Source organism: Cornus florida, unplaced genomic scaffold, assembly GCF_030987335.1.
Source record: "Cornus florida cultivar Cherokee Brave unplaced genomic scaffold, ASM3098733v1 CherokeeBrave_3.0.0_Hap2_Chr11, whole genome shotgun sequence".
Classification (NCBI taxonomy): Eukaryota; Viridiplantae; Streptophyta; class Magnoliopsida; order Cornales; family Cornaceae; genus Cornus; species Cornus florida.
The window spans coordinates 48,017,185-48,089,273 of NW_026775581.1; the positions used below are offsets into that span (position 1 = coordinate 48,017,185).

General features: G+C 36.1%; 2 protein-coding genes and 1 pseudogene across 2 annotated transcripts in view; all 3 read left to right on the forward strand.

Moving 5' to 3' along the window:
* Positions 1 to 20,645: 20,645 nt before the first annotated feature.
* LOC132281035 (uncharacterized) lies at positions 20,646 to 21,574 on the forward strand. Its single transcript, XM_059782773.1, has 2 exons — positions 20,646 to 20,954; positions 21,140 to 21,574. The coding sequence occupies exons 1-2, from the start codon at positions 20,646 to 20,648 to the stop codon at positions 21,572 to 21,574; spliced, it is 744 nt and encodes a 247-aa protein (XP_059638756.1).
* A 17,636-nt stretch (positions 21,575 to 39,210) lies between these two features.
* On the forward strand, positions 39,211 to 39,309 carry LOC132287317 (small nucleolar RNA R71; annotated as a pseudogene).
* Positions 39,310 to 70,969: 31,660 nt separating this feature from the next.
* LOC132285418 (disease resistance protein RPM1-like) overlaps positions 70,970 to 72,089 on the forward strand; it is a 3,052-nt gene continuing 1,932 nt past the window's right edge. Inside the window, exon 1 of the mRNA XM_059787603.1 lies at positions 70,970 to 72,089. This exon is cut by the window's right edge and continues 1,932 nt beyond it. Coding sequence (XP_059643586.1) covers positions 71,083 to 72,089 — 1,007 coding nt within the window. The 5' untranslated portion in view covers positions 70,970 to 71,082.

Here is a 72,089-nt window from a genome sequence, read left to right on the forward strand (position 1 = left end):
CCCAAAATCTTTACATCTCTAACAGCCATTTCAATTAAAATCTCCAGGCCGATTATAAGCGCTTCATATTCGGCCTGATTATTTGAACATTTAAAATCTAAAAAAAAAGAGAATGAAGCCTTTCTGCTAGCTGGCGAAATAATAACAATACCTGCTCCTGCTTCATCAGCCGTGCTTGATCCATCAAACATCAAGATCCAAGGAGTTAAGAATATAACTGATGACTCCAATTCATCATAAACCCATGGATCAATATCAGTTGAAGGATGATCGGCCAAAAAATCAGTCAGAACTCTTCCTTTTACTGATTTTTGTGGGACGTAGATAAAATTGAATTCCATCAAAGCCAAAGCCCACTTACCTATTCGGCCAGTGATCAATGGCCTTGATAGCATATACTTGATCACGTTAGTCTGACACAGAATGTAAACATCAACAGGCCGCATGTACACTCTCAACTTCATGGCCGAATAGTACAAAGATAAACAAAGCTTCTCAATTGAGGAATATCTGCATTCTACATCAGTTAGTACTCTACTCAGGTAGTAGACAACCTGCTCCTTTCCATGTTCATTGTCTTGTGCGAGCATACTACCAATTGATTCTTCTGCAGCCGATAAATAAAGCTTTAATGGCCACTTCTTTCTTGGAGGCATTACAACCGGGGGGTTTGCCAAATACTCTTTTATTTTGTCAAAGGCCTTCTGATGGGATTCGTCCCAATGAAATTTCTCATGTGACTTTAATTTCACTAAAGTCGAAAAGACATGCACTTGGCCAGCATGGTTAGAAATAAATCTTCTAAGAAAACCTACCTGGCCGAGGAACCTTGGCACTTGTTTTTTGTTGGTTGGGGCCCTAGCATTTATAATAGCTTTGACCTTGTTCTGATCAACTTCAATACCTCGTTTATGTACCAAGAACCCCAAGAAATTCCCGGCTGAAACTCCAAATGCACACTTCAATGGGTTCATTTTCAATTTGTGAATCCTCATCCTTTCAAAGGCCCTTTTCAAGTGTTCCAAATGCTGTCTCTTGGCCGATGATTTCACAACTACATCATCTATATAAATTTCCATGAATCGGCCAATCATAGCATGAAAGATAGAATTCATTACCCTTTGATAAGTAGCCCCAGCATTTTTTAGGCCAAATGGCATCACAATCCACTCAAAAGTACCAATTTACCCAGGACATCTAAAAGCCGTTTTATGAACATCTTCCTCGGCTAAATAGATTTGATTATAACCTGAATGGCTGTCCATAAAAGACAATATTTCATGCTTAGCGGCCGAATCAATAAGTTGATCGGCCACAGGCATTAGATATTCATCTTTTGAAGTGGCATTATTTAAATTGCGAAAATCCACACAAACTCTAAGTCTGCCATTCTTCTTCATTACCGGAACAACATTAGAGAGCCATTCAACATACCTAACTGTTTGAATAAATCCTGCCTTAAGAAGTCTCTCAATTTCTTCTTTAATTTTGAGCATTACTTCCGAAGACATCCTTCTTGGTGGTTGTTTATATGGCTGAAAATCTTTCTTGATCGGTAATCTATGTTCTACCAATTTTCTAGACAGGCCAGGCATCTCTTCATAACTCTAAGCAAAGCAATCCTTATATTCATTTAATAATTTAATCAAATCGGCCTGGAATTTAGGCTCAAGCAAAGCACTAACAAATAATGGCCGATTATCTTTTTTGGTACCAACATTTATTTCTAATAAAGGATCTTGCACCTCTGCTTTATTATCTTCCATCTTGAAAGGGGCTGACTCCAAATCTTCAAGTTGGATTGCATCCAGTTTTTTGAAACCTTCTTCAATTATATCGGCCGTGCTGGCCGATACCTCTTCATATAGTTGTTCTTCTCTGGCCAGTCTCTTCTCAGCCAGATATGCTTTCAGTCTTATGCAAGCGGCCCTGAAAGCTTGCCGCTTCTTTTCTTCATTGGTTTTGTGATCCATCAGTAACATCTTCAATGTCCTTGATGGTCGACCTGAAAATATCAATTTTCGGCCGAGCTGTTTCTGACAATAATTCTTTAATATTAGCATTAATTAAATTCTTCTTCATTGTTGCCGCTGCAGGTCGTCCCATCCTGTTAATGCCAACAAATTTGATAGGTACAATAGTTTCATCATAAAGTGCAGCCTCAGCCGAATACACCCTAGCTATAAAGGGTTTGTTATCGGCCTCAACAATTTTTACCTCATTTCCATCCCAAAAAATCAACATTTGATGCAAGGTTGATGGGATGCACATGTTAGGATGAATCCAATTTCGGCCTAAAAGGAGATTATAGGCCGCGGTTGAATTAATGATAAAGAAAGCCGTAAAGGATGTCTTACCGCCAATAGTAATTTCCAAAGGTAGAATACCTTTGGTGTTACTAGATCCTCCATTAAAACCACTGATGGCCACGTCGGTTGGAACTACATCGTCCCTGGTTTTACCCAATTTCTTCAAAGTAGTTGCTGGAATGACATTCACCACCGAACCATTGTCAACCAAAACCCTATTGATTGGCTAACCCTCAACCCATACTTTAACATACAACGGCCTCAACTGCTGTGTCATGGACAAAGGTGGTTTTTCAAAAATGATTTTATCGGCCTTAGATGGCTGATCCTGAGAGATCAATCCTATCCCGGCCGATGAACTTGTCGAATCGTTCTTAATTTCTGAAGATTCAGCCTTTTCTTCCTACTTGGCTGACTCAACATCCCTGTTTATCGTTGGTTCTACCCTTGCTTCAAACACAGAAGGCAAAACAAATACCATGTTACAATTTACCTTATCCGGGAGAAAACCAAAACGAATTCTGTACTTGGCCGCATGCTTTGGATCCTGGTCTGGCTAATCATCTTTTTCTTCATAGAAGCATGCCTTATTCTTAAAGGATGTAGCGACCTCTATGTATTCAGCCACCACTGGTTCATTTTTTTCTTTCTAGTTGATCATGGTCTATCTTGTCTTCTTTCCTTTTGAGTTCTGCATTTTTTCTTTGCATCCTCCTTTTTTGAGTACGTGTAGGAGGTTACTTAGGAAACTTTGGGTGACTTACTCGAGTCCATCTGCCATGGTCAACCAAAGGAGGTCTAACCGTTCTTACACGGCTAGATTCTTCTCCTTTTTGAACCCATATTTTTGACTGAATTGTTGGTTTCCTTTTGAAACTAGGATAAAAATGTTGTTCTGACAGGACTCTATCGACCACCGATGACCGAATGATTCTCATTGCCCTTGGCCCATTTTCTTTAAATATTGATCGATTGATTTCTTCGTGATTCTGTTTAGGCTGATGGCCTAACCTTTCATGGACACTGCGCTTTCTGGTTGATTGGAAATAGCCCCTCTTGTCTGAGTCATTCCTTCGGCCTTTGCAATTTGGACAACAACCATGGTTGATGAGGGCAATTTGAGCTTCTCTTAACTGAATTTCCAAGTCCTTAACTTTCTGCTCATCATTACTGGCCGATGAACTACCAAGAACTTTTGGTAATCTTTCCTGTCTACCATGATCAGCGGCTTTTTCAGTTGCCAGGCTGATTACATTGGTACTAACAATATTAGGAAATGAATCGCCATCGAACCCCATTATATCTGGCTTCTTTTCAGGGAATTTCAATACACCTTCATCGATAGATTTCTGCAATACATTTCTAAATACATAACAATTGTTAGTAGTATGATTCCATGAATTATGAAATTTGTAGAACTCTCTTCCTTTTAAATCATTGGTCGATGGTATATTGTGTCCTTTTGGCAAAACGATTTGTTTGTCGGCCAACAAATGATCAAAAATTTGTTTTGTTTTGGCCAGATCAAACGTATAAACCTTACCAGTATCAGCCGTACCCTTCCTGGCCGATGAAGTCGATGGCTGAGTACCACTGGTGGATACATTTGGTTTTGTTAAAGCGTCACATACATAAGGCTTCTTTAGAATGACTTCGGCTAAATTAGCTTCAAAATCTTCCTCTTCAACCACATCAGTTGAATAAACTTCATAGTTGGGGTCCCTTTAGTACGTACCTTTAGAGGAATTTTTTCGTTTTTTCTCCTCTTTGAGAACCAACTCATACCTGGTAGCTTTCTCGGCCAGGTCATACATGTCACGAAATGGAACTCCTTCAAACCTCTTCCGAAGTTCAAAATCAAGGCCGTTCAAAGCCAAACGGATGTACTCCTGTTCTGGAAGAGGTACACGACATCTTAATCTCGCTCTCCTGAATCTTGCAATGAATGTCTCGACCGATTCACTAGGCAATTGACTTAGCCTGGATAAATCGGCCAGAGTAGGTTCTGTCTCCGTACGGTAGAACTGATTGTGGAATAATTCCTCCATCTGTGGCCAATTAAAAACAGAGTTAGGAGGTAGACGAATATACCATGAAAAAGCTGCCCCTGTCAAAGAGTTAGGAAAAAGTCTCAATTTCAACCACGGGCTAACACTGGCCTCTCCACATTGAACCGTGAATCGGCCAATGTGTTCCACGGTCGATTGATTCCCCTCTCCACTAAAGGTTACAAAGTTAGGGACTTTATATCCTCTAGGGAACTCAACTTGGTCTACCACTTCTGGATAAGGAGTTCTATAAATTGGTCGGCCGGCACCTCTAAGTTCCAAGCCATATTCTTCTGTGAGTAAATTAGCTAATTGTCTTCTATCTAACATGACTTGAGGTGGCTGATTTAATATTGGTGGTACCTGATTAAAAACTGGCGGCTGATTAGCCGCTGGTTGATAGCAATTCGGCCAATCATGTGGCTGATTAGCCATATTCTGCCCCCCGAGCCCTACCTGTGGCGGCACATGAGTATACAGTGGGTTCGGTGGCCTCCACCTGATCTGATTGCCCCCCGAGTTCAAAGGCATCCGAGGAGGGTTTGGTAGAATTACCTGTGGCTGCGAACCTACTACTGGTGGCTGATTAGAACCTGCCAACGTAGGCTGAGGATAGCTTTCTGCCCAGGTGAGTAGCGTATGAACCGGCTGACTTGATGTTGCACCTGGTTGGAGTGTCACTACTGGCGGCCATGGCTGTGATGTTTCAACGGCCCTCTCTGGCCGAGCAGCTTGTGATAGATTCGGCTGAGAAGCCGATTCCTGATTGTTGGAGCTGCTAGCTTGAGTCGGCTTGTTCAAAATAAAGGCTGAGAGTTGGGACATATTTTCATGCAAGTCGTTGTAGCGTGCTCCCTTCCTTCCCATTGCATCTACCAAGGAGCTAACCTGTGCCTGAAGTACGGCTAACTCATCAGTAGGACCTGCTGCAGAGTTCTCAGCTTGTACTAGCTGATCGCCTTCCTCCAAATCGTCATCAGTAGCCACGGCCTTAGAATTTTTTGTGGGCCGCGGCATATTTGCCTTTTTTATAACACTCTAGTCGTGTCCCACCGGGCGTGCCAAAACGTGTTCGCGCGGTTTTTGTTCCCTACGCCGGTCGATGGACTCTTCGCAGGCGTGCTAGAGTATTTGTACAAAATACCCAAAATATGTAATTGAACACCAGCCTATCCCTTTTTCCGATGGCTGACTCTTAAGTGATTGTGTGGGAGAGAGACTAATAAGAACTCCCAGCAAGGTTCTTTTATGCCTTGTTTGTAGCATGGACTTTTTAGAGTGTTTAAAGAAATGCAACGGCTGATGAATGTTTGAATGGATGGAATGGCCGAGTGAAGACAGGCGGCAAGAACTTCATCGATCGCCGGGCGAACGTGATGGCGAGAACTTAATCAATCGCCATCAGCCAAACACAATGGCAAGAATTTAATCGATCGCCACTGAAACGTGATAGCAAGAATTTAATCAATTGCCATCAGCCAAGTAATGACAAGAATTCAATCAATTGTCACTACGATTCAATGGCAAGAATTTAATCAATTGCCATTGAATTGAAAGCCTAACTAAAATTGCGTAATTAAAATTGGCATAATTGAAATTAAAAGAAAGTAAATGGCTGAATTGAAATAGTTGACAATGATCTAATCAATTGCCATTAAATTGAAATAAAGAAATTGATAGGAAAATGACGTAGAGTCAATTGAAAACATTTTTAGTTGAAATGCATGTTTTGTGGTGGTGCTGGACCCCCTAGAATGGAATACAATACTTCTATTTATAGAAGTTCTATCTCAACTTATTTTCCTAAGTTATTGCTAGAAAATCTCTCATTTTTTGATTCTTTCTCTTCACAATTTGAACTCAGTCAAATCCTATTGTTATTCCGCTTCCTTTCTTGTTTTGTTTCAGTAGGAAATCTCTGTAAAAACAACCTTCCTCGATTTAATCACATGTAAGTTGCCGAGATATTGCTAAAACGTTGCTAGAAAGTTGCTAAAAAGTTGCTAATTTTTAGCAACTCCCCTCCTTAAGTTTAGCAGCCCGTTTCATTCCCTTAAATGGCCTAATGGCCATTTGTAACTTTTGAACTTATACGGCTATTCCTTTCTTGTTGAAATTCCTACTTCATTGGGATTTAGTTATTTATTGTAACTAAATCTCTTAAGTCTTCTCTTTTGAATTGATGACATATTTGAATTGATTCAAATCTCTACAAATATATTTAGCAACAACCTTATCAACAAAGTGGCTGAAATATATTTGCCTAGATTTTCTCCTTTTGTCTCTCTATTGGCCGACTTCCCTTAAGACATAATAAACACTTGTCAATTTCTCATTGGTCCACGTCATCGCTGAGATGGCTGCCAGTTTTTGGTGCCAACAATAACATATCTATAGGTATGTCTCATGTGTAGGTGGTGAATGGAAATAGTGCAACAGTAAAGCAGTGATATTGATGTAATAGTATTTGCAGATGAAATAGTGTTGGCGACGAAATAGTTTGAAGCATGAAATTAAAATAGTGGCACACGGGCCGGTTTTGAGATTCTTTAAATTTTGAGAGATTCTAGGCGAGCTTTTAAATTACGAGACCCTTTACATTAGGTTTTACAAATGAAAAAAATTTAAAAGTGTGAAATTTTTATTAAATTTAGACAATAATCACATAAAATATATTAACGTTGAAAACACACAAAACAAAATTCGATCTTAGTGTTTTATAAAGAGCACAATCTAATTTACATCAAAAAATTAAAAAGAAATATTAAAAAAAAAAAGGACTAACACGTGATACTTTTATTTCTTTACTTTTTCTATATATATACACACATTTGTTTTTTTTTTTTTTAATATAAATAGATATTTATTATAGTCAAGGCCCAAGAAAAGCTAGTTAGTGTCAAAAATAGGATAAAACAAAAAGAAGTCTAAATAGGCCCAAATGTAACTAGCAGAGCTAAACAAAAAAAAGGGCCAAGAGAGAAGCCCAAGACCAAAAGCTGAAGAGACCGTTGTAAAGCAATTGTTGTTTGAGAAAATATGAACATTGAGGGACATAGCCATTTCTAAATTTTAGGCCCTTTTAAAATGAAGACCTTAGGCGACTGTCCGGGCCGCCTAGGCCCGGGGCCAGCCCTGGTGGCACGAGAGACATGGAACATTTGGCTAAAAAGTTTGAAGAAACAGTGAGTTGAAAAGTTGAAGCCTTAAACATCGACGCTCGTCTTTGGAAATTGAAGTGTGGAAAATGCATTATATGTATTTAGTATTTTGTCGGTTGTAAATATATATCTACACTTTTATTAAAAGTATAAAGAGTTTCAATATTTTAGTACATTAATTATAATATTAAAAGTAAAAAAAAATTCTTGAAGGAAGTGGTTCCTATAGAAACACATAAATTTTAAAGAATTTATTTATTAATTAGAGAAGTCGGGAATTGCCACAATTTGGAGAAAAGAAAGAAATGTATTGTAGTTAACTTTAACCAAAAAGTATAGTAATTCACGTGTCCCAAAGTATTGTAGATAATGGGTCGGAATCAAGCAACAAAATGTCACAAATTAGTTTTATGGGATGCACAAGATCTTTTAAAGTATGTACAAATTAATCCTTTGACACATTTTAAGGGAGAGCTTTACATTATCCTTTATTTGACTGAAATCTCAATCGCCAAACTAGCAAGTGGATATATGGGTTCATCACCCTTGGGCAATTATTGGTTGGCTAGGCCTCGTGTCTTGAACCTTAATTCCCTCCCCTTAAAGGATCATGTAGTTTTGATGCACCGAATGGTGTACATGACAGAAGGGGATCTGTTCTCTTCGTGCTCCAACATTTTGTGTCAGTTTGGTGCACAGGATAGGAGAAAATTCGTCCTCCTCTTGTCCCAGCATTTTGTTTTGAATAGCTCTGGTACGTTTACACCCTGGCTAATTTTTGGTGCGAGTTGCTTATAAATGAGGATGGACATGGAATCGAGTATTGAAGAAGTATTGCTCAACGGGCGGGATAGGATTTAGGGCCAAACCAATCCCTTGTTATCCTTATTTGTACAGGTTCATGATGTCTTTTTAAAGAACAAATAGCATTTTTTTTAAATTTTTTTTTTATGATAATGAGTTTGAACATGATGAGATAGGCTGTGTATTCATCAAAAAGTTTAGAAAATAGACAATACTTAAGCCCTCACTTATTATACGTCCTCTTTAATTATAAAATCAGAAGAAATCAAAGAATAATATTGGCAAGTATTTATCTCACTATATCTAATTTAGTTGTTAACATAATTAGATTACAGTCGTTGTATAGATTAATGCCTTTATTGTATAGCCGTTTGTGACCTCTCACCTATTTATACCTCTCCTTGTACATGATTCAAACCTACTTCAATATACAGAGATCTTACAATTTTATATATGTCTGTCTCTCTATCTCTTTTATTTAACATGGTATCAAAGCCATCGATTCATGGCCTATACTGAACAACTAATCTGTTCATTGTCGCCTCCCTCGCCATTGTATTGCTTATATGTTCTTCATCTGCACCATTATTTTTTTTTCCTCTGTATCTCTCGCTGAAATTGTTATTTGAAGTCTAACCCGATTTCATATTATTCCAAAAATCAAAACCCATACCTTTCAGTTTCATCACCCGCTGTTCCAGTTGGGTTCGCCGTTTGCAAGGCTCAACCGTTGGCCCGCTGTCCTCGATGCCGTAGCTCTCCGCCATTGCCACCACCAGCCAAGGTCACTGCTGAACCAGCCGCCACCACCACCAGCCGAGGTCGCTGCTGTTCAGCCCGAACCAGCCGCTACCACCAGCCAAGGTCACCAGTGTTCCGGCCGAACCAGCCGCCACCACCAACCGAGATCACCGCTGTACCGCGCTATCTGCCCCGAGTCATCTCTGTTGCCACCGCCGGAAATCCTCACCACCATCTTCAATCACACGCTGCCAACTGTGATTGAAGATATTGCTGTCGGTGCCCTCTGCAAACTCATCTCTCTTATTGTGCACAATTTTGGGGTAACAGTAAAGATTTGGAAAGATTTTGCACTTATCCCAAAAAAAAAAAAAAAAAAAAAAAAAAAAAAAACAATAAAGATTTTGGGCTTACTCTTGTGACAAGTTTAGGCCAACTAAATTTGTCATTTGTCTCTTTAAAGATATATCTCACCTCTCATATTTCAGTTATGGACAGATCTGACAATTCCAATCCTATTGGGACTATTTTACAAGGTTGTTCAAATTATATCCTATGGTCCCAAGCTATGTCCAGTTTTCTTAAAGGTAAGAAATTATGGCGCATTATTACAGGTGATGTCTTTGAACCCGTGCAACTTGAAACAGAAACAATAGAAAAATATGGTGATCGTCTTGAAGAATGTGATAGCAAAAATCATCAAATTATTACTTGGTTTCGCAACACTTGTATCTCATCCATCAGTATCGAATTTGGCCGATTTAATTCTGCAAAATCCATCTGGGATTTTTTGAAGAACCGTTACACCACTACTGATCTCGCTCATCAATATCAACTTCTGACCAATCTTCACAGTAAAACTCAACAGCCTGGTCAATCTATCGGTAACTTTTTCTCTGAAATACATGCTATTTGGGATCAACTATCTCTTTCTGAACCTACTTGGTCGTGTGCTTCTGATACTACAAAGTTTACTACTTATCGAGATCAGCAACGTGTTATCATGTTTCTCATGGCTCTTCAACCCTCATTTGAACCAGTTCGAGCCTTTCTTCTTCATCGGCATCCTTTGCCTACCTTAGAAGATGCTATAACTGAGCTTCTTTCAGAGGAAACTCGTCTAAGTACATTTCAACCTCAGGCTCCAGATGCAGCAGTCCTTGCTACTCATTATCACAGAAAGAAACCGACATCATTCTCCTCTCCAAAGGAGTGTAACTACTGTCACAAAACCGATCATACCTTATTAACCTGTCCCACCAGAATATGTAAGTTTTGTCACAAGAAAGGCCCAGGTCACTACCATAATGATTGTCCTAAGAACTGGCAATCTCGCACCAATTCTTTCAAAGGCTCTTCATCCAGCCACAGTCATCCATCTTCATCCATCACTACTGTCACTGCTGAGGGGTCCTGTCCTCCAGTTCCTACAGTCACAACAATGTCCACCAATGATATCGAAGCTCTCCTTAAGCAGATCCTCTCTAATAATGGTTCTCCTACTTCTATTGCTATGTCTGTTACCTCAGGTAATTCTTGGTTTTTTGATTCTGGCTGCTGTAATCACATGACTTCTGATTCTACAATGTTTTCTAAACATCATCATGCCGTTAATACACCTACAATTCATACTGCTGATGGATCTCATTTACATGTTAATCACATCGGTCAAATTTCCACCCCCAATGTCTCATTCTCAAATACCTTTCATATTCCAAAACTTACAATCAATCTTATCTATGTTGGTCAGATATGTGAACTTGGACTTAATGTCATTTTTTCTTCTTCTGGTTGTCATGTACAGGATCCACAGACGGGGCAGACCTTTGGGATAGGCCGTAAAGTGGGACGTCTCTTTGAGCTCATCCATCTCCGCATTCCTTCTCATCGGCTCTCTACAGTTTCCACTGTTGCTTCAGCAACCTCTACTCCCTCCCTTAGCCTTTGGCATTCCCGATTAGGTCATGTGTCTATTGGGCGTTTACGCTCCTTAGTGTCAACTGGTCAATTAGGTTCAGTTAAAAATGATTATGTAACTTGTTTACCTTATCAACTTGCAAAACAACCTGCTTTACCTTTCAATAAAAGCACATCTATTACTTCTGCTCCTTTTGACCTAGTTCATTCTGATGTATGGAGACCTTCTCCTCACACTACAATGGGAGAATCCAAATACTTTGTTATTTTCATTGATGATTACTCACGATTTACCTGGTTATATCTCATGAAAAATCGCTCTGAACTACCCCAACTTTACTATGATTTTGCAAACATGGTCAAAACCCAGTTTTCTCGATCCATCAAGATTTTCCGCGCTGATAATGCTATAGAGTACAATGAAACAAATTTTCTAAAATTTCTTCGCCAACATGGCACGATCTCTCACTCTTTTTGTCCTGGCACATCCCAACAAAATGGGCGGGCTGAACGTAAACATAGGCATATCTTAGACACTGTTCGTTCTCTCCTCATATCTAGTTCTTGTCCTGAGCGTTTTTGGGGGGAAGCAGCTCTCACTGCTGTATACGCCATTAACCGTGTTCCAATGCCTATTATTGGCAATCAATCTCCTTATGAACGCTTATATAGGATCCTTCCGGCTTATAATCTACTCAAAGTTTTTGGATGCGCTTGTTTTGTATTACTTCAACCCCATGAACGTACCAAATTAGAGCCTCGAGCTCGACTGTGCTATTTTTTAGGTTATGGAATTAAACACAAAGGATACAGATGTTGGGATCCCATTTCCAAACGTCTTCGTATCTCTCGTCATGTTATCTTTTAGGAACACAAAATGTTCTCTTCTCTGTCCAAATTCCATCTATCTTCATCTTCTACTCCCTTTTTCTTTACCGATTCTTCAGTTGAACTCTTCCCAGATGACATAAATACAATATCCTTATCTGAGCTTCCAAACACTACCTCATCTAATCCAGAAATAACGTCTCCATCTGAACTCCCGCAAATGGCCTTACCTGATGAATCTACTTCATCTGATGGTCTTATTACTGAATCTCCATCTGAGCTCCCACAAATGGCCTTACCTGACGAATCTGCTCCATTTGATGGTCCTATTACTGAATCTTCTTCATCAGATATCATTACTACTGCTAAACCTCCTCGCCAATTTGATCGGGTAAGAAAACCTCCTAGTTATTTACGCGATTTTCAGTGTTTCTCTACTATCATGTCTCATCATGAGCCTCAATCCTATCGTGAGGCTAGTTCTAACCCCCTTTGGCAGCAAACTGTGGCAGAAGAATTACAGGCTCTCGCACAAGCTCAGACCTGGGACATGGTTACTCTTCCCTCTGACAAAACTGTTGTTAGTTGTAAATGGGTTTACAAAATCAAAACTTGTTCTGATGGTTCTGTGGAATGCTACAAAGCTCGTCTTGTTGCAAAGGGCTTCACCCAAGAATATGGCATTGACTATGAGGAAACATTTGCCCCTGTTGCTTGACTTACTTCTGTCCGTAGCCTACTGGCTATTGCAGCAGCCCGGAAATGGACATTGTTTCAAATGGATGTAAAAAATGCCTTTCTTAATGGCGATCTCAATGAAGAAGTATATATGAAACCCCCTCCAGGGTATGACCACTCTCCACACCAAGTCTGTAAACTCCGTCGAGCACTATATGGTCTTAAACAAGCTCCAAGGGCGTGGTTTGCAAAATTCAGTACTACAATTGGAGATTTTGGATTTACTTCAAGCTCATATGATTCCAGTCTTTTCATCCGTAAGACTGACTCTAGTATTACTCTTCTTTTACTTTATGTTGATGACATGATAATAACTGGAAATGATCTTGCAGGTATCTCTGCACTCAAAAATTTTCTTAGTCATCACTTTGATATGAAGGATCTTGGGCGCCTCAGTTATTTCCTAGGCTTGGAGATTTTCTCTAATTCAGATGGCTATTATCTCTCCCAAGCCAAGTATTGCTCTGACATTCTTGCTCGTGTTGGACTCACAGATTGCAAGATAGCTCCCACTCTCATTGAAACCAATGTTAAGCTCACTCCTCTAGATGGTACACTCCTCACTGATGCTACATTGTATCGACAGTTGGTTGGCAGTTTGGTATATCTTACTGTTACTCGACCTGACATCGCTTATACTGTGCATCTTGTTAGCCAGTTCTTATCTACACCTAGATCTACCTACTATACTGCTGTACTACGCATCCTTCGATACATTAAAGGGACTATGTTTCAAGGCCTTCACTTTTCTTCTCATTCTTCACTTGAGTTACGTGCCTACTCTGATGCTGATTGGGCAGGTGATCCGACTGACCGACGTTCCACTATTGGCTACTGCTTCTTCCTTGGGAACTCTCTCATTTCTTGGCGCAGCAAAAAGCAATCTGTTGTCTCCCGGTCCAGTACAGAGGCCGAATATCGTGCCCTTGCTGATTCCACACAAGAACTTATTTGGCTTCGATGGCTCTTAACAGATATGGGTATTTCTCACTACACTGGCACAATTCTCTATTGTGATAATCGGAGTGCTATTTACATTGCTCATAATGATGTCTTCCATGAACGCACCAAACATATTGAAATTGATTGTCATATTGTGCGTCAACATGTTGCTCGAGGTACTGTCCGTCTTTATTCTATAACCTCCGTTGATCAGACTGCTGACATTTTTACCAAAGCTCATCCGCCAGGCAGATTTCGGGAATTAGTTTCCAAACTCAAGTTGGTTTCTGCTCTACCACCTTGAGTTTGAGAGGGGATGTTAACATAATTAGATTATAGCCATTGTATAGATTAATGCCTTGATTATTGTATAGCCGTTGGTGATCTCTCACCTATTTATACCTCTCCTTGTACATGATTCAAACCTACTTCAATATACAGAGATCTTACAATTTCATATATGTCTATCTCTCTATCTCTTTTATTTAACATTAGTAATTTGTTATTGGTTCGCATCAACAAATGGAGTATATCCTCACTAGTGTTTCATAATGCACCAGAGTTCAAATCTTTTCCAACTACACCAACCTCTTGAGGTTTGTTAGAAGTCTTTTTCAACTAAGCCAACCTTTTAGATTTGTTAAAAAAAATTTTAATGTCAGAAAAAAGAAACAATTGGTTTAATAAATTTGTTATTATATCTACTAAAATAGTCAATTTTCAAACTAATAAAATAAATGTGTGATGTTCGCGGTGAAGAGCTCCAAAAAAAAACCACACAACTTTTAACAACACAATCATTCTATAAAATGAAAAAGAAAAATGACATAATTTTATCCTATGCCATTTTCATTCAAGAGCCAGTGAAAACTTTTAGGCAATACATGTATCTAGGTGTCTCGGGTATCGCATAATACGCTACGGCATGAGAATGACTTGTATTACTTGAAAGAGAGAGAGAATGACTTATTAATTACCAAATAGAATAGAGAGACACTGACATGTATTTGTGCAACTGAGCACCAATTCAACCTTCAAAGCCAGTCTCAGCAATTCAAGTATCATGCATGTCGGATCCATATTTTCTTGCCATCAGATATGTGTTCGACGTTTTTAATTAAGTATATACTTAAAAAGCAATAATTCAATTATATTATATTATTACTTTTAAATGAGTAAAATGTTTATATTTTCACATTATATCAGATAAAAAAGATTACTTTACTCTAGAAATAAAATAAAATAAAATTTGACGTGTCTTTCTGTTTAGATATTTAACACGCTGAATACATACTTGTAAGACCCGTGTGAATATATATATATATATATATATATATATATATATATATATATATATATATATATATATCATATACATATATTTATTAATTTAATTTAATTTGATTGTTATCTTTGTTTGAATTTAAACGGGATATTGAGATAGAGTTGGTTAAATAATTCAAATTTTAAAAAGAAATTAAATCGCTATATTATCTCACTAGACTCCCTATATCTCTATAACTCTTCACTGCGTTATATTTTTTTTTAAAAAAATATTAGCACGATAACGGGAGAGGAAGGAGACCAGGGAGTGATATGACATCGTGACTTTCTGCAGTAGCCGAGGGAAGGAATGATAAGCGGGAACTCGCGTAGGAAGGAAGAATTAATTATGCCCCAGGCAAGTTAGTCTTGCTTTGTACACTTATATATATTTGCGACTTTGTTTATTAAGTATTCTGATTAATCATTATATCTGGTGTTAAAGATTAATAGTATTTTAATGAGATTTTAATTGAAAATAGATTGGCAACGTCATGCTTAATAGATTATTAGAACTTAAATAATCAAGCTGTTAGAATATTTATTTGGTGATTGTTGTTTTGTTTATGTTTAAGTATGAAATTAAACGTGACAGTGTTGTAAAATTCGTTATAGGTGATAGGCATGCATACGTGTGTGTATACATTTATATATATATATATATATATATATGTATATATATGGTGTATTTGAATGATATATTGCAACATGTAAAATTGGTTTGTAATGTCTATATAAATATAATATATAGATATATATGAATATTTGATTAAATGAGAATTTCATAAAAAGGAAAGGAGGAAGTTATTCTTGTCGAAATTAATCATGCACTTATTGAATCGAATTTTATTTTGAAATAATATAGTTATATTCTGTAAACAGAAACAATGGTCATGAACTTGATTAACTTTAATATAGAATTTTGGGTCAATTAGAAGTTGGAATGAATTATGAGTACTGGTTGGATCTGGGCGTACTTGGGAAGGAGGAATTCAATATTTTTTGGGTTTTTCTACAGTGTCACTGTAGGGCTTGTTATGTGAGGAAGAGTCAGGCCCATGTTGATTCTAATTTTAGTCAACCACCAGGCCCAATCTGGGGAGTTACACTTGGGTCCAACTGAATTAGAAGTATTTTTTTAAAATTCTTATTTCTTATTAGTTTTAACTTAGAATAATTAAGGAAAAATATTTTAAACATTTCAAAAATTATGAAATTTTCTAGATTATTATATTTTAGTATAATGAATTTAGTTTTGTTAAAATCCAGATTTTAAATGTTATTTGGGTAAGTTTACCAAATTAAACCTTGAAAAAGTATTATTTCTCAACACTAAAAGGGAGAGTATGGAAAAACTATTAAGAGTTAAATTCTGAAATTTTGCAGGGTATTATATCTAATGTTAGGCTATGTCCAGGAATTTTGTACTCTTACTAGTTCTTTAAGGTTCTGTTTTTAAATTAAAATGGTATTTGGGTGCATTAATTAATAATCTGAATTATTAATTAATGATATCTTTCATAATTCATCATAATTAATAATTAATAGATGAGTTTGGATTAGTCGGAGGGGTAGTCAGGGACTAACCCTATGATGACTTTTGGGTATGGTCAGGGACCTGCCTATTTGGGAGTGCACTACCCTTTTATTATGGCCATGGGTTTAATGAGCCCTTATTGTGTGGACGTGATCAAGGATCATCTAGGGAGTAGACGTACAATCTAGCCACACGTGTGTTTTCGGTAGTCAGAGACTATACGATTCACACCACTCTATTGGATGGGAGCCCGGGGCTCATGTGAGATATGTGAATTTATAAAAAAAAAAAATTAATAATAATGGCTATTGTAGATTTCATAATTAACTAGGTTATGCATATTTAATTAATGCATTTATTGAGTTGCTTTTATATATGGGAATACAAGGTAGGGTTAGCTTGCTGAACGATGATTGTGTTTAGCATTTCTTGCTGAGATTGTTAGCTCACCCCATTATCACATTTCAGGTGCTCGTAGAGTAGGAACGTGATGGAGACACCTGACGGTGATGGATTTTAGCTCATTGCTCATTGATTTATTTTAGCTCGGTTTTCCTTTATTATGATTATTGTAATAAAGTTAATATTTTATGAAACTTTATTGAGTTAATTCAGTGGTCATAGATGTTTTGTTATGTTAGAGGGAATTTCACCTCTATTTATGGATTTGATTTATGTTTGTTAGACACTCATTTTTAATAGATTGGATGATGGAGATTCATTATAGTTATATGTTATAATGGATGCATGTTGAGAATTGGTGGAAGTTATACATCAGATTTTACATACAAGACAAAGAGTCTTTGTGTTAAAATTTGGGGTGTGACAGTTTGGTATCAGAGCCTAGGTTAAGAATTACCTGGCTAAGAGAAGTGACAGTAACGATAGGAGCATATACTTATACGAATTATCTGCACTCTTACCATTCTCTAGTTTAAAGTATAAATTACTTGTGAGACTTATCATTGATATTCTTTACTGAAAATAGGATGTTAGGAGCTGGAAGAGGCAGAGGACGACCTGCTAGAGGTAGAGGTCAAGGAGGTGCTGGTCGTGGTGGTATTGACCATGATGATGTTCAGTTGGAGGATATACCTCATGCTCTGAATCCTATGATTGGATTTATTATAGATATACACAAATTGGGGGCTGTTGAATTTATTAGAGCTACCGATCCACTTGATGCTGAGAAGTGGATTGAAGATATGGAAAAGTATTTTGAGATGATGGACTGCACTGAGGTGCAGAAAAGGAAAATTGGTGCATTTCTTTTATCTGGTGAGGCGCGTCAGTGGTGGCAGTCAGAGACCAGGATGGTTGTGGACATTGCAGTTATGACCTAGGATGATTTTAAAACTCAGTTCAACGACAAATACTTTCCACAATCAGTGAAGGAGAAGAGGGCAGCAGAGTTTATGCAGCTGGAACAGAATAATGATGCGTCAGTCAGTGAGTACGAGAGGAAGTTTACAGAGCTATCCTGATTCGCTCCTCATATTGTTACGAATGAGTTACACAAGGTTAGAAAGTTTGAGCGAGGATTGGTCTCTTATGTGAAGAAGTTTGTGGTGGGTCATCGTTATGACACATATGCAAAAGTGATGGAATGTGTTATGGCGATAGAGGAGAATAATAATATTGCCTTTCAGAAATAGAAGAAGCGTAAGGAAGAACAGAAAAGTAAGGGGGCTAGCAGCTCTCAACAGAATCAGAGGGGTCAGCAGCAGCAGATAAAGAGAAACTGGCAGGGTCAGTCTTGGCAGAGAGGTAGACAAGATTGGCGAGCAGGGAAACGGCAGAGAGTTGGTGAAGGTGAGCAATTCACAGCTTTAGTACCAGCCACACCTCATGATGCACAGCCATATCAGTTCAGCGGGCATTGCTAATTGTCCTAAGCCTCACAAGAATAACCAGTAGAGAGGTTAGGCACCACAGCAACAAGGAGGTGCAAGGGTTTATGCAGTTGTTCCAGATGGGAGACAGGACCGTGCACTAGCAGCAGTGGAAGGTACACTTACAATTTATGGCAGTATAGCTAGAGTACTATTTGATTCAGGTTTTTCATATTCTTTTATTGCACTATCATTTGTGGACACACTGGGATTAGAACCTGGACATATGAGTAATGCCTTATCTATTACAACTCCACTCGGAAGCGCAACCGTACTTGATAGAATATGTCGTGCTTATCCTGTTACAATTGGGGAGTTGGAATACCCTATTAATTTGATCGAATTACGTATGAGAGACTTTGACGCTATACTGGGTATGGAATGGTTGGCTAGATATCATGCTTAATTGGACTATCATGAGAGGATTATTGTATTCTCAGTTCCGGGACAGTTACCTTCTTGATATAAGTGTGGGAAGTTCGAGGGCACCATGACTATGGGATTTCTCGCACACATCAAGGTGGTTGAGCAACGCGTGACTATAAAGCAGTTGCCTACAGTGTCAGAGTATACAGATGTGTTTCAAGATATTCCAGGTTTACCTCCTAGAAGGGCAATGGATTTCTGCATCGACCTCACTCCTGGTATTTTAATTATCTCTATGGCACCCTACAGAATGGTGCCAGTTGAATTGAGTGAGTTGAAGAAGCAGACTCAAGAGTTACAAGATCGGGGGTTTATTCGACCTAGCACATCACCTTGGGGAGCACCTGTTTTATTTGTCAAGAAGAATGATGGGTTACTCCACTTATGTGTTGACTACCGTGCGCTGAATAAGGTCACCATTAAGAATAAGTACCCATTGCAACGCATTGATGATTTGTTTGATCAACTCAGAGGGGCACAGTTGTTCTCTAAGATTGACTTGAGGACTGGGTACCATCAGTTGAGGATTAGGGATGAGATATTCCTAAAACTGCCTTCAGGACTCGTTATGGCCTCTATGAGTTCTTAGTCATGCCTTTTGGGTTGACTAACGCTCCTGCAGCTTTTATGGATTTGATGAACAGAGTGTTTCGACCTTACTTGGATCAGTTTTTTGTGGTATTTGTTGATGACATCCTGATATATTCCAAGACTAAGGAGGAGAATGAGAGACACTTGAGCATTACACTTCAGACTTTGCGTGAGCATCAGCTCTATGCTAAGTTTGAGAAGTGTGACTTTTGTCAGGAACAGATTCAGTTTTTGGGGCATGTGATCTCTAAGGATGGAGTTTTAATAGATTCTGCCAAGGTAGAGGCTGTGATGAGTTAGAAACGGCCTACTACTGTCACTAAGATTCGTAGCTTCTTGGGACTGGCAGGATACTATAGGCGCTTCATTGAGGGTTTCTCCAAGATTGCTGCACCTTTGACCCGTTTGACTCGGAAGGATGTGAAGTTTGTTTGGGACCACCGCTGTAAGCAGACATTTGAGGAGCTGAAGACGAGATTGACATCAGCACCAGTTCTTACCATTCCTGTTAGTGGTGAGAGATTTGTGATCTACACAGATGCATCATATCAGGGTCCTAGTTGTGTTTTGATGCAAGATGATAAGGTGGTAGCGTATGCCTCTAGGCAGCTTAAGCCACATGAGCAAAATTACCCTACACATGACCTGGAATTGGCAGCAGTGGTTCTTGCATTGAAAGTGTGGAGACATTATTTGTATAGCGAAGAATTTGAGTTATTCTCTGATTATAAGAGCCTCAAGTACCTCTACACTTAGAAGGAGTTGAATATAAGGCAACGGAGGTGGATGGAGAAGATGAAGGATTTTGATATGACCCTTCAGTATCATCTTAGAAAGGCAAATGTGGTAGCAGATGCCTTGAGTCAGAAACCGAGAGGATCAGTTGCCTTTATGATGATTCAGGAGTGGATGATGTTAGAGGTATTGGTAGAGTTTTCTATCATGCCAAGTTTTTAGAGTACAGGGGCTCTTTTTTGTAGTTTGATTGTACAACCTACTTTGATCAGCCGGATCATTCATTCTCAGACTCAGGATGACAGGTTATAGACCAAAGCAGTTGAGGCTGTTAATGATGAATGTCATGTCGACTGGACGTATGGAGCTGATGGTGGTATGAGATTTCGAGGTAGGCTATGTGTTCCAGACTTAGCAGATCTCAAGAGAGAGATTTTAGAGGAGTCACACCACTCTAGGTACACAGTGCACCCAGGTGGCACTAAGATGTATCATGATCTTAAGAGGCAGTTCTGGTGGGAAGGCATGAAACGTGATGTGGCAGAGTTTGTATCTAGATGTCTCACTTATCAGCGAGTAAAGGCTGAGCACCAGAGACCAGCAGGACTATTACAGCCTTTGCCTGTGCCTGAGTGGAATGGGAGCATGTGACGATGGATTTTGTTGTAGGGTTACCGAGATCGATACATAACCATGATACAGTGTGGGTGATAGTGGACCGATTGACTAAATCAGCTCATTTTCTACCCATTCGAGCTACTGATACTGTAAAGGAATTGTGTAAGATCTACATCAGAGACATAGTTAAGCTCCATGGAGTGCCAGTGTCTATTGTTTCAAATCGTGATCCTCGTTTTTCATCTCAGTTTTGGAGTAGTTTCCATGCAGCTTTTGGTACTCCTTTGAGTTTGAGTACTGCTTTTCATCCTCAGACCGATGGCCAGTCCGAGAGGGTCATTCAGGTGTTGGAGGATATGTTTCATACTTGTGCGCTAGATTTTCGGGGCAATTAGGAGGATCACATTTTACTTGTTGAGTTCGCTTATAATAACAGCTATCAAGCTAGTATCGGCATGGTACAGTATGAGGCACTTTATGGTAGACCTTATCGTTCACCTGTATGTTGGGCCAAAGTTGGTGATGGTAGTTTGTTGGGCCAAAGTTGGTACAAGAGACTACAGAGAAGGTTGCCATCATTCGAGATCGACTTCGCACAGCTCAGAGTCGACAGAAGAGTTATGCAAATAGACGCCGTCGTGCTTTGGAGTTTAGTGTGGGTGACTTGGTGTTCTTGAAAGTATCACCAATGAAAGGAGTTACGAGATTTGGTAAGAAGGAAGGGAAGCTAGCTCCTCGATTCATTGGATCATTTGAGATCACAGAGAGGATCAGGGAGGTGGCGTATAGATTGGCTTTACCACCCAGACTATCTGTTATTCATGATGTTTTCCATGTCTCCATGTTAAGGAGGTGCTTGAGGGATGAAACTCAGGTTGTTGACTGCACAGAGGTTCAGTTGCGTCCTAATGTAACCTATGTTGAGACACCTGTTCGCATTGTTGACAGTATAGTGAAACAGTGAGGCGGGCAGAGATACCTCTAGTGAAGGCGCAGTGGAATCATCAGGACGAAAGAGAGGCTACTTGGAAGCTTGAGTCAGAAATGAAGGGAAAGTACCCACATCTCTTCGAATAAGGTACGCAAATTTCGAGGACGAAATTTCTTTCTAAGAGGGTAGAATGTAAAACCCGTGTAAAATATATATATATATATATATATATATATATATATATATATCATATACATATATTTATTAATTTAATTTAATTTGATTGTTATCTCGGTTTGAATTTAAACGGGATATTAAGATAGAGTTGGTTAAATAATTTAAATTTTAAAAAGAAATTAAATCGCTATATTATCTCACCAGACTCCCTATATCTCTATAACTCTTCATTGCGTTATATATATATATTTTTTAAATATTAGCACGATAACGGGAGAGGAAGGAGACCAGAGAGTGATCTGACATCGTGACTTTCTGCAGTAGCCGAGGGAAGGAACGATAAGCGGGAACTCGCGTAGGAAGGAAGAATTAATTATGCCCCAGGCAAGTTAATCTTGCTTTGTACACTTATATATATTTGCGACTTTGTTTATTAAGTATTCTGATTAATCATTACATCTGGGGTTAAAGATTAATAGTATTTTAATGAGATTTTAATTGAAAATAGATTGGCAACGTCATGCTTAATAGATTATTAGAACTTAAATAATCAAGCTGTTAGAATATTTATTTGGTGATTGTTGTTTTGTTTATGTTTAAGTATGAAATTAAACGTGACAGTGTTGTAAAATTCGTTATAGGTGATAGGCATGCATACGTGTGTATATATATATTTATATATATATATATATGGTGTATTTGAATGATATATTGTAATATGTAAAATTGGTTTGTTATATCTGTATAAATATAATATATAGATATATATGAATATTTGATTAAATGAGAATTTGATAAAGAGGAAAGGAGGAACTTATTCTTGTCGAAATTAATCATGCACTGATTGAATCGAATTTTATTTTGAAATAATATAGTTATATTCTGTCATGAACTTGATAAACTTTAATATAGAATTTTGGGTCAATTAGAAGTTGGAATGAATTATGAGTACTGGTTGGATTTGGGCGTACTTGGGAAGGAGGAATTCAATAATTTTTGGGTTTTTCTACAGTGTCACTGTAGGGCTTGTTATGTGAGGAAGAGTCAGGCCCATGTTGAATCTAATTTTAGTCAACCATCAGGCCCAATCTGGGGAGTTACACTTGGGTCCAACTGAATTAGAAGTATTTTTTTTAAAATTCTTATTTCTTATTAGTTTTAACTTAGAATAATTAAGGAAAAATATTTTAAACATTTCAAAAATTATGAAATTTTCCAGATTATTATATTTTAGTATAATAAATCTAGTTTTGTTAAAATCCAGATTTTAAATGTTATTTGGGTAAGCTTACCAAATTAAACCTTGAAAAAGTATTATTTCTCAACACTAAAAGGGAGAGTATGGAAAAACTATTAAAAGTTAAATTCTAAAATTTTGCAGGGTATTATATCTAATGTTAGGCTATGTCTAGGAATTTTGTACTCTTACTAGTTGGGTCTTTAAGGTTCTGTTTTTAAATTAAAATGGTATTTGGGTGTATTAATTAATAATCTGAATTATTAATTAATGATATCTTTCATAATTCATCATAATTTATAATTAATAGATGAGTTCGGATTAGTCGGAGGGGTAGTCAGGGACTGACCCTATGATGACTTTTGGGTATGGTCAGGGACCTGCCTATTTTGGGAGTGCACTACCTTTTTATTATGGCCATGGGTCTAATGAGCCCTTATTGTGTGGACGTGATCAGGGATCATCTGGGGAGTAGACGTACAATTCAGCCACACGTGTGTTTTCGGTAATCAGGGACTATACGATTCACCACTCTATTGGATGGGAGCCCGGGGCTCATGTGAGATATGTGAATTTATAAAAAAAAATAATAATAATAATGGCTATTGTAGAGTTCATAATTAACTAGGTGATGCATATTTAATTAATGCATTTATTGAGTTGCTTTTATATATGGGAATACAAGGTACGATGATTGTGTTTAGCATTTCTTGCTGAGCTTGTTAGCTCACCTCACATTTCAGGTGCTCGTAGAGTAGGAACGTGATGGAGACACCTGACGGGGATGGATTTTAGCTCATTGCTCATTGATTTATTTTAGCTCGGTTTTCCTTTATTATGATTATTGTAATAAAGTTAATGTTTTATGAAACTTTATCGAGTTAATTCAGTGGTCATAGATGTTTTGTTATGTTATAGGGAATTTCACCTTTATTTATGGATTTGATTTATGTTTGTCAGACACTCATGTTTAATAGATTGGATGATGGAGATTCATTATAGTTACATGTTATAATGAATGCATGTTGAGAATTGGTGGAAGTTATACATCAGATTTTACATACAAGACAAAAGTCTTTGTGTTAAAATTTGGGGTATCTTTCAATTATATTATATTATTACTTTTAAATGAGTAAAATGTTTATATTTTCACATTATATTAGATAAAAAAGATTACTTTACTCTAGAAATAAAATAAAACAATTAAATAAAATGAATATTTGGCGTGTCTTTCTGTTTAGATATTTGACATGCTGAATACATACTCGTACCGAACAAACGTACTCGAGTCTATATAATATAGGTTTGACCAATGACTTAAAAGTGGCTATCTATACCTCAACATCCCCCATACAATTGCCTTGAGAGCACTCAATTGGGAGATACGCTTATGTTGGAAATGTCATTCAGAATGGTCAATCGAGCACCAATTGAAACTTCAATGCCAATCTCAGCAATTCAAGTATCATGCATGTCGGTTCCGTATTTCTCTGACATGGGTATAAGATATGTGTTCGATGTTTTTTATTGAACATATACTTAAAAAGCGATAATTCAATTATATTATATTTTTACTTTCAAATGAGTCAAATGCTTACATTTTCACAATGTATTAGATAAAAAGATTAGTTTACTCTAGAAATAAAATAAAATAATTAAATAAAATATATATTTGGAGCATTCTTTCTGTTTAGATATTTGACACGCTGAATGCATACATGTACCGAACAAATGTACCGGAGTCTTTGTAATATAGGTTTGACCAAATATACCTCAAGATCCTCCATACAATTGCCTTCAGCACTGCAATTGGGAGATATGCTTATGTTGGAAATGTCATTCAGAATGGTCAATCGAGAATTCCAAATACTCAACCCTAAACTGAGGCATACTGCCTCTCTCTGCCACTCAATCCAGGAAGCCAATTCTTACTCCTTTCTATGGTCCAGCTGTTCTTCATTCTCTCTGGCTCTCACCATTAACAACCTCCGATCATTGAAAGGCTGCAATATCTCGTCCCCTTCTGTCGACCCCCCTCCTTCGACTAAACTCCTTTGGTTTAAACACCACACCCTACATTTCATCTTCATCCTATGGCTTGCCTGTTTGGATAAACTGCCCACTCTTGACAAAAGTCCAGTGAACTTCTTGATGATGCCCAATGTTTGTTCCCTATGTCTCTGACATTCGGAATCCACCTCCCACATTTTCTTACCATATTTGGTCACATTTCCAAAACCTACGAAAATTCCACATTTCTCCACGCGATTGGCCCTCACTCAGTTCGTGGACTGTACGCAGTTGGTCACAATCCATCCTTTTCCTCCCACACAAATTAGCTCTCTCAGCATGTGTGCACAGCATATGGAGGGCGACAAATAATATGCTATATATATATATATATATTTTTTTTTTACATTTATACAATTCCTTAATTGAAAAATATATATATCGAAATTGCAATACTAGTTTGTACCCGCCTGAAAACAGATTATATCTAAAAATATAAGTTGTAAAAAATTAGGATTTGATATGTATTAAAGGTTTCTGTATATTTTGTTATGATGTACTTTTTATTGCAAATCCACTTAATTGTTCATCTTTTATTTCAAGCATAATTGATGATCTTCAAACTTTCTTGTTACTCTCGGACATCTGAAATCTATAATGAAAGTATTTAGCAGTAGGATATCTCATTAGCATATGATGTTAATGTTTTACTCTTGATTGAAACTTGTTTGGTAGAGGATCAATTTTAGCTAGTAACATATGCTATGATTTTAAAAAACTGTGCAATATCTTACACATTTGTTCTTTGTGCCACTCTCACTGATTCATGCATGAAACACGGTAATAATGTTATATATTCATCTATTTTGATACCTTTAAAAGAAAAAAAGGTCCCTGGTACCTGATTTAGCTAAAATGGCTAAAAGAGGCAGAGTACCTTATTGAAACTTTGTCCCAACAGCTCTTCCCTTATATTGAAGGTACTCTTAAAATTGTAGAAATTATAATTTTTTCATCCTTGATGATGAGTGAATTGATCCGTTTATAACTCACAATTCTAGACTTCAATATATATCCGTTTAATTGTTTTTTAGGTTGAATCGAAGTAGAAGAGGGGTGGAGAATTGGAGTATTAATTTCAAGGTGGTGGTTGGAGAATCATCCACATACGACATTCCTGTATTTTTCTTTTTCCAGAACTGGTTTGCTTTTCATTTTTTGTTTTTTTCTTTTGATTAACTAGTATGCTCTACAAGGCCATTGACTGCAAATGCCTCAAATCTACTAAACAATCGTCTTTGTTTTGCCCAAAGGAGTCGTCACTGAGCTAAACAAGTTGTTTGAATCCTTTCTTTGGAGGATGGTTTAGACTTGCCTAACCTTGAAGTCTCTAACAGAGCTTCCATCCTAAGGCACATTTGGGACATTCAGACTGCAAGTTCAAAAAGAATACGGGTTAAGTGGTGTCGACATTACCAGGTGCAAGGGAGGTGCCTTGTGTCTCTGAAGATCCCACCAGCTAGAACTTCCATCAAACACCGAGTTGGCAATGGCAGCTACACATTTTTTCTGGCATGATAAATGGCTCAGCAGTGGCCCTCTGTCCCTAGACGTCTCCACTCAATCAATTGAGTCTTCAAACCCACGACCTTAATTCCATAATTCCAGTCAACCCTCCACTCAGACAAAGATTTCTTTGCAACTTTAATACTTTATTATTTATCACATAAGTACAGTACTTTCTTTTAGTGGATTGTATCATTACTAGTCAATATTTAATCAGTTTGTAATATCAATAGACAAGCTCACTTCCTCTGTCGCTCCCTCAGCCTCACAAGCTAAGTTGGGACTAATAGAAATTCAAAATGGCTCAGCAATGGCCTTGGGTCCTGTTGGGTTCAATTACTCTTATTGCTGAGATTCTCTTTTTCTCTATTATCATAGAAGTTAATATGATTGATATTAGTGAAAAAATATAAACACTTAGGAAACTGATCTTGGAGCAATAGGGCAAAAAAATAAATAAACAAATAAATAAATTGGTGTATTAGTTAACTTATGGTATATTATATAATTCAGTTTCTGTATTTTTTATAAAAATCTTCGATTTTTGGAAGGAAATACCAAACAATATTACGGGATTGAAAACACTTAAACCAGACATAAATATCCAACAAGGTGCTAACAAAGATGAAGATGTTGAGGAATAGGAAGAGGAAGGCAAGAACTAAAAAGGTGAAGATTCAAAATTAAATATGTGTGTGTATATATATATATCACTACTAATTTGAATGTTAAATTGTTTTTTTAAAAAAAAAATGATTTTTGAAAATGCTATAGGAAACCACATTCACTTTCCATTGAAAAATATAGAAAAGCATATGGAAAAGGGCTTTGGATGCCATATAATTTTTTGAAATACAAAATGTTCTGATTGAGTGATTTGTAATTAGGATGCTGAATTAGTCTCAAATTACAGTTACAAAGAAATGGAAAAGAAAAAAAAGGTTCACATACACAACCAATTAGTCCAAAATAAAAGCAGAAGTATGATCATTAGTAATATAAAAATATGATCATTGTTCGAAAATAAAAGCAAAGAGTAGATGATTAAATTGCTAATTCTTCTATATATGTTACTTTTGTTTGTTTGTTTGTTTGTTTTAAAATTTTTAATTGTTAATTAATTTTATGTGTTTCCTATTAGAGGAGGCTAGCATCAAGAGTCGTTGAGCATTAAGTTTTTTTAGTGTAATTTCAACCATATATTAATTTAACCAAAATAAATATTAAGCATAATATCAAATTATTGCAGGTTCATTTGACGATAGGCTTTTTGTCCTTGAAGATCCAGACCAGATTTTGTTCTCATTTTCAATTGGTTTTGATTAATTCGGTGTTTCTCTGATCTGCTCTTCCCATTTTTCTCTTTTTCAAGACTTTGAAGAAGATGATGGTGGTGGTGACGATGAATAGGAATGCAGAGAGCAAGAGTAAGACCTACCCCCAAAAAAAAAACATAAGGAAGGTAAGTAGCAAAATTAAATATATAGCTATATGAATTTAATTTCGTTTTTTGATTCTCTTTTTCTCTATTATCATAAAAGTTAATATGATTGATATTAATGAAAAAATATAAACACTTAGGAAACTGATCTTCGAGCAATAGGGCAAAAAAAAAATTAAATAAAAATAAATAAATAAATAAATTGGTATATTAGTTAACTTATGCTATATTATATAATTCAGTTTCTGTATTTTTTTTATAAAAATCTTCGATTTTTGGAAGGAAATACCAAACAATATTACGGGATTGAAAACTCTTAAACCAGACATAATATCCAACAAGGAGCTACGAAGATGATGAGGAAGAGGAAGGCAAGAACTAAAAAGGTGAAGATTCAAAATTAAATATGTGTGTATATATATATATATATCACTACTAATTTGAATGTTAAATTGTTTTTTAAAAAAATGATTTTTGAAAATGCTATAGGAAATCACATTCACTTTCCATTGAAAAATATAGAAAAGCTTTAAAAAAAAAATACCAAAAAAATCATGCTCGGAAAGAATATGATTAGGCAAAATGCATGAAAGACAAAGTTATTATTGGAAAACATACTATTATTGTGGTGAAATATCAAAAATAAATAAGGAATTTAATTTTTAAAAATATATAAAATGTTAGGAAATAGAGAGAGAATAATTTACTCAAAAAGGAATTATGCATGTTCAGTGATAATACAAGTTTTTCCTACCTGCACCCTTTTGATAGCCTCAATGATGCAAGTTTTTGTTAAATTCGTTTTGCAATGGTGATAGAGATGATCTAGGAGACAAGAATGAGTGGGGAAAGACAAAAACTTTGCAAAAAGAGAAAGGGACAAAACACTTTGGCAAAAGAAAAGCTAATGGTTAGGTTTTTCTTTATTAAAACATTTTTTTTTTAAAATGCAAAATATTCTTATTAGAGTGATTTGTGATTAGGATCATGAATATTCATAGTGCTCCCACTAAAGGGAAGAAAAACTTATTATTGAAAAACATACTGTTGTAATAGTGGCACGGGAGATCTGGAACATTTGGCTGAAAAGTTAGAAGAAAGAATGATTTGAAGCATGAGATTAGAAATTTGAATAGTGGCACGGGAGACCTGGAACATTTGGCTGAAAAATTAGAAGAAACAATGATTTGAAATGTTGAAGCTATAAACATGGACGCCGGTCTTTAAAAAATTGAAGTGTGAGAAAGGTGTTCTATATATTTAATATTTTGTCTATTGTAAATCTATATCTATAATATTATTAAAAATATAAAAAATAAGTATTTTAGTACATTAATTATAATATTAAAAATTTATTTATTTAATTCAATAAAAAAATTAATTTGAGAAGAAAATATATAATTACAAGAAAATATAATTAGAGAAGAAAACACATTAATATATAACATTAAAAAACTTGTCTTTTAGGGTCCCTTCATGCCAATATGGTGCTCTGATTTAGTGTGATTGACGAAGGCTTGGCTGGGTTTGGTAATACCAAAACATAATAATAACTCAGCTCAGCAGCTGACACGTGGGCAATCTGCTACCACTCCTCATACGCACAGACATTTTCACTGTTATTTTTTTTATTTTTTTTTAGGTTGATTGTACATATCATAGGTTGTGCCTTCTATGGATCTCACAAAATCATAATTTTTTATTTTATTTATAAAATGTTTCAGTAAAGTTATTTTAGTCAAATTTTACTGAAAAATTGTCAAATAAAACTTATTTGCACAACGTGATACTTTAGTATAGTTTTTCAAATTTGAGAATAGCTTGCGGCCCAAAAGGGTGAGAACAAACCTCCTGAAGCAAAAACAATTCTGGGAGTTAATATCCCCTCAAGCTATTCATGGACTCGGAAGAAGCTTCTACAATTGAGATCTCTAACAAGACCAATGGTCTCAATTGGGGATGGCAAGTCCACTTCATTCTCTTTTCAACTCTTTAAAAGTAGTGAAATATCCGTGTCGAACACTTGTTTCTCTAACATGGGGTATGAAATATGATGGTGTATCGCCGCACCACAAGCTTAAGAGTGTACCTTAAGACGAGAGCTAAATTTTACATTTATAAAAGCCACTACTACCTTCACTAAAAATATAGTTAGGGTGAGGAGGGATCGTCCCAAGGGATTGGAGTTGTACTAGCTTGTGGAATCACAATTAGGGTTAGTAGGTCGAGTGATCAAATAAATGGTTGGTTGGTTGATTAAACTAGAGAGCAAATTAAACTAAATAATTGAATGCAACAAAGAGTAAGTAAGAGAGAGAGAGTTCTTGGGGTTTAGTGGTCACCACCAAACAATACTTTTCTACACCCTTAACAAGTGACTAATGAGAGAAATGTGTATTAGAATATTGATGTGTGTGTGTGTTTGGTTGATTCAATTAGCAAGGGTGACCAATTAAGCATATATTGTCTCATCAACATGTAAAAAACACAATATATCTAGCAATTAAGTATATATTGTCTAAATAGCATGTGAAAAGCACAATATATCTAGTAAGTCATTAATCATTTCATTAAGCTCACAAGCCAAATACACCATAAGGTTAGAGACATATGCTACTTGCATTCAAAAGTATGGAATATCAAACAACAAGCATAAATTGTCCTCCCATCTAACAACTGTGCTACCACTACACTACAATTAAGTTAATGACATGAAATTAAACTAATTAAGCTAAGGGAGAGACACAATCCATCAAGAAATGAGCATGAACCATCTAGAAAATTACAAGAGCATTCCATTAAGCACAATGTTTTGACAATCTCTAGATCTATGACATTAATACACATAGACATGCATCAATAACACAAGAAATAGAGACAAACACATGAACATCTATTCTAGCATACATAGACATATGGATAAAATGAAAATGATCAATTAGAAGCATTAAACCATATAAATCATTGAATAAACAAGATTTTTATATATAAAAGTGTCAAAACATGTATTACAACACTAATTCCTCAATAATACACAAAATCAAGATGTAGAAAGTATGTTTGGGGCTAACTCTAGCCCCAAGAAGATGTCTAGCCACTCATGGTAGTACTTCTCCAACCCTCAAGGGCTAACTCCATGGTAGAGATTTGCTCCTTGGTTGATGAAGAGTCTTCAATGGTGTCTCTAGCCTCCTCCTCCTCTAAGCTTGCTCTCCAAGAGTTCTTACAAGGTATCAGATAATATAATGTGATATGGTATGATATGGTGTAAAAAATAATCCTTATCCTTATATATGTAGATTAAATAACACACAAAATGAGCTGGGGTCATGCACAAAATATTCCCCAATGATTGGATAAATGACACATTTTGGTGAGCTGGAGATTTAACTTTTTCGCACTAGAGGAAGTTCGATCGATCGAACCTTATACTTGGATCGATCGAACATGGCTGAGATCTATCGAACTTAGGCTAGATCGATCTTCAATGGCGACGCTTTTTGGATAAAGACAAATCTAAGATATATTGAAGATATTTTTGGGAAAAGGATAAAAGTGGTTGGTAGGGTGGTACAACTAGATAAGATCAATCATTTGGATAAGGACAAGGCAGTTCGATCGATCAAAGAATGATGTTGGATCGATCGAACTTTGAGATATCTGAAAATGTCATCATGGCTCTGATCCATCTTGAAGTGTTGAGATCGATCATGTTGGATCGATCGAACTTTGATCTGAGATCGATCGAAGATGTTGATTTCCACATTTTTCTTTCTTTTTCTTCCACTTGGCTCCTTTCTTTGATTCATCGTAGAATTGCTTCATTTCTGCTCTTATTTGGCTGAGTTAGCTTATTTTCGGGATAAGTGCCTGAAAATAGAAATAATACGAAATTAATTTAAAATGGTAAAGTAAGATAGATAAAGGTACTAGAATGCCTAAGCTTAAGGGGTTTAAATACGCAATTTTCAGCGGTCATCACACCCCCAAACTTAAATATTGCTAGTCCCTAGCAATGAACTACGAGGTAAATGAATGAAATGAATAACTAAACAACTATGAACTAGAAAGTAATAAATGGATAGCGCCACTTTCGTAGGGAACACGATTGCACTTAGCACATGCAACAAGCCTTTTAAACCCCTAAGTTACCCCTAGTGGACGAGTGAAGTCTCGTGAGAGTTTCCAGAAATGGTACCCACAAACATTAAACTCATTTTTTACAAAAGAGACACCAATATTGCAAACAAGCATTGGAAGAAAACTACCTCAAGTATGCAATTTTTCAAACATTTGTAAGCAATCTCCTAAAATCTCAACATCAAGCAAGCAAGTATGGTCCTCCACACATCAAGACAATGATCATGCAAATCAAAACAACTCTAGAATTCTTTTTGAGTGGACCGGCATCAAATATGTTGCTATCTAAGCCAACTAAAGAAATGATCACATCCTTACCCTTAAACTAACACACAAATCTAGTACCGATCATCAAGACAAAAAGTGAACCTTTTATTAAAGCTTTATTAAACTAGCTGCGTTTATTTTTTTCACTCGATTTTTTTTTTTAATTATTATTATTAGAATCAAAGATGGAAGCATGGTGCAATGTGTTGATCTATTAAGCTTTCTAGCGATTCATGAGGTCGAGCGTTAGGTCAATGACTCCCAAACCAGACGGCTTTAGGGCATTAGGTGTTCAAACACCCTACGGACTTACAAGCTCAAATCAACTAGGCTACAAATCAAGACAACCTCCATCTAATCATTTCCCACTTCTCACATTTTAGGAGAAGTCCTCACTTTTTTATTACTTTTGCAACTTCTTCTTTTTTTCTTTTTTTCTTTTTTTTTTTTTTTGTATTCAATTATTAACCTAAAGTTTGGGCCCTCCACCTTTCGGTGCGAGAAGTTCAGTACTTAATGAAGCTAGAATCCCAGTTACTTAGTGAAAAGGGGTTGTTATCCACCTTTATCAAGAATGAAAGCTTTCAATGCGCTACTAGCTTAATTGGAATATAACCAATTCAATAATCAACAAAGTATGTACCCCACAAATGAATGCTAGTGTGCGCTTGTGCTAGTGTAGAATCCTAGAGTGAATCTCAAAACAATCACAAAATCAAGATGATGTGGACCACAAGTGCAAGCAAGATATCAATCTTTCGAAAAATTTACTCCTAAATGGCATCCACAAGGCATACAAGGAGTATTGGACTCTCAAGTCAAGCAATTTTTAAATTTTAAGTAATATAGTCCTCAAAAGATCAAAATCATAGATACATATGGACCAATCATAGAAAATCTCTCAAATACACAAGTCATGCTCAAATTTTGAATTTAAAAGCAAACACTGTAACCTACACCGTTACCCCCAAACTTAAACGGCACAATGTCCTCAATGTGCAAAGAGAACAAAAGGAAAGACTATACTGGTGCAATTAAGGCAAAGAATGGCTGGGACTGAAGTATCCAAAGTGAGTGGCATGGCCCCCCCAAACTTGGGATTAACTGTGGTCCTGAAATTTGGCACTCGGATAAACTCATCAGATAACAAAAAGGGATAATCAGTGCACAGTGGTCATGCAAGTGTAAATGAAATAAAGCAGGAAGAGAGGTATAAGGGTGGTCCTGAAAATTGTGTAGCATTCTTTCTCATTATAGTCACTGTGATGCACCTGATGGAGTCAAACATACAGAGATAAGAATATAACACATGACATCCATAACAAAAGCATATATAAGAAAAATAGAGTGCTGGATACATCAAAAGATCAAAGCCGACAGACCGGCTGCAAATAATATATAGTGATAAAAATGAAGTATAGAGCGCAGAGGTGTAACATAAAAAGATAGAAGAACTGGGAATCTCAGGTGGACGAGGCAGGATGGGCAGGGCGAGCTCCGCGGATATCGCGAGATAAGTCTCGGAGTGCAGTCATGACATTTGTGCGGAATGTAGCAAAATCAGCTCGGTGGGCTACAGCATCGGCTCGAATAGCAGCAGTATCAGCTCTGATAGCAACCACTGCATCCTCAAGAGCCTGAAGACGCTCTCCAAAGCCTGGGGTCTGACTAGGAGCCTCAGGTACGGATGAGTCAGAAGAAAGATCCTGAGTCTGCTCCTCCTCATGTCTATATGTACTAGTAGATCCTGAGACGCTCTCCAGCTGGAGAGTGTTGCTCTGCGTCATCTGCAGGTCGCTCTAAATCAATGTCTATATGCTCGGCAGCTGGACCTACTAGTACATCGTCCGCTGCGGGGTCTGCTGCTGCTGCCTTAGCTGCTGCCTCTGCCTCCTCAGCCTCGAGCTCCTCTGCAGCCACTACTGCGTGGTCCTGCAGTCTAGTGATGATAGCATTGTAGCTCTTGTCCTAGTCCTTCTTCAAGAAGTGACAGGAACCTCTCTCAGGGTGCTCCCGAGGATGAAAATGATAGCACTGATCAATAAGTATCTGGGTGATGAGGTGGCCAAAAGGGAGAGACTTAGCCCTTTCGGGTTTCTCCTTGCTGATATACTCGTCGAAGAGCTTCCTCGTCATGCTCCAGATGAGCGTAGGGATAGATACCCAGTGGCCTGTGTAAAATACGTAGAGTGCTATCAGATAGTCTCCTCGCCGCTGAATCTTGTGCCCGGCCATATATATATTCCGAAAGAGAACAGAATCAAAGAACCATAGGTCATCTTGTAGAAAGGTGCGGGTGGCGAAAGTCTCACCATTGGCATGGTGGCCTGTCAAGAAAACTGCCATGTCGGCACAAGAAGGCCTGTATAACCTCGGATATAGCTCATGTAGCTCTGGAGGGCATCGGTGTGGACAATGGCATGATCGGGCTAACGAGTCCACAGTAATAGTAATCTGATGGCCATCTATAGTAATGACCAGCTCTGCAGTGGTACGCGGGGACGGTCGAAGGTTCTAGAAGAACATCCCTACCAGCCGCTGGTAGATTGGCTCAGTAACTGGGGCAAGAATAGCTGTAAGGCCCCTCTGGATAATATCATGGTAAGCTGATCGGGTCAGCACTGATCTGGAGAAGAAATCTGTGTCGAAAGCCGACTCATGATCCACTGTCATATGCGCATATCTAGGCGCGGGCCTATCACGCTCTCGAGCTGGCTGAGCTGGCTGGCGTGATGGAGATGGTAATGGTGAATGCTTAGCTTCAGTATGTGATGGAGATATGGATAGTGTAAACGCAGGCTGAGCCGCAGAAGTGGATGGAACATGATCATCCTCAGCCTCATGATCAGGTGACTAAGGTGGAGTAGGCTGTAATGGCTCCTCCTGTGCATGAAAGGGCTCTACTGGCTCCTCTATCCTTGGTCTAATATGTCAATGGGGCCCGTGTTGCCTCTTGGCAACAGTCTTGCGCTTAGTCATGGCCTGAAAAATAATTTAAAAGCTTACAAGGGGAGTCAGTACCAGAATTAAGAATTGAAAACACAAAATAGAAACATGCATGTCAAATAAGATAGACAAATTATATAGATGACATGAATCTATGCAAGTGACAGGATATGAAGCATGCTAAACAATGTAAGTATGAAATGTATCCAATGTGGAATATCACAGGCATTGGGCATATATGAGATAGCATGAACATAATATATGATGAATGAAGTGTGTGTGAGATCTGTGAAGTTCGATCGATCACAAAAAGGTTTGAGATCGATCTCAAATCTTCGATCGATCTAAGAAATGAGTTCGATCAATCTCTCAAGATCGATCTGAGATAGAAGTTCGATCGATCGAACTGTGCAAAGGTGAAAACTGAAAGGTCACACATCTATGACTTTGGAAGCACGGGGCCACACGAACAAGGTCGTGGGCCCATCAACACAATAATTCAATCAATCCTACTCACTTAGCATGGCCCATACTCCCATAATCAATTGAAAACTCAAAAATATATAACCATGTATACACATATATACAAACATGCTTCAAGCTCATTAATGGTGGATATCATCAACAAAATATCATGGATTTAAAATGTAGGCAACATGTATTGTCAAGTTGAAGCTTGAAATGACAAGGTGCGGCTCGGATCTTACCTCAAGTCGCGAGAGAAGATGAGAGGAAGATGGTGATGCAAATCCGAGAGGAGAAAGAGAGAGAATCAAAGTTTGGATCTCGCCGGAGAAGATGATAAAGATGGGTGAGTGCAGTGGTGACAGGAATGAGGGACAAGGGTTTTGAGGATTGGATTGATCTAATGAATCGATCTTGAGACCCTCCAGGTCTATTTTTAAAAACTTTTTCCGATTAGTTCAATCGATCGAACTGAGATGTCAGATCGATCGAACTTTGATGATCTCTCTTCAAAGTGTTTTTGGAATTTTTGAAATTTTTGAAAAATTAAAAACTAAAATTAAAAATTAAAATTGAAAAATAGAAAATATTTTTGGATTTTGTTGAAAAATAAAATCTTTTTGGAATTTTATTTTTTTTTATTTTTTTATTTTGAAAAATTAAGTAAATAAAAGAAAATCTTTTTTTTTTTTTTTGTATATTTTAATTTTTTTTGGAAAAATAAAATGAAATAAAATAAAATAAATATTTTTGGATTTTTGAAAATTAAAAAATCAAATAAAGTCAAACAAAAGTCAAAATAGAGAATTGAAGAACTGAGATCAATCTGAACAAAGTGTTCGATTGATCAAACAGAGAGCAAAAATATGCAGGTTTTTGGTTAAAAAATTTGGCTAAGTATTGGAACTTGCAGATCGATCGAACTTTGAAGTTGGATCGATCTAAGGTCTTTTGATCAATCTGAGAATTAGTTCGAACGATGGGACAGAGAGGTGATTTGGATGCAGGTGGGTGCAGGTCAAAAAATTTTCTAAGTGTTGGATGCAGATGGAAGTTCGATTGATCTAACTCTCATTTGAGATCGATCGAACTTATGCAAAATGCTCAATCACAACATAAAAATCATGCATTCCTAATCACAGTTCCTAGCAATGCATATAAACCAAAAACCAATATCTAGACTTCGCAAGAAATGAAATTTAAGATAAAAATGAGGGAGAAATAAGGTTTTAACACCCTACGAAATGCTTTGCTAGTCTTTAATGTCTCTAGCAAGACATTGGGCTCTTTTAGCCCGGATCAAAGATCTTGTAGTGCATCCCCTCCTTGTTGGGGTGATAGATGCTTTGAACTCCACCCAACAAATGATTCTTTGAAGAACCTATTGGATTAAGCTCATGAGAAACTTTGGATCCCTTGTCAATGCAATCACAACCTTTGGGCTTCCATGCCCTTTCAAAGCAAGAATTTGAAGCAAAACTTTGAGAACGCAAGGTTGAAGATGGTCCCTTTGAAGTTTTGGTCTTACACAAAAGCTCACTTTCTTGACATTGAAGATCATGACATTTGTCTACAACATTAACCTCTCCTTCATATTTGTCAAATGAATTGGGTGTGGGACTGAAGATATTCAACTTCACCTTCATGTGGCCAAATGAGATCTTCATTATGCCCGTTCTACAATTGATGTTGGCATTAGCGGTTACCAAAAAAGGACGGCCAAGGATAACGGGAATTTGGCTTTTAGGATTGGGGACCGATTCCATGTCAATGACAACGAAATCAATGGGGAAGAAGAATTTGTCAATCTTTATCAAAACATCCTCAATTATACCCCTAGGCTTCTTAATGGATCGGTCGGCAAGTTGTAAAACTACTGACGTCGGTTTCAATTCACCTAGGCCCAATTTGACATAAACAGAGTATGAAAGAAGGTTAACACTTGTTCCTAAGTCAAGAAACGCCCGATTAATGATATGATCACCAATAATGCATGAAGTAGTAGGTGAACCGGGGTCCTTAAACTTTGGTAAAGTGTTATGTTGCAAAATTGAGCTTACTTGCTCGGTCAAAACCACTTTTCTTGGTGCTTGGCTCTTGTTCTTCCGCTTTTGGGTGCACAAGTCTTTCAAGAATTTGGCATAAGCCAGAATTTGCTTGATTGCATCTAAAAGTGGAAGATTGGCTTTCACTTGCCTAAACATTTCCATGATTTCATTGGTTTTTGCCTTTTGCTTGTCTTTTGAAATGGATTCTTTTACGACATCCGAAAATGGAACTTTTGACTCAAACATTTTTTCAGCATTTTCTTTTGAAGTCTCTTCAACACAAGAATTTTTCAAATCATTTTGTTTCATATCATTTTTCAACAAAACCTTTTCAAATTCATTTTTTTGTAAATCTTTCTTCAAATCATTTTCAAAATCATTTTTCAAATCACATTTTGAAGTTTTCTCATTCACAAGATCATTCATTGGACATTTCAACTTGATTGTCCACAATCCTACCACTCCGCAAGGTAGTCACCGCATTAACTTGTTAAATGGTGTGGCCTTCCGATGAGGAATGGGTTTCCAAAACACATTGTTGCTTAGGTGGGGCATTAATAGGCATCTTTCCTTTCTCTCTTGCATTGAGAGTGCTTGTTATTTGCCCTACTTGGGTTTCTAGCTTCACAATAGATTGAGAGTGGGAATGAAGCAATTGTGTGTTAGCCTCAAGAATGCCCAAAGCATTCAAAACTTTTTCTTCAAAGGTGGGACTTCTAGCATTTCCTTGGGAATAAGATTGGTTGGGAAAATGAGAGTTAGCAAATTGATTCCCTTGTGATTGATAAGGTCTATAACCTTGGGATCCTTGGTTTTGAAGTGGAGGTGAAATGTACTTCCCTTGAAAACTGCCTTGGGAAGGGTTTGAGCCCTCTCTTTGGTTTTTATAAGAGAAATTCGGATGATTTCTCCAACTTGGATTATAATGAGTACCATAAGGATTGTTCCCTTGGTTCACGAAAGTTGCATTGACTTGTTCATTAGGTTCATTTTGCACTTGTCCGTGAGAATAATGAGAAGTAGAATGAAGAACACTAGAACAAGTCATACATGTTTCATTTGATGCACAATGAGAATGGTTAGGGAAGGAAGATACTTGGTTCGCCGAGTTTTGGTTAATAAAAAATTGATCAAACCTTTGAGATAAAAACTTCATTTCGGCGGCTATTTCATTTGAATGGTCGACTTGATGGAAGCTAACACTCTTCCTACCTTGTGAATTTCTACCGTTCTTGGATGATAATGTTCTATGCAAAGAATTTTCACTCATGCTCTCATAAAGACGCCACACGTCATCCCCATGCCTATCAATGTATGAGCCACCCATGGAAGCATTAACTATAAGAAATATTGAACTAATTGCCATTTGGGCATGTCATGATGTGGACACTTCCTAAGCAATTCATTGAAGCGTTCCCATGCCTCATGAAACGTTTCTCCATCCCCATGTGAAAATTCCCAAATTGAGGTTCTCATGGCATGGTCTTAAAAACCGGATAGTATTTCTTCAAGAACTCTTGTTGCATTTTTGCCTAAGAAATGATTTAAAAAGGCCTAAGATTGTTAAACCAATACTTTGCCTTGTCTTTTAAGGTGAATGGAAAAAGTTTGAGTCTTAAGACCTCTTTCGGCATGTCCGTATATTTTACGGTGGAACATACTTCTAGAAACTCATCAAATGCTTATAAGGTTCTTCATTTAGAAGTCCATGATAGTTAAGAAGCATTTGAATGGTTTGTGACTTAATTTCATAGTGATGTACTCTAAATGGTGGCAATTGAATGCATGTGGGTGCATTGTATTCATTAGGCACATAATGATCTCTTAAAGCAAGTGGAGGATTAGCAATTTGAGGTGCAACATGGGCACCTTGATTTTGATTTCCTTGAATGATGGGAGGTTGTGGAGTATACATTGGCCTTGGCATTCCAAATGGAACTTGGCCTTGTTGTTATTGTAGTTGGTGAATGAATGGCCTAGGCATATCTAATGGTGCTTGAATGTTCTCATAGTGCACATTTGGATGAAGGATACCTTATTGGTCTATGTGACCAAGGTCCTCTACATGCTCTTCATTATGCCTTCCATTGATGTAATGGATCGGATAGAACTAGAACTTCCTCTTCCCCTAGGATTTCTAACTACGGATTCAAAATGCAAATCAAGAGGGACAAGAGTTGGTCTTAGTGATCTATGACCATGCATACACAATGTGAAAACACATAAACACAATGAATGAACAAACACTTCAACTTCACAATAATTCAATAAAACTTCCTACACAAACACTTAACCCATACTCCTATGCTTTAACAACAATGATGCAAAGAACAATTAAAAATGCCTCCACGCGGGCTCACGATTTATCTAAGAAATTAAAAACAAGCCTCCACGCGGACCGACGATTTAACTAAGGGATTAAGTAAGAAAAAGCTCACAAAGGTCTTATAGCACTTCAACTCCAAATTTATAGCTTAGCTTAGCAATTTTTTTAAAAATTTTTAGCATTTTTCTTTACTTGCTTAGCTCCTTTACTTGGTGGCTCCTTTGCTTGCCTCCTAGCTCAATGTTCCTTGTTAAAAATGAACAAACACAATAAGTAATCAAAAGAAAAATAAAAAACAAAGTAAAGACACGATCAAAAGAGTACTAATTCCTAATTGATTCCACAAATACGACATTGCCTGATACCCGGCAACGGCGCCAAAAACTGATGGTGTGTCGCTGCACCACAAGCTTAAGAGTGTGCATTAAGGCGAGGGTCAAGTTTTATATTTATAAAAACCACTACTACCTTCACTAAAAATATAGTTAAGGTGAGTAAGAATCGTCCTAAGGGATTGGAGTCGTACTAGCTTGTGGAATCACAATTAGGGTTAGTAGGTCGAGTGATCAAACAAATGGTTGGTTGGTTGATTAAACTAGAGAGCAAATTGAACTAAATAATTGAATGCAATAAAGAGTAAGTAAGAGAGAGAGAGTTCTTGGGGTTTAAAGGTCACCACCAAACAATACTTTTCTACACTCTTAACAAGTGACTAATGAGGGAAATGTGTATTGCAATATTGATGTGTGTGTGTGTTTGGTTGATTCAATTAGTAAGGGTGACCAATTAAGCATACATTATCTAATCAACATGTGAAAAGCACAATATATGTAGCAATTAAGTATATATTGTCTAAATGGCATGTGAAAAGTACAATATATCTAGCAAGTCATTAATCCTTTCATTAAGCTCACAAGCTAAATACACCACAAGGTTAGAGACATATGCTACTTGCATTCAAAAGTATGAAACATCAAACAACAAGCATGGATTGTCCTCCCATCTAATAACTATGCTACCATTACACTACAATTAAGCTAATGATATGAAATTAAACTAATTAAGCTAAGGGAGAGGCACAATCCATCAAGAAATGAGCATGAACCATCTAGAAAATTACAAGAGCATTCCATTAAGCACAATGTTTTGACAATCTCTAGATCTATGGCATTAATACACATAGACATGCATCAATAACACAAGAAATAGAGACAAATACATGAACATCTATTCTAGTATACATAGACATATGGATAGAATGAAATGATCAATTAGAAGCATTAAACCACATAAATCATTGAATAAACAAGATCTATATATATATAAGTGTCAAAACATGTATTACAACACTAATCTCTCAATAATACACAAAATCAAGATGTAGAAAGCATGCTTGGGGCTAACTCTAGCCCCAAGAGGATGTCTAGCCACTTATAGTAGTGCTTCTCCAACTCTTAAGGGTTAACTCCATGATAGAGATTTGCACCTTGGTTGATGAAGAGTCTCCAATGGTGTCTCTAGCCTCCTCCTCCTCTAAGCTTGCTCTCCAAGAGTTCTTACAAGGTATAAGATAATATAATGTGATATGGTATGATATGGTATAAAAAGTAATCCTGATCCTTATATAGGTAAGTCAAATGACACACAAAATGAGCTGGGGTCGTGCACAAAATATTCCCCAATGATTGGATAAAGGACAACTTTTGGTGAGCTGGAGATTTAACTTTTTCGCACTGGAGGAAGTTCGATCGATCGAACCTTAGACTTGGATCGATCGAACATGGCTGAGATTTATCGAACTTAGGTTGGATCGATCTTCAATGGCGGCATTTTTTGGATAAAGACAAATCTGAGATATTTTGAAGATATTTTTGGGAAAAGGACAAAAGTAGTTGGTAGGGTAGTACAACTAGATAAGATCAATCATTTGGATAAGGACAAGACAGTTCGATCGATCAAAGAATAATGTTGGATCGATCGAACTTTGAGATCTCTGAAAATGTCATCATAGCTCTGATCCATCTTGAAGTGCTGAGATCGATCATGTGGGATCGATCGAACTTTGATCTGAGATCGATCGAAGATGTTGATTTTCACATTTTTCTTTCTTTTGCTTCCACTTGGCTCATTTCTTTGATTCATCCCAGAATTGCTTCATTTCTGTTCTTATTTGGCTGAGTTAGCTTATTTTCAAGATAAGTGCCTGAAAATGGAAATAATACGAAATCAATCTTAAACGGTAAAGTAAGATAGATAAAGGTACTAGAATGCCTAAGCTTAAGGGATTTAAATACGCACTTTTCAACGCTCATCAAGATATGTATCCATGTACCCCCATAAAAACATATCATATCTAAAACACCCTTGGGATAGAATTATTTTTAAAAATATAAGTATATAAGTTGTAAAAAATTAGGATTTGATATGTATTAGAGGTTTCTGTATCTTTTGTTATGATGTACTTTTTATTGCAAATCCACTTAATTTTTCATCTTATTTTTCAGCATAATTGATGATCTTCAAACTTTCTTATTACTCTTAGACATCTGAAATCTATAATGAAAGTAGCAGGATATCCCATTAGCATATGATGTTAATGTTTTACTCTTGATTGAAACTTGTTTGGAGTAGAGGATCAATTTTAGCTAGTAACATATATGCTCTGATTTTAAAAAACTGTGCAATATCTTACACATTTGTTCTTTGTGCCACTCTCACTGATTCATGCATGAAACACAGTAATAATGTTATATATTCATCTATTTTGATCACTTAACCTTTAATAGAAAAAAAGGTCCCTGGTACATGATTTAGCTAAAATGGCTAAAAGAGGCAGAGTACCTTACTGAAACTTTGTCCCAACAGCTCTTCCTTTATATTGAAGGTACTCTTAAAATTGTAGAAATTATAATTTTTTTTGTCCTTGATGATGAGTGAATTGATCCATTTATAACCTCAGAATTCTAGACATCAAAATATATCCGTTTAATTGTTTTTTAGGTTGAATCGAAGTAGAAGAGGTGTGAAGAATTGGAGTATTAATTTTAAGGTGGTGGCTGGAGAATCATCCACATACGACATTCCTGTAGTTTTTCTTTTTTCAGAACTGGTTTGCTTTTCATTTTTTGTTTTTTCTTTTGATTAACTAGTATGCTCTACAAGGCCATTGACCACAAATGCCTCAAATCTACTGAACAATCGTCTTTGTTTTGCCCAAAGGAGTCGTCACTGAGCTAAACAAGTTGTTGAAATCCTTTCTTTGGAGGATGGTTTAGGCTTGCCTAACCTTGAACTCTCTAATAGAGCTTCCTCCTAAGGCACATTTGGGACATTCAGACTGCAAGTTCAAACAGAATATGGGTTAAGTGGTGTCGACATTACCAAGTGCAAGGGAGATGCCTTGTGTCTCTGAAGATCCCACCAGCTAGAACTTTCATCAAACACCGAGTTGCCAATGGCAGCTACACATTTTTTCTGGCATGATAAATGGCTCAGCAGTGGCCCTCTGTCCCTAGACCTCTCCACTCAATTAATTGAGTCTTCAAACCCACGACCTTGATTCCATAATTCCTGTCAACCCTCCAATCAGACAAAGATTTCTTTGAACCTTTAGTACTTTATTATTTATCACGTAAGTAAAGTACTTTCTTTTAGTGGGTCGTATCATTACTAGTCAATATTTAATCAGTTTGTGATATCGTATAGGCAAGCTCACTTCCTATGTGGCTCCCCCAACCTCACAAGCTAAGTTGGGACTAATAGAAATTCAAAATGGGTCGGCAATGGCCTTGGGTGCTGTTGGGTTCAATTACTCTTGTTTGGGCTAATGTTTAGTTGGCCGCCTTTGCCTATTTGGTCTGCTTCAGTATACTCTTGTTTGGGCTATTGTTTACTTGGCCGTCTTTGTCTTTTTGGTCTGCTTCGGTACACGAAGGCCCATTGTAATTACTTTTTTTTTATTAATATATTTACCTTACCTTTTGAATATATCTATATCTATATCTATATTTATACTCTTATATACTCTTCTTAAATAGGAAAGAATTTCATCACAAAAGGACAAATAATTTTTGAGTTATTTGTTAAATGCAAAATGTGCTGATTGGGTGTAGTATAATGTTGGTTGTGTGATTAAAAACGGTTTACCACTATAAAAAAAATAAAAAATAAATGAGCCACATACACAATGACAAAAAAGAAAAAGTTATTGTTTTCTCATCTTTTTGACTTGCGAATGGTTATGTCGGATACATCTGCATCCTTATCTCACTCTTCATCATCTGCTCAACCATAATGCTTTTAGTATGCATTATGGAATTGTGTTTTTAAATTTGGTCAATAGAGAATTTAGATTAGTCATTTGGTTTGAAAAGCAACCAAACTGTGTACAAACTGGTTTCCGAAATTTTTTTTTTTTATTTTTTTTTTAATTTCAGTTTCAATTTGTGAGTCAATGCAAAACTTTTGAAAACGATTGGACAAGAGGACATCATGGACATGGAAATACATATTTGGAGCTTGCTGTGCTACAACCGTGTTCATTCCCTCCTTCCACAACTACCGGATTTGGTCTTTTCTAGGCCTTAGTATGACCACTTACACTGCCTGGGACATGGCCATAGCACGGCCATGTAATATATACAAACACCCACAATATTATGTTATATATATATATATATATATATATATATATACACACACACATATATCAACCGGAGGAGGAGGGGAATTATTAAGAGGAAAGCGTATGGAAAAGGGCTTTGGATGCCATATAATTTTGTCTGCATTAATTGGGGCAAAAGAATATTTGAAGAGACCAAACGTGGCTTTTGCTTTCATTCCTTTCATGGGCTTAATTTTTTATTTCTACTTTCGGCAAATGGTGGGGCTTTGATGTATTAAAATATATATTTTTTGAAATACAAAATGTTCTGATTGAGTGATTTGTAATTAGGATGCTGAATTGGTCCCTTTCAAATTACAGTTACAAAGAAATGGAAAAGAGAGACAAAAAAAAAAAAAAAAGGTTCACATACACAACCAATTTTTCCAAAATAAAAGCAGAAGTATGATCATTAGTAATATAAAAATATGATCATTGTTCGAAAAATAAAAGCAAAAGTAGATGATTAAATTGCTAATTCTTTTATATATGTTACTTTTGTTTGTTTGTTTGATTGTTTTTAAATTTTTAATTGTTAATTAATTTTATGTGTTTCCTATTAGAGGAGGCTGGCATCAAGAGTCGTTGAGCATTAAGTTTTTTTTTAGTGTAATTTCAACCATATATTAATTTAACCAAAATAAATATTAAGCATAATATCAAATTATTGCAGGTTCATTTGACGATAGGCTTTTTAACCTTGAAGATCCAGACCAGGTTTTGTTCTCATTTTCAATTAGTTTTGATTAATTCGGTATTTCTCTGATCTGCTCTTCCCATTTTTTCTCTTTTCAAGACATTGAAGAAGATGACGTTCTCTTTTTCAAGACATTGAAGAAGATGACGGTGGTGGTGACGATGAATAGGAATGCAGAGAGCAAGAGTATGACTTACCCCCCAAAAAAAAAAACATAAGGTAAGTAGCAAAATTAAATATATAGATATATGAATTTAATTTCGTTTTTTGATTCTCTTTTTCTCTATTATCATAAAAGTTAATATGATTGATATTAATGAAAAAAATATAAACACTTAGGAAACTGATCTTGGAGCAATAGGGCAAAAAAAAAAAAAATTTAAAATAAAATAAATAAATTGGTATATTAGTTAACTTATGGTATATTATATAATTCAGTTTCTGTATTTTTTATAAAAATCTTCGATTTTTGGAAGGAAATACCAAACAATATTACGGGATTGAAAACTATTAAACCAGACATAAATATTCAACAAGGTGCTAATAAAGATGAAGATGATGAGGAAGAGGAAGGCAAGAACTAAAAAGGTGAAGATTCAAAATTAAATATGTGTGTATATATATATCACTACTAATTTGAATGTTAAATTGTTTTTAAAAAAAATGATTTTTTAAAATGCTATAGGAAATCACATTCACTTTCCATTGAAAAATATAGAAAAGCTTTAAAAAAAAAAATACCAAGAAAATCATGCTCGGAAAGAATATGATTAGGCAAAATGCATGAAAGACAAAGTTATTATTGGAAAACATACTATTATTGTGGTGAAATATCTTTGTAGGTCATAGTTAGGATTGCGATTGCCGTTACTTTTTTTTTTTTTTTTTTTTTTTTTTTTTTTTTTTTTTTTTTTTTAAGTTTTTGTATGGTTCACGAAGAAGTTGCATATATATGGAACAACAAGACTAAAGTAGAATAAAAAGATATGAAGATTTTTTTTTTTTTTTTTTTTTTTGATTAAATAAAGATATAAGGCGAAAATGATTTTTTTTTTTTTTTTTCAAGGTTCAATGTATTTTTGTGAAGTGGTGGTGTGAAAAGATTGATAAGTTCAAGTGTGAACAATTGTAATTTTAAATGCTTTCGTATTTTTTTTAACATATTTTTCTGATCTTCATTGTACAATTGTTTGGTTTCTGAATGCATTTACTTACTTTCTGTATGATAAAAACATGATTTTTTTTATATGAAATTTTTTATGTTAACCACACGTGGCAAAAACTCTAGTACATATATATATATATATATATATATATATATATATATAACTTCTTCAACAACAGAGAGTTTCATAAATGAGTTTGTAACTTTCTTGCTAAAAAAGACAACAAAATGAACAAATTTAGTGCAACGAAGGGGAGGTGCGTTGACTATCATTTGTAGTTTTATACATTAAAAATGAATATTTTGAATACTGTATACTACGAAAAATAAAAAATAGAAATTAAAAACTAATTCAATAAATGATTAAAATATTATTTTTTTTCATATATCTTATCTACAATTATCAAGAGAAGCTAAGTTACACTGTCGACAAAAATAAAAGAGGACCTAATATGTTTCAATTATCTTACATTTTATTTTTACCCGGTGAGGACTCAGTCCGGTCTTGCTAGCTCATCAGTGACACTGTCTATGCCTGTCAATTACAAACAAAGAGAAGGTGAGAATTGGTCCCATAAGAAAAATTATGTGGATGTGAATTGCTTACTTTTTTAAAAAGAAAAAAAATACTAATAAACGAAATATTAATAGCTTGGCGTGATAAAGAGGACTTTTCTTTCAAGTCTAAAAGGGGATCATTGGTCCCGTTCATTACACAATGACACATAAATAAAAAATAAGTTAATATAAAATCGATGCACTTGCTTATGGATTATTAGTCTAGATGACTACTAAAATTTTCTCTTATATGGGAGAAATTTTAAATCATCCAACACTAACGATCCCGACCTCGTGCAAAAGAGGACAAGAAGCTTGTAGACAAATTAAGAGAAAGTGTCCCATAAGAAAAATTTTAAGGATGTGAATTAATTGCTTAGTTTATGAAAAGCAAAAATACTTTTTTTCTTTTTTTCCCCTTCAAAAACACTGATAATATGCGGATTATTAATGGCTTGTGGTGATCCAGAGGACTTTTTTATTACTATTATATTACATTTTTTTTTTTTTCATTTTAATATATATACCTATAAAATATATTATTGCCCCTATTGAAAAAATTCATAATCCCACTGCTCGTCGTGTATTTTTCTGGATCCATCCAGACTTAATGGGTTTACATTCATTTTAGACTCACAAGGAAAGATCGCCTGATTGGAATATATATATACATATATATATATATATATATGGAGATTTTATTTGCCCTCTATTTTTTTTCAACTATACTCCACTTATCTTTTTTCTTTTAAAAGAAATAACAAGAATGTCTTTGAATTAATTAATGTACCATCCTTAATTTTTAATATCATAACTATCATTTATACAACTTTAATTTTTTTTTACCTTCTTTACTTCCTCTACTACAATTTTTTTATCTTCCTTTCTTTCTTTATTATTATTAATTTTCTTTCTTTATTATTATTTCTTTACTTTCTTTTTTACCTTTAAATTATAAATCATGCATGATGATTTTACTTAAGGGTCATGTTTTTATCGAGAGTCACGTGGCCAAGTGATATCTCCTCTATTTTTTAAAAGAAAGTTAGAGTTTCTAAATAAATAAAGTGAATATGTAAATAGTGTGTGTTAAAATTTCTTGCTAATAATAAATAAATAAATAAAATAAAAAAACGTTTACGTTCATTTTTCACTTGTATCCATAATGATGGGACTATGGACCGCAGGCTGGAATTGGGCTCCATAAGCCCTTTTTTTTGCTGTGCTTTTATTCAACAAAAATAAAGCATCTTTTTCACTTTAATTAGGAATTTTATATATGAATCCATTTAACCATTTCCTTTCTCATGATTTGGCTGCTAGCTCATGTACGTATCAGAAGAGCATCTTGACTCTGACGACCAATATAATCATGAATCTGTGGTGATTTTTTTTTCGTGAGTCTTAAATGAATGTGAATGTGAACATAGCCGCCTTAAACGAATAAATATTAAATAAGGTGTAGTATCTTGACTCTGACAATCAATATAATTATGAATCTGTGGTGATATTTTTTTTTGTGAGCCTTAAATGAATGTGAACCCATGGCCGCCTCAAACGAATATATTATCTACACTGATCAGAAGAAGACTAAACTATAAATGCAATAAAAAGACAAAAGAGGACCAATCTTGTTTGAGCATAACCTTGGGTCACTTATTTTTAGTGTCGCCTTGAACGACTGTGACTTACATTCCGTCCCAAATTTAATATCGTTTCAAATTTAATATCGCCTTGATAATTATGATTCACGTTATCAAAGGCAGCATTAAATTTAGAATGAAAAAAGTATTTTCATATGCAGAGCACAACAGAGCACCATTGGTGAAAATTCTATGAAAAATTATTACGTTGCTTTGAAATTATTGATATTAAATTATCTATTAATTAAAAAATAAATAAATGTGTTAATTTTGTGACTTTATTAAATTTTTTATTTATATGTTAACTAATAATTCATGGGACCAATGACTTCACCTCTATGTAATAATTTCTTAAATTATAGTATCGTGTGCCGTTGGACTTTTCCATAAGGTATTTGACAGTGTTGTAGAGAGTACATTTTGACCACCTATAATATTTTGTTGTCCGAATCTTGTAAATATAGTGAGTATAAATTATTGAGTTCAGTAAATTAAATTCTCAAATTTTTAATGTACTAATTGATTTTATGTTCAATATTGTTTTGGGATGAAATATTTAAAAATAATTAACTAATTTACGGAAAAAAGAAAAGAAAAAAAAAGAAGCATCTTGACTCTGACAACCAATATAATCATGAATCTGTGGTGATTTTTGTTGTGAGTCTTAAATGAATGTGAACCCATAGCCGCCTCAAACGAATAAATATTGATTGACATATATTACCTACAATGATCAGAAGAAAGCCAATTTATAAATGCAATAAAAGGACAAAAGAGGACCTATCATGTTTGAGCACAATACTAGGGTCACCTACCTATCTTTTACTCCTTTTGTCCCAAATTTTATATCTCTTTAATAACTGTGACTTACATTCCGTCCCAAATTTAATATCACCTTTGATATCTATGACTCATGTTACCAAATGCAACACTAAATTTAAGACGGAGGAAGTATTTCCATATGCAGAGCACCATTGGTGAAAATTATATAAGAAATTATTACGTTGCTTTGAAATTATTGATATTAAATTATTTATTAATTAATTAATAAATAGATGTGTCAATTTTGTGTGGACTTTATTAAATTTTTTATTTATATGTTAACTAATAATTCATGGGATCAATGACTTCACTTCTATGCAATAATTTCTTAAATTATAGTGTCATGTGCAGTTGGACTTGTCCATAAAGCATGTAACGGAGCTATAGAGAGTACATTTTGACCACCTATAATATTTTGTTGTCTGAATCTTATAAATATCAGTGAGTATAAATTATCAAGTTCAATAAATTAAATCCTCGAATTTTTAATGTACTAATTGATTTTATATTCAATATTGTTTTGGGATGAAATAGTTTAAAATAATTAACTAATTTACGGGGGAAAAAAAAAAAAGGCATCAAAATAGTATATATCCTCTAATTTAAGTTATAGTAATAAAGATAAATTAAAATATTCAGAATATGCATTACACAGCAACACTTAGTGATAGAGTCAAGGACTATTAATCATACTTTGAAAAACAAGAGTTACAAATCCACCAACACATCAATGTATTATAGATTTTCAATCTTTACTAACAAATTATATTAATCAATTTCAAGATTAGGAATGACCCGAATGGGTGGCTGTTAATGTAATCCAACTTGGAAGATTAGTTTTGCTTTCAAACTCTAATGCTAAAAGTATGTCATCCTTGACTTCGAACGTTAATGAATAGTGTGATTCAATGATGGGATGTCTACCTAGATTTTGAAATATATTCATTGCCCAACCAAAAAGACAAATTTTAAAATAATTATAGATATGATATTTTATCATATAAATCTATTAATTATAAAAATAAGAGGAACTCATATCATCATATATTTTTTCCTTCTACAAAAATTTATTTTCCTTTCCTTTCCTGCTTTTCAAGGCTTAAATACTGCTAATTTACAAAAAAACAAAAAACAAAAAAAAAAAAAAAAAAAAAAAAGTTCAAGCACCATATTTGTTGTACTAATTAAGCACTACAAGACTAATTTTATTAATAAAATAATAATTTTGCTCTTTTTTTATTAGTTTTATTTATTTATTTATTTATTTTGAATAAATTCTACTTACATGAGGACCCCTCGGGGTTTGTCAATATTCCACATAAATCTATTTACGTTTCACAATTTCACTTATCTCTCTTATAGTGTGTTATTTTATCATTTTGCCCATGTGCAATTAAGCCACATCAGCAATTATGTTGGCGTAAATAGTTACAGTATATTGCTAGCAGATGGTCACGTTATTAGTTAACTACTATTTATTATTTAATTAACTTTTTTTTTATATTTTTTATATATTTCTTATTTTGAGTAAACAAATTTAAAAATATATATATATTTTTGTTTGTTTGTGTTTTCTACAACGGTTATTTTTCCAACCACTTGAAAACATTTTTATATTTGAATTGAATAATTTTTTAAACAAATTTGAGGGTTGCATAAATAAAAAGACGTTACATATTTTCTCAAAATTAAATAAATAAAATAAAAAGACATTATATATTTTCTCATAATTTCATAAATAAAATACAAAGGACATTACAAATTTTCTCACAATAAAATAAATAAAATAAAAAGACATTATATATATTTTTCATAAATAAAAATAAATTACATATGACTACCTCCTTAATTTAGTTTATTTAAAAATTGCACTTTGTTTTTTAATGATCCATGCTTTTGATGCCTCTGTTGGAGCCTTAGATGAATCTTAACACATTATATCTCTTTCAAAGTTCAATTCAGCCATTCTTTCTCTCAATTCTATCTCTAACTGTTTAGTCCGTTCTTTTTTCAAATTTGATTATATCTCCAACTATTTAGTTCGTTGTCTCTCTAGGGAAAGTTGAAGTCTGGATCGCGCTTCGTCCATACCTGCTTCACCAAACACAATTCCATGTTCTATTATAGCTTCCAATTATCTAAGAATTTTTATTTCAAGAGATGACTTTTTCTTTTTACGAATCTTCCCTCTTTTTTGTCCCTCGAGGTATTCGAACCTTTAGTATCGGCTGGTGGGTTGTCATCGCTAAGGTTTACCGAATGTGGAGTTGATACTGCAGGAGTTGATGAACTGGTGTTGTTGTAGTAGATTCAGAACAATTTCCAAGCTCATTAATATATACATCAACACCTCTTTCCTTACTTGTCCAGTTGGATTTTTGTTAGCATTGCAATGCATCTGCCATTTTTTTGTATCCTGAAGTCCATTTCAACAATGCTCGTATTTAAATTTGTGTTTTTGTTGAATTTGAATTAAAAATTTGGATTAAAATTAAGAATTTGAAAAAAAATGCATAAAGTAAAAAACTTACCAAATCCTTCTCATTGTAGCCACTGCTTGGAGTGTCATTGACATTTTTGTAGTATCCTAAAAATTTGTTTACTTCACATTAAAAGTGTGAAAAATGGTTCATCAAAATAATGTGTGTTCTTTTTTCTATCATGTCTCCCAATTGCCTAACTCAATGACTGTGGATTTGTTGCGTCAATGTAGTCTTAGTTTGATTTGTACCCATTACTGAATCTTCACTAATCATAATCCATGCTTTGCACAAAGTTATACCTTCTTATTCGGACCAATTTGAACTTTTTTCCTTAAGGGTGGCTGTGATTAAGAAGGCTGGTGAGATAGATTTTGGAATTGAGGTGTGTATGGGGGTGGTTAAGATGATTTTTGGAATTGAGGTGTATATGGGGGATAAAATGAATTTCGGAATTGAGGTGCGCATTGTGATGGCCCTAGTTTTGTAAACCTAGTGCGTCAGTGATGACCAAAAGATGACCCGATAATGAATCCAAAGTGCGGAAGTGAAAGATGTTCAAAGCAAGAGAAAAGAAAGGTTCTGAGGCGTGGACGAGCGCTTGTCCAAAGCCAAAGCACCAAGTGCCCGTTCAGTATCCATCAGCGCCGAGCGCTCGTTCGGCACTCCTCAACACTGAGTGCTCATTCAACACTCTTCAACACCGAACGCTCGTTCGACACTCTTCAACATTGAGTGCTCATATGTTTGTTTGCCGGCCGAAACTCCATCATCAGTCGACTGAACCCCAATCATCAGCTGAACGACGTAATAGACAGCAACAATCAGCCGAACGATGTAACAGACAATAGCAAAAGCTGCTACTGCAATGCATGGGGAGGTGTTCAGTACGTCCAACCTTAAAGTTGTACATGCATTCCAAAGATCCGAAACAAGTTTAAAAACATACTTGTGAACTTTAAAATTAATGGCCCTTGGCCTCATGTTATACATACAAAATAGGCATCGTTAAGTGTACTTAGATACACATTACACACCAAGGAAGCCATCTTAGGTTCTAAAATACCATACATCCATGGTATACAAAAATATAATATCAAAAGTAAAGCATGCTAAACATTTACATGGCAACATACAAAAATGTTCTAGAGTGCTCATAAGTCACTAAGGATGATGAGCATCCGAAAATATAGTCTCTTTACCGCAAAATAACACAAACAACTAGCCTAAGTAACCAAGTTACTCGTAGGAAGAAACATATGCGTATACCCTAAAGTTTTAATATCATTGCAAGATTAATATAGAAGAATACAATGGATCATTCCACTTAACGTTTATGTTTAAGGTGTTTTAAGGGATCATCTTAAGCTAACTTAAATGATTCTTTAACAACACAATATCAACATCAATGTACTTAACAATATCAATTCGCCAATAACAAAAATTACAAGTTACAATCAAACATTGGTTGTCAACTTAGAATTGAATGCGAAATCAATTAGTGGAAAACTTGGACATCAAATCTCGGAATAAACCAAGACCTAAATGGTTATTCCGGGCACTAACCCGTTGGGAATACCACCCTAGTGCACACTAAAAATGGGGAGAACTTGTACCTCGCGCACTAAAGCCAAACTCTAGCCATATCATTTGTAATAATGTTCCAAGAGAATCCAAAATCATAATTAAATTCAAAACTTATACACTATAATTAAGGCATATAAATCACCTTCCATGCACAAGTATTTTGAAATCACACAAACCATGTCTAAGGGTTCCAAGTCTAAAATGGCATACCAAATGACAAGTCCTCATCATGATATAATGCACAATACAATACCACCAACTTATCAATTTAATTCATGCCTCAACAATAAGCTTTATATACTAATTCTTAACATTATAGTAATAAGTTTATAAAATAATTACAATTAGTAATCCACAAGAATATAAAATTATCATCACAATAAATATAGCAATTCAAGTCAATAAGAATTGTATATGACATCAATAATTCTACACAATATAAATACATATCATACATGCTTAAATTAATAAATCCTAAGTCAAATGTGAGGATTTCTTATAATATGCAAGACTACAATATTAAAAGTATGTACACAATATATATTAAGTCCCAAAGGATCATAAAACACTTAAAGCATAAACATACTACCACCCCTACCACAATAGAGAATTGAATCTCTATAATCCAAAGCAACCAAGCTTAAAATGGGAAACAAAACTAGGGTTTTGTAGAGGAGAGTGAGAGGAAACTTTTACTTCCCAATGTTAAAGGTCTAAGGTGAGTGGAAGGAGGCCAAAATGAAATAATAAGCTCTAAACTAAGCTTTTCTTCAATGGTGGCTATGTTAGGGTTTTAAGAACAAAGGAAATGAAAGAGATAAAATGAAATGTGGTGGGTAGAGGATCTAGTATTCCTCTACTCACTAGGTGTTCTTACACTACCTCTCTCACACACACAATATAAGAGTTAATTTGGTGCATATACTTGTCACAAATCCATAACTCTTTCCTAGGCTTAATCCTAAGCCTACACTTGTCAACCATCCGAGCTAACAATTGTACCTATCCTAGGCCAACAAGTGGGTGAATCTCCACCCTCCACATATCACAAGATAATGCTTCCAAGTGACTCCACCCCAATGCCAACAAGTGGCTCCATGAGAGTCTGACACTTGTCACACTATCCAAAAATTGTAAAAAGATCCTTTTCCAAAATATCTTCCAAATTAAATTACAAAATGGTCCTTAAAATGAAAAATAATTATTTTACATAATTACACTAAAATCTCAAAAATCAAGAATGTTTCGAAGAAAATATGCATCCATGCCCTTTACGAAAAAAAGTAAGTAACTAGCATGCTTTTCTACGAAAGTAAAAATACAAATACCTTGGAAATCAAATATTATGGATGCATGCAAAGCTGGAATCAAATCCGAGCACGAAAAGTGAGGTTATGCAATGAAAAATGATAAACGGAAAAAAGACAAAAAAAAAAAAAGAATTTACCGAAAAAAGAAAGGAAGAAAAATGACCGGGTTATTACAACCTACTTTCCTTAAAAGGATTTCGTCCCTGAAATCAAGTCGTACCTGAAAGAGAGAACAAATTGAGATACAGAGAGCGAACCTCCTGTTTGAGCTCCTAAGTAGCATTCTCAACGCCGTGATGTCTCCACAAGACCTTAACCAATGGAATGGTCTAGGTCCGTAAGACCTGTTCTCATGAATTAAGAATCTAGACTAGACCCTCCTCATAGGTCACATCCTCATCAACAACAACATCTGTCCACCGTAAAACATATGATGGATCCGGCTCATACTTTCTCAACATAGAGACATGAAAGACATCATGAACCCTATCCAGGTCTAGCGACAATGCTAAACGATAAGTAACTTCACCGACGTGCTCTAAAATATGAAATGGTCCAATGAACCTAGGAGACAACTTGCCCGTTTGCCAAAATCTCAGAAGTCTCTTCCATGGAGAAATCTTGAGAAAGACGTGGTCCCCTACCTCAAAAGACAATGATCTCCTCCTCCTGTCAGCATAACTTTTCTGCCTGTTCTGAGCTATAGCCAACCGCTGCTGAATCAACTTAATATTCTCTGTAATCTCAAAGATAATATCGGGACCTAAGGTGACCGCATCACCTACCTCAGTCCAACAAACTGGAGATTTGCAAGGTCTGTCATACAACGCCTCAAAAGGTGCCATGCCAATACTGGTCTGGTAACTGTTGTTGTAGACAAACTCAACCAAGGGTAAGTAGTCTTCCCAACTACCCTTAAAATCTAAGATGCAAGCCCGTAGCATATCTTCCAATATCTGAATGGTACGCTCCGACTGATCGTCAGTCTGAGGATGGAATGCCGTACTGAAATGAAGCCCCGTATCAAGAGCCTCCTGAAAATTCTTCCAAAAGTGAGACGTGAATCTGGGATCCCTATCCAAAACAATGGATACTGGAACCCCGTGAAGCCTAATAATCTGCCTCACATACAACCCACTAAGTCTCTCTGCGTCATCTGTCACTGCCATAGGCAAAAAGTGAGCCGTCTTAGTTAATCTGTCAACAATGACCCAAACGACATCATTCCCTAACTTAGATCTCGGAAGTCCAGTCACAAAATCCATAATGATGTGCTCCCACTTCCATTCTGCCATTGGTAGTGGTTGCAACAAACCTGCCGGTCTCTGATGTTCTGCCTTCGCTTGCTGACAAGTAAGGCATTTAGCCACGAACTGAGACACATCCCATTTCATACCTTTCCACCAAAACTGTCTCCCCAAATTGTGATACATCTTCGTACCACCAAGATGAACTGCAAGTCGAGAATGGTGAAAATCCCGAAGAACAACGTTACGACAAGACAAAGGAACAAACATCTTCCCTCTGTACCTGAGACCACTGTCTGAATGCAAGGTCCAACCCTCTACATTCTCGCCGCCTGAAATTCGAACGTGGATGGACATCATCTCTCCATCCTCCTGCTATGCATCAATAACTCTGCTAACAAGAGCCGGTTGAGCCACAAGGCTAAACAAGATAGCCGGTGAAACATCCTCATAAGACTATAAACCAAAATCTGGAAGCTCTTCTAGCATCTTCCATCTGTGAACGAAAATGCTAGCAAGAGTACTCTGTGACTTCCTACTCAATGCATCGGCCACCACATTGGCTTTTCCTGGATGATACTGTAACTCAAAGTCATAGTCCTCCATGAACTCAACCCATCTGCGCTATCTCAAATTCAAATCCTTTTGAGAGAAGAGATATTTGAGACTCTTATGATCAGAGAAAACCTCAAACTTCTCCTCGTACAAATAATGTCTCCACCCTTTCAGGGCAAAGATAACTGCTGCCAACTCCAAATCATGTTTCGGATAGTTCAACTTGTGAGTCTTTAATTGTCGAGACTCATAAGCTACCACCCGTTCAGTCTGCATTAGAACACACCCTAAGCCTTCTCGTAAATCATTACAATAGACCACGTAACCTAAACCATGTTCAGGTATGATCAAAACTGGAGCTGATGTCAATCTAATCTTCAACTCCTGAAAAGCAAAACTATAAGCCTCATTCCATATGAACTTGATTCCCTTGCGAGTAAGTCGAGTTATAGGTGCCGCTAGACGAGAGAAATCGCGAACAAATCTCCTGTAGTAGCCGGCTAGGCCAAGAAAGCTCATAACCTCAAACACTGTTTTCAGACGTTCCCAATCCATCACAAACTCAATCTTCGATGGATCCACTGCAACACCGCCCCTTGACACAACATGTCCAAGGAACTTCACCTCTGGTAGCCAAAATTCGCATTTCTCGAACTTGGCATACAATCGGTTATCCCTAAAGATTTATAAATCTGCTCTCAAGTGATACTCATGCTCTTCCTTCGAAGCTAAGTACACGAGAATGTCATCAACGAACACCACCACAAATCTGTCATGATAGTCACTGAATACATGGTTCATCAAATCCATGAAAGCTGCTAGAGCATTGGTCAAACCAAATGGCTTCACTAGAAACTCATAATGGCCATACCGTGTGTGGAAAACGATTTTGGATATATCCTCATCCTTAACCCTCAACTGATTGTAACCCGATCTTAAATCAATCTTCAAAAAGCATGTCGTTCCCTCCAACTGATCAAACAAGTCATCAATCCTAGGTAAAGGATACCTGTTCTTGATCGTAGCGTGATTCAACTTGTGATAATCGATGCAAAGTCTCAAAGACCCATCCTTCTTCTTCGCAAAAAGAATCGGTGCCCCCATAGTGAAACACTGGGACGAATAAAGCCTTTAGCTTTCAAATCATCTAACTGACCTTTCAACTCATCAAGCTCTGCCAGTGTTATACGGTACGGTGCCATAGAGATGGGTACTATATCTAGAATGACATCAATGGCAAAATAACTTCCCTTAAAGGAGGTAACTTTGTTAGTTCCTCTGGAAAGTCATCAACAAAATTCTCAACAACTGCCAGAAGAACACGGCCCAAACTGCTATCCTTATCAATTAACAAACTATCCAAGTAATATCTGTGGTGACTCTAGTCACCAATTTTGAAAATCATCACCGGGTGGGAATTTCTTCGATCTTCCACAAAATGGAAACAATCTCCCTTGGGAGTGCAAACGGACACCCTCCCGTGGAAACAATTGATCGTAGCCTGAAAGAATGACAACTAATCCATCCTGAGAATGACGTCAAAGTCTGTCATGTCGAGAACAATGAAATCGAACTCTAAGGTCCACCCACCTATCTCAATTGCACAATCTCGACAAACATGATCCAAAGATACTGGACCCTCAACTGGCGTGTCAACACAAAGAAAACTGTCCCGAAGTGTGACCTCTAGACCCAATGAATGTACAAATGAAACAGAAATGAAAGAATGTGATGTACCTATACCAACAAGAACCTGTGCCCAAGAACTGAAAACTGGAAAGATACCTCAAATTGAAGAGGTCCCTGCGGAAGCATCCGCCTGTGGAAGAGTGTAGGCTTGTCCCTGAGCCCCTGAGCCCTGCTGTGAACTACCATGATAGCCTGACTGATTTGTAGAAGCAGTAGCTGTAGAGCCCATGGCTAGATAAGTGCCAACTGGCGCCACTGGTTATGGTGCCTGAGGAACTCTGAAACCAGACTGAACCATTACAGACTGTGCCGGTACCATCTGTGAATCTGTGCCACTACGTGACTTATTCAATACCTTTGAAAAATCCTTCTTGAGATGACCTGGTTGCCTACAATAGAAGCAAGCTCCCTGCCCTGTTCTCGTAGAAACTAATGTTTGACTGGCCTGTGGTCGAAGCTGTGGGCAGCAAGGCTTGATGTGCCTCGGTTGCTGACAATGGTAACAAACCACACCCTAGGTTGATCCCGAAGATACAGGAACCGTGGGTGCAGAATGAATCTGCTGTGGTGCCCCCTGTGAATGCGTATTGTTCCCTGCCTTGGCTTTCTTCCACTGACTTCCGGAAGATAATGGAATGTCTTCGTGAGGCTGCTTATGTGAACCCCTAATCTGTGATTAATCCCATTCCTCTGCCTCAGCTAGCATAACCCTCTGGACCACCTCTCTATAAGTCCTCAAATCAAGAATTGAGACCCGTGGTCTGATGTCAAGATGTAATCCATCCTGAAATTTTATTGCCCTGGCCTCATCTGTCGCCACCATATCCTCGGCATAACGAGAGAGAGAAGTAAATCGTGTCTCGTACTTAATGACACTCATAGTGCCCTGATAAAGACCTGTGAACTGTATCCTCATCTCCCGCCTCATAGCCCTAGGAAAGAAGCACTTGAAGAACAAATCTCTGAACTCATTCCAAGTCATCAACTCAACATTGTAGATATTGGTCATAGACCTCCACCAGATATCTGCATCTCCCATGAACATAGAGGCAGTCAAAGAAATCCTCAACCTGTCCGTGGGTACCACCATACTATACAACTTGCGAACCATAAGGTCCAACCGAGCCTCTAGGACTAGCAGATCTGAACTCCTCGCAAATGGATCTATCTTAACCCTCTATAGTGGCATGAAGTACTCCATTGCCTCATTGACTATCAGTACTAGTGCCGGTGCCGGAACCTGTATCCCTGCCACCTGCCTGCGTATCAATTCCTGTAGGGACTCAGCCATCTCTTAATTGATTCTTTGAGCCACCCGCTCCTCATAAGTCGGTGCCCCCGGTGGATTAGCATCCACGCCACGATTTGGAATCCTGGGACTCCCCGGACCCGTCGTAAACTCAGTGTCATCCACCTGCTCCTTAATGCTCTGATACGAAGACTCTCCACGCGTGACAACCATGATGCTAGACGTACGAAAGGAAAGAGGTCAACAATAACACAAGTTATTATGATCGAATGCAACTCATACTATGAATACACAAAACACGAAACAAGACAAGGTATGTAACATACGGTCATGCTAAAACAATCAAAGAAAGCCCTTTAAACAGTTAAACACTTAAGTAAATAAGAATACATGTCAAACAATGATACTTTTAAACATATAAGAATATAAGTATAGAGACATGTCATAATACCAAGAGTGTTATCAAGAAACACGTAAACATGTTACAACGCTAAAACATGTTATCAAAGGCATGTGAATATATCAAAGTAGATCGAAAAAAGCATGATATGCACCTAAAACCCGTTATCCAAAGGTATTCAAACCTAGGAGTTCTGATACCACCTGTGACAGCCCTAGTTTTCTAAACTCGGTGCGTCAATGATGACCAAAAGATGACCCGATAACGGATCCGAAGTGCGAAAGTGAAAGATATTCAAAACAAGAGAAAAGAAAGGTTTTGAGGCATGGATGAGCGCTTGTCCAAAGCCAAAGCACCGAGCGCCCGTTCAGCATCCATCAGCACCGAGCGCTCGTTCGGCATTCTTCAACATCGAGCGCTCGTTCGGCACTCTTCAACACCGAGCGCTCATTCGGCACTCTTCAACACTGAGTGCTTATGTATTTGTCAGCCGGTCGAAACTCCATCATCAGTCGATCGAACCCCAATCATCAGACAAATGACGTAACAAACAGCAGTAATTAGCCGAACGATGTAATAGACAGCAGCAAAAGCTGCTGCTGCAATGCATGGGGAGGTGGTCGGTCCAACCTTAAGGCTGTATATGCATTCCAATGATTCGAAACAAGTTTAAAAACATACTTGTGAACTTTAAAATTAATGGCCCTTGGTCTCATGTTATACATACAAAATAGGCATCGTCAAGTGTACTTAGATACACATTACACACCAAGGAAGCCATCTTAGCTTCTAAAATACCATACATCCATGGTATGCAAAAATATAGCATCAAAAGTAAATCATGCTAAACATTTGCATGGCAATATACAAAAATGTTCCAAAGTGCTCATAAGCCACTAAGGATGATGAGCATCCGAAAATATTGTCTCCTTTCCTGTAGAATAACCCAAACAACTAGGGTGAGTAATTAAGTTACTTGTCGGAAGAAGTATATGCGTATACCCTAAAGTTTCAATATCATTGCAAGATTAATATAGACGAATACAAGGGATCATTCCACTTAACGTCTATATTCAAGGTGTTTAAAGGGATCATCTTAAGCTAACTTAAATGATTTTTTAACAACACAATATCAACATCAATGTACTTAACAATATCAATTCGCCAACAGCAAAAATTATAAGTTACAATTAAACATTGGTTGTCAACTTGGAATTGAATGCGAAATCAATTAGTGAAAAACTTGGACATCAAATCTCGGAGTAAATCAAGACCTAAACGGTTATTCTGGGCACTAACTCGTTGGGAATACCACCCTAGTGCGCACTAAAAATGGGGAGAACTAGTACCTCCCGCACTATAGCTAAACTCTAGCCATGTCATTTGTAACAATGTTCCAAAAGAATCCAAAATCATAATTAATGTGACGAACTTGGTTTTTAGGCCAGTACGTCAGTGATGAACCAAAAAGATGATCTGGTAACAAATCCGTAATGCGAAAGCGAAAATAGAAAACAAGACTCTAAGAAGTCAAAGTGACCTTCCATGAGGTCGTGGAATTCAATGAGAACTGATGCGGAAGCGAAAGATCAAAAATATGACAAATAAGCCCCCAGGGGTAAAATGGTAATTTTTTTTGAAATTATGGATTCGGGTGCCATCGAACACACCGCTGCAAAGACAATAAAAAAATAATCAAGATGGACTCAAGAATCGCATGATTCAGAATCCGGACAAAGGAGAAACGGCATGACGAAGAAAAACGAGCACTTAAGACTAAAAGGGTAAACTGGTAATTATCCAGGAAGATCCGAGTGCAACCGAGTATATCGTTGGAAAAACATCGAAAAATTAATCAAGTTAAAAAAAAATTTCACTCGATTTGGGGTTCGGACGAGGGAGAAATGAGGGTTTGAAGTTAAGATGTCGCGACGGCCCGACGAAGGTCATGGCACACCCGGCACCCATGCGCGAGCCCACTGGCGCCCAATGACATGCACCATGACATGCTAGGAAAGAGAAAATTCAGTCAGAACTAAGAGCCGAAACGAGGTTCGAAACGAATTTTTCTGAAAAAATACAAAGAAGAAACATCTCTTAAAATCGAGTTTTCTACTTGACAATGCAAACGGAAATGAAAAAAACTCACTGTGAAATCCCCAAAATGCCCCTAGATCAGAACTGGACAAGAGGGCAAAAGTTACTACAGTGACTATCCTGATCTGAGAGCAGAAACGGGCTAGAAGATGAATTTTTCTGGAAAAATACAAAAAAAAATCTCTCCCGAAATTAAATTTTCTACCTAGAATCGCAGACGGAAACAAAAAAAATGCACTGTAAAATGCCCATAATGCCCCTCCATGAAATCTGGTAGTGAGGGTGAAAAAGCTGTTACATTGCAAAACTGAAAGCTGAACTTTGAGAGGGATTTCCGGTACTAAGACGACATTTTCTGGAAAAACACAAAGAAGAAACCCCCCCTAAAATCACGTTTTCTAAGTGACCATGTAAAGATCGGAATTTATTTCAGAAAAAAACCCTCAAAATGCCCTAAAATCATATTATGCAAGAAAATTTAAAAGTGAGTCCATAGGAGGCTCAAATCACAAAGGAAAGGGTTTTTCTTGAAAACGATCATGCATGCAAATGTAACTTACCTATTAGGATGTGCTACAATGGTCTATAGCTTAAAAATACCACCAATACAAAATCCCACCACCCGACGGCCAAAAAGGCAAAAATGAACAAGAAATAGGAAATTTGAAAACCAAAATTAACAAATAATTTCAAATTACCGTTTGGCCTTTGGCCATACTTCAAACATGATTAATGAGACCCTATAAAAGAATAAAAATGGAATTCCCACACCCGATGCAAAAGTTATGACACAATAACTCATGAATTTTCAATATTTTCATAATGAACCTTGAAAGCAAAAGTGCCTAGAATACAAGATACATGTCATTGGCCTTCGGCCTCATCTCATACATGCCAAATACATTGTAAATAGTGTACTCGTGTATACATTACATGTTTAGAATTAAATATACACATTTTGACATAAAAGACTACAAATAGCATTTCAAGCCAACCTTTACAAGAATTTAAAACCTTCAAGTTTACAATCATCCAAACAATGATGAACATCACGAACCAAGTCTTCATACCTGAACAAATACCCCAGTAACTTCGGGGTGAGTAAACAAGTTTACTCGTAGAGAATAAGCATGCATCGACTCGATTTCTTTAGAGATTTTTACATTGACTTGAAACAATTCAAAATGGTCATGCCACCTAATGTCTATGTCAAAGGTTGACTCAGGGAGCATCCTAAGCTACCATAGAGCAATATCAACAAGAATCATGATATACATACATATATGAAAGGAATCAAGGTTAAGATAATCCAAAGAACACGACAAGAAGGATGCTCGAAAATGGATCAACACGAATTGCATTATCAATACAATTAAACAAGGTTGGGAATAATCCATACAACAGGAAAAAAAAATACTAGAATACAAGGATTACATTATCAATGCACAAGTTTACCATTGGAAAGATAGCGAAAAATTAATCAAGTTAAAAAAAAAAAAGTCAAATCGATTTGGAGTCCGGACGAGGGAGAAACGAAGGTTTAAAGTTGAGACGTCGCGGCGGCCCGACGAAGGTCATGGCGCGCTCGGCGCCCATGCGCGAGCCCACCGGCGCCCCATGTGGTGCCTAATGACATGCACCATGACATACTAGAAAAGAGAAAAATTTAACCAGAACTGAGAGTCGAAACGAGGTCCGAAACGAATTTTTTTGGAAAAACATAAAGAAGAAATCCCTCCTAAAATCAAATTTTCTACCCAACATTGCGAATGGAAATGAAAAAAAATTACTGTGAAATCCCCAAAATGCCCCTAGATCAGAACTGGACAAAAGGGCAAAATTTGCTACAGTGACTATCCTGATCTGAGAGTAAAAACGGGCTAGAAGATGAATTTTTCTAGAAAAATACGAAAAAAAAACCCCTCCCGAAATCAATTTTCTACACCCCCCTTTAAAATCACGTTTTCTAAGTGACCATGTGAAGACCATAATTTATTTCCCGAATGAAAACCCTAAAATGCCCTAAAATCAAATTATGCAAGAAAATTTTAAATGAGTTCATAGGAGACTTAAATCACAAAGGAAAGGGTTTTTCTTGAAAAATATCATGCACGCAAACGTAACTTACCTATTAGGACGTGCTACAATGGTCTATAGCTTAAAAATACCACCAATACAAAATCCCACCACCCGACGGCCAAAAAGGCAAAAATGAACAAGAAATAGGAAATTTGAAAACCAATTAACAAATGATTTCAAATTACCGTTTGGCCCTTGGCCACACTTCAAACATGATTAATGAGACCCTATGAAAGAATAAAAATAGAATTCCCACACCCGATGCAAAAGTTATGACACAATGACTCATGAATTTTCAATATTTTCATAGTGAATCTTGAAAACAAAAGTGCCTAGAATACAAGATACATGTCATTGGCCTTCGGCCTCATCTCATACATGTCAAATACATTATAAAGAGTGTACTCATGTACACATTACATGTTTAGAATCAAATATACACATTTTGACATAAAATGTTACAAATAGCATTTCAAGCCAACCTTTACAAGAATTTAAAACCTTCAAGTTTACAATCATCCAAGCAATGATGAACATCACGAACCAAGTCTTCGTACCTGAACAAATCCCCCAGTAACTTAGAGGTGAGTAAAAAAATTTATTTGTAGAGAATGAGTATGTATCGACTCGATTTCTTTAGTGAAAAAATTCAAAAGGGTCATGCCACCTAATGTCTATGTCAAAGGTTAGACTTAGGGAGCATCCTAAGCTATCATAGAGCAATATCAACAAGAATCATGATATACATATATATATGAAAGGAATCAAGGTTGGGATAATCCAAAGAACACGACAAGAAGGATACTCGAAAATGGATCAACATGAATTGCATTATCAATACAATTAAGCAAAGTTGGGAATAATTCATACAACACGACAAAAGAATACTAGAATACAAGGATCACATTATCAATGCAATTAACATGATTGGAGCATTCCACTTAATACGATAGGAGTTATACATGAAATCAAGAATAAGGCATAATATCTATGCAATAAACAAGATTGGTACATTTCACAAAACACAACAAGTTTAAATCTTCAAGGAATAGCAACTTGAAATTTAAAGAGTGAAATCAACTAATGTAAAAACTCGTATATCGCTCGTATTAAAACCGTACTCTTGGGATCACTTTAGGGCTACTAACCCATAAATACCTTCCCCTAGTGCGCACTACAGTGTAGAGAGCTCTTTATCTCCCATACTAGAACCAAGTCCTAACCTTGTCAATTCTTGATTGATATCCCAAGTCCCAAAATCAACAAGTTGTGCAAGTTAAGATTATATCAAAATACAAGAAATGCTTTAACCATGTTTCATGCATAACCAAGATTTTGGAACACACAAGTCATACCCCAAATTTATCAACTATAATGGCATGTGAAATGTCAAGAAATCATAGTGTGCATCTATATAGACTAGAACCAAAATATATAGCACAAGAAATCCATTGAAGTAAATATTCCACAAGTATAAGATACATGATTCAATTACTTACTAAACAACACGTGTAATTAAACCTTCCAAGATAAATGTACATGTTCATTAAGTACATTAATGAAACCTAGGTACAAGGGGTCACGATACTTGATAAAAAGATAAAAGTTCATGAAATACAAGTCAAATTCACAAGCTTAACAAGAATTCAATATCAAGGAAAGATTAACTCGATGGAAGCATATAAGGAAATTTAATCTACTGAAGGGATTAAATTGTTAAGATTACAAGGTAAGTCAAGCATCGTGTCAAGGACAAGTTCAATATCAAGTTACATGTTCATTTCATACAAGACACGATCATGTGGATTTAGTTTCATACAAAGGAAATAATTAAATATAAGTTTCAAAACTTATCCAATTATTCTCAAATTGATACACGTGAAGGAACTTGTCAAGGAAATCATGAATACTAAGTTAGAAACTTAATCAAGACCAAGGTGCCATTGAATTGATTTTAATTAATCCTTTTAATTAAAATCCCTAAGTTTTGAAATTCATCCAAATGATCTCAATTTAATATATGTTATACAACATGCCAAGACTTGATTTAAAAGCACGTTACAAGAATTTTTCATGCAAGGTACGGCCATGAGTATTAAACTTTAATACTAGAAAATAATTAAAGCAAAGATTTCAAAACCTAATCAAATATTCTCGATTTAATGTATGTGAAAGTATATGGCATGCACATCAAGAATATCAAGTCAGAAATCCAATGGAATGAATAGTGCACATGAAATAAATTAATTAATCAAATTAATTAAATATTACTAGATTTCAAAACATCTCCGATTACTCTTAAATTCACCTATGTTGAAGAGTATGCTAGGGCCTAATATAATATAACAACACATGTTAATTTCAAACTAGTTAAGGCCATATGAATTAATCTTTCATTCAAGAAAAATATTAAATAAAATCTTCATTACTTGTTCAAATGTTCTCAATTTAATATATGTCAATGACCATATCAAGGGGTAATATAATATCATGCCACATATTTAAACCAAACCATGAGCAACCGGGAAATTAAATCTTATACAAAGAAATAATTAATTAAAGTTTCTAGATTTGATACAAAGACTTGTAAATGAGTTGTATAAGCATCAATAGCATGTAATATAACAAGAATATAAATTATAACACCCCCTACCTCAATTTGAGATGAAAATCTCAAAAGCCATCAAAAGAAAAGTACTTCGAATCCGACGATACCGCGGGGTTTTGTTGGGGACAACACGATGAACAAGAATCCCAAGGAAGCCCCATGAAAATCATAACTTGACTTCAAACCCGAACTCAAGAAATGGTCAGAAATGAATTCTAAAAAGGGTGAAAGGTGCGCGTCATCAAGGCGAACACAAAACACGAAGGCACTATGACTTTTTAACAAAGGGAAGAAGGTTTAATTAAGAAAAGAACATGGTAGCCCCCCTTGGGCTGCCATGGCAGCTTTTGGTCGTGCATGAAGAGAGGGGAAGATAACTTTTTAATTTTATAACCTCCTATTTATAGTAAAACCCTAAAAGTGCCCCGCAGGGTCCGGAAAAGAGGATTTTGAGCAGACGTGCTCAAACGGAGAGACTCCGTGAACGAAAAAGATTCAAAATGAGAAAATATGAACAACGAAAGAAACGGCGTCGAAAATTGAATCCTGAACAAAGAGATATGCCCCGAACAAGTTCTGCGGCAATCGGGGTCATAAACCCTGAAACTGGAGAAAAACGATCAGAAAGAAATCTTATGAGTACATGACTCAACAAAATGTGAAAATGAATCCCGTACGAAGATCCAGACTCAAAACGAGGTATTTTGCAATAACTTTCGTTAATTACACATGGGCCCCTCCAAAAAGTGAAAACTGCCCAACTGGCCCAGAATGAAAATATATTCCAAAAATATTTTCTTATAAACCCTTGAAATAAAATATCTTCAAAAGATATTTAGGAAAAATACCCAAAGAAAAAAAAAAAGATTCTGAAGAACTATGAATCCATACCCCTATGAACATCGGGAGCAACCAGAGCACTTTTCTACAAAAGTAAAGATACGTATTTTGTGGAAACCACTTAGAATGAAGGCACGTGAAGTCAAAAACTAACTCCGAGCATGAAAAGTGAGGTTGTGCCAAAAGTGACAAACGGGGAAAAGACGAAATAGGGAAAATGACGAAAAGTGAATAATGTCAAAAAAATGAAAATGTGGAAATGATTCGATCCTTAAAGGAAGTTGTCAATCCGAACGAAAGAGTCTCAGAAATCATTTCCGAGTACTCAAGACGACACTCAGTGACGAGAAACAGAACTCAGAAAAGAAAATTAAACGAAAAAGATTTATTCGTGAAATTTCGGAGAAAGGAAAGAAAGGTAAATGACCGGGTCATTACAACCTACCACCTTAAAGGAATTTCGTCCCCGAAATTTGGAACATACCATTTTTCTTTTCTTTGATTCGAAAAATGATAATGATAATGATACCATTTTTCTTCGTCTTTCCTCAAATCCATTTTTCTTTTCTTTGATTCCTCTTTTTCTATTCTTTGAATTCGCAACTTCATTATCTGACAAAAAATGGTATCATTATCATGATTTTTTCAAATCTCCAAGGTTAATTCTTCAGAACATTCGTTAGATTCTGATTGGGAGACAACTTATCAATTCCATCATAAATAGATCAAAATGATTTTGGATATTTGATAAGTATTGAATGTTGTACATTCAAGCCCTTAAACTTGCATGTTATAACTCTTTAGTGATGCTTACATAGTACTTGTGCTATTTTCTTTATTTTTGTCATTTTTAGGTAATCTCTTGAAATTCAGTCAATCCCGTTGTTTGTAAACTCTTTGAGTTCAATTGACGAATAAAGACCACAAGAGCTAGAGTATCCAAGGTGACCCAATGGCCAAGATCATTCAAGGATAATTCTAGAAGACTTTTAAAGGATTTTCCAGCAAGCAAAATTTGTTTTGGGTCATTATATGAAGAAAAGAAGCTTTCCTATTCAAATAAGGAAACGACTTGAACATAAAATTTTGCACCTGCTTCAGTGTTTTGGGCATAAGTTTTACCCGAACCTTATAATTTGGCAAACTCAGTGGCTCTGAAAAGAAGGCCCAAAGCTCGTCATTTTTGAGTCTAATAGAAATTTCTCGATTCGTACTCCAAATAGGCCAAAACAGCGTTACAAACTGACAAAAATATAGAAAACTAATTGGGTTTCTTTCTTTTGCCTGGTTTTTCTATTTCCCTTTCTCTGAGAGGAAACCTTGCAACATATATACACACACACATACATATATATATATATATATATATAGATAGAGAGATGTCAAGTAGAAGGGAGGAGGAGACAGGAGAGACTTTTTGGTGGCTTTAATCAAGAAGACAACATTAAGAAGAAATTGCAATCCATGGAGAAGATGCCTGCAACGACAATGATGTTATCTTCCTTCTCCATGAGTAGCTAAATCTTAGGGCATTGATGTAACCGTAGACCAAGTTGTATGGTTTGATTATTCTTAAGAAATTGCAGTCCATAGAGAAGATGTCTGCAACGACAATGATGTTATCTTCCTTCTCCATGAGTAGCTAAATCTTCTCTTTGGACATTGATGTAACCATAGACCAAGTAGCATGGTTTGATTATTTATAATTTATTTTTATAAATTATGTATATTGATTGCATTATTGTGAGCATGTGATGTTTCTTGTTTTTCGATTTTTCCGAACATTCCACATTTGTGCAAATTTAATTTTTTTTATTGTCAAGATTAGTGTTATTTTCTTTATTTTGATTATTTATGTGGTATGTCATTTGGTTATTTCATGAAGTGCATGTAGATTTTTATTATGTAAATGGCATGAATAGGATATGGTAGTAGTGGGAGGGTTTTTTAGTCAATTGGGAGCGTCATACTTTTGACCAATTGCGAGCTTGACATGTGGGAGGGCATGTGGCTGCACCTTGTGTGTGTGTGTGTATGTGTGTGTGTGTCATATTATTTTGTATCATACCTGAAGGATTGTGTCATTTCTATGTCAAATTTATTTAGTTTTAAATTTACATGTTCAGAGATTGATTGGAACCCCCATTTATTTCACCACTATATAATAATTTCTTAAGACGTGTGATGGAGAGCCTGTGGAGAGTACATTTGAACCACCAATTATATTTCCTTATCAAACATCAGCAAATGTAAATTATGGAGTTCAGTATATTATGTCATGTAATTTTTAATCTATGATTGATTTTATATTCAATATTGTTTTGGGATGAAATAGTTGAAAACAATTAATTAAATTATTAAAAAGTCAAAATCGCATATGTGCTCTAATTTAGGTTGTAGTAATAAAAATAAAATTAAAATATTCAAACTGCGCACCACACCCATTCTTAGTAGTAGAGCCTGGACTTTTATCTTAGTCAATTTTTAATTTTTATTCACAAATTATATTAATCAATTTCAAGATTAGGAATGGGTGGCTGGAAATGTAAGCCAAGTTCTGAGATATCTTTTGCTTTCAAACTTTATTGCATCTTCAAGTTCTGAGATTCCTTTTGTTTTCTACATTTTATAACTTTACTTATATTTATTATTTTGTTCATAAAATATTTGATATTAATTCGGACGCGAGGAAGAACAAAATTTAACAAGATTGCTTTGTTTGTAATTTGAAGGTCATTTATTAAAAATAAGAAGAAGGTCTCTCTAAATATAAATATAAAGATAAAATTGTGTACTTCAAATATTTATGCAATTTTATAATGACATGAACCTTCTTCATGGAACTATTCTTTTTAAAAAATAGTTAAGACTTTGGCGTCACTTAAAACAATGTACAGTAGGTACGTTAGAATTAAAAAAACACACTAGTACTTCAAATAATAATTATTTGTCCAAGAAATCAAAATGGCTAAATGAATCAATCATAAAATAAAATATAAATAATGTTTTAATGATTTAGAGGAAAAAAATAATTTACAGTTAGCTTACGGCCACCCAATGTATTAATTTTAAAATTAATAATATTCCATGACCTGGAGAGCCTCCTCTTTTAAACAGAAGCAATAATATTTATCAGCATTTTCAAACAACAGCTAATACCCAAACACCATTTCCTCTTTATCCACTGGACCACTACTCCTTCAAGCACAAATTTTCAAAGAAACAAAAAATGGCTGAGAGTGCTGTTTTCTTTCTACTAGACAAGCTTACACCCTTTCTCCTAGAAGAGGTGAAACTGTTTAGCGGAGTTCGCCAAGAAGTTGAATACATCAGAGCTGAATTCGATCGCATGACTGCATTCCTTAGAGTTGCGGATTCAATGGAAGATAGTGACGGTGAAATCAAAATTTGGGTTAAGCAAGTGCGAGAGGTTGCTCACCACACCGAAGACGTTCTTGATGTTTTCACGCTCCGTTTGACGCCTCGTCATCATCATCAGCGGAACAGATACCTTGTTTTTTTCCGGAAGACTTTTGGTTCTCTCAAGAACATAAAAGTCCGGTATCAAATTGGTGGGGAGATCCAAAGCATCAAATCTAGAGTCAAGGACATTGCTGAGGGACATCGGAGATACCGTCTCAAGTATAACGTGTTGCTGCAGGAGGGATCAAGCAGCTCCACAACCACCACCCATGTACGGTATGATTCGCGAGGTGATGCACTCCTATTAAAAGAAGCTGAGCTTGTAGGCATCGACAAGCACAAGAAGGAGCTGATTGGTTTTGTGGTCAATCAGGCGGAAGATCGACTAAAAGTGGTTTCTGTGGTGGGGATGGGAGGATTGGGTAAAACCACCCTTGTTAAGAAAGTGTATGACGATGCAGAACTAAGGAAACATTTCGAGAGCCATGCTTGGGTCACTGTTTCTGAATCACCCAAGATGGAAGAGCTCCTAAAAGACATGATTCAACAGCTCTCCAAGGAAATAAATCAACCAGTCCCCCAAGAATTGGAAAGGATGGACATTATGAGGCTGAAAGAGGCGATTAATGAATTTTTGCAGCAGAGGAGCTACTTGGTTGTGTTGGATGACATTTGGAATATTGATGCATGGGAAGCTGTCAAATATGCTTTCCCAGACAACAATTCCAAGAATCGAATCGTGCTTACTACACGTTCTGAAGATATAGCTTCCACCACTTGCGCAGAAACCCGTGGTAATGTTTATTCTTTGAA

What these genes read in the sequence shown, in the direction of transcription:
- LOC132281035 (XM_059782773.1), top strand. Translation starts at nt 20,646, where the DNA reads ATGGATTTTGTTGTAGGGTTACCGAGATCGATACATAACCATGATACA. An exon ending in AGTCCGAGAGGGTCATTCAG is followed by an intron (nt 20,955 to 21,139) that starts GTGTTGGAGGAT and finishes TGGTGATGGTAG; the next exon opens with TTTGTTGGGCCAAAGTTGGT.